The sequence below is a fragment of the Salvia splendens genome, chromosome 21 (genome assembly GCF_004379255.2).
Source record: "Salvia splendens isolate huo1 chromosome 21, SspV2, whole genome shotgun sequence".
Classification (NCBI taxonomy): Eukaryota; Viridiplantae; Streptophyta; class Magnoliopsida; order Lamiales; family Lamiaceae; genus Salvia; species Salvia splendens.
The window spans coordinates 27,330,782-27,382,204 of record NC_056052.1 but is presented as its reverse complement, the minus strand read 5'-3'; the positions used below and the strand labels follow the sequence as shown (position 1 = coordinate 27,382,204).

The following is a 51,423-nucleotide window of genomic DNA, read 5'->3' as shown; positions in this document are numbered from 1 at the left end:
GCTTCTTTTCAGCAAACACACCTTTCCTTCATTTCCTGGTTGGACAAAACCAGGAGGCTGCTCCATGTAAATTTTCTCTTCGAGCTCTCCATGAAGAAAGGCTGTTTTGACATCGAGTTGCTGCAATTCCCAATTTCTCTGAGCAACAATGGCAAGTAGAATCCTGATGGAGCTATGCTTTACCACAGGGGAGAATATTTCATTATAATCTACTCCCTCCTTTTGTGTAAAGCCTTTGGCCACCAACCTGGCTTTAAATCTGATTTGATTGTTGTTGAAGGCCTCAATTTTCTTCTTAAAAATCCATTTACAACCAACTGTTTTCTGATCAGTTGGCCTCAACACCAAAATCCATGTGTGATTTTTGTACAAGCTATCAATCTCCTCCTGCATGGCTAATAGCCACTGATCCTTCTCCGGACTCCTTATTGCTTCCTTGTAATTTGAAGGCTCATGATAGTCCATCTCCTCAGCTATGGCCAGTGCATAGTGCATCATATCAAAATCCTGAAATCTGGAAGGGAGCTTGATCCTTCTTCTGGTTCTGTCTCTTGCAACCAGTCTCTGTGGAGTCTTGATGTTACTTTCATGTTCAGAGGATCCACCAACACTGGTTTCTTGTGAATTTCTCACAGTATCTGGTGGACTTCTTACAGCATCAGATGAGGATTCCCTCTGACCCTCCACCTCAAACTCAACAGTCTGAACTTGCTTCATGAAGAAAGGCATTTCAGATTCCCCGAAAATAACATCCCTACTGATGACAACCTTCTTATTCCCTTCCTCACAGCACCATAATCTGTAACCTTTAACTCCAACCTGATAGCCTATCATCACACATCTGAGAGCCCTTGGTTCCAGCTTTCCTTGTTTGATGTGAGCATATGCTCTACACCCAAATGGTCTTAATTTTGAATAGTCTCCATAAGATCCATACCATCTACTATCCGGAGTCTGATTTTCAATGGCAGCAGAGGGGCATTTGTTGATTAAAACAACAGCTGTGGAGGCTGCTTCTGCCCAAAATGGTTTTGACATTCCAGATGCTATCAACATGCATCTTACCCTTTCAAGAATGGTTCTATTTATTCTCTCGGCGACCCCATTTTGTTGTGGGTTGTGAGGCACCGTTCTATGCCTTTTAATTCCTTTTCTCTTGCAAAACTCATCAAACTCATGGGACAAAAATTCCAGCCCATTGTCAGTTCTTAGGCATCTCAAAGGCTTCCCCTTTTTCTAGCTCAACTGCAGTACACCACTCCTGAAATTTCTTGAAGGTCTCTGACTTTTCTTTCATGATCATTATCCAAACCTTTCTTGAAAAATCATCAACAAATGATAAGAAATACCTGCCTCCTCCAATGCTATTTACTGGTGCAGGGCCCCATATGTCACTGTGAACATATTGGAGAGGTTGTGTTGAGTTATGTTTGCCCACTCCATATGGCAGCTTCTTGTTTTTGCCAAGAATGCATTCTTCACAAGATCCAATGGCTCTTTGTATCTCTGAATCAGCCATCTGAATAATGCCTTGCTTTACCAGCTGCATCAGCCCAGTGTCCCCCACATGGCCCAGCCTAGCATGCCAATTGATGGTCTTTTGTGTGTTGTTAGCTGTTCCAGCAACTGCCTCAGCTTTCAGATAATAGAGCACATTGTTTCTGACAGCCTTCATGACCATTTGGCCATCCTTTTTGACAAGCATCTCTCCACCAAAGAGAGTCAATTCGTAGCCATTCTTCTCAAGAAGACCCAAGGATATAAGATTCCTTTTAATGGATGGGATGTATCTCACATCAGTGAGAGTTCTGAAAATTCCATTGTCCATCCTCAAACATATGCTCCCAACACCCCTTACATCACACACATGGTCATCTCCCAGCAACACCGAGCCTTCAGATTCCTTTAAATCTTGGAACCAGTCGAGATTGGAGGACATATGGAAACTGCAGCCTGAGTCCATGATCCATAGCCTTGATAATGGGCTATCCTCCACCACATTGAGAGCTCTTGCCTCTTCAATTTCCTCAGTGATAGCTGCTGTACCATCTCCTTTGTGATTTTCAGATTGCTTTTTCTTCCAAGCAAAACAATTTTGCTTGATGTGTCCTGGTTTCTTACACCAGAAGCAGCTTCTAGATTCCTTTTGATCTCCTTCCTTAGATGATCTTGGCTTCCACTTGTCAGATGGGGGTTTCTTGAATTTGAATTGTTTCTTTGAAGTTGCCTTCACATTGAGGCTTTCAGCAGCTTGATCGATTGGCTTGCTGACACATTTCTGCATTGCCTTCAGCTTTAATGCAGAAAATACCTCCTCCAAAGTCACTTTCGAATCCCTTCCAAGAAGTATTGAGTCTTTGAATTGCTCAAAACTCTGAGGCAGAGCATTCAATAACATCAAAGCTTTATCCTCATCTTTCATGGGATCATCCACACCCTCAAGATCATCTATATACTTTCGAAAATCTTCCAGCTGATCCGCCAGATTCTTGGAGTCAGAAAATCTAAAGTTGAACAATCTTTGCTTGAGATGCAACCTATTTGAGATTGACTTCTCCATATATATTTTCTCCAATTTCTCCCACACTCCCGCGGCATCATCCTCTTTCTGAACCTCCCTCAAGACTCTATCGCTGAGGCACAAGACAATCGAGCTATACGCCTTGTATTCCAGTTCTTGACATTTCGCCGCATCCATCCCTTGAATCTCTTTCTTGTCCGTCTTGGATTTCACATAATCCCAGACGCCTTGCTGCATCAGAACAGCTCTCATCTTCAATCTCCACAGGCCGAAATCATTTTCGCCGGTGAATTTCTCAACGTCGAACTTTGCGGTAGACATTGTTGAATTCGTCGTCCTTCTTCGATTCCCACAGACGGCGCCAATTTGTAATGCTATCAGATACGCGACTCAATCTTGTTATCACAACGAGATCGATTCCGGAACGAGAAGAACGAATACTTGATATGAAAATGAATAAGCAAAAAACAATTCTTGGAGAGTCAATTGAAATCTTGTGTTTTATTTGTGTGGAAGATTACAAAACTCTTGGATGAAAAATTCTCTTTTCTTTTTCCACAGCTCGGCTCTATTTAACTAGTTCAACCTAACGGCTTTCATTTAAAGCTAACTAACTAGTCGCATCCGACGACGTGCATCAGTTAATAACAACTGTCAACTCCGAACTCGTTTAAGTTCGGCCAACACCGAACACCAACACCGAGCACTGAGCACCGAGCTCAACACCGAACATTGAGCTCGGTTAATCCCTGAGCACGACTACAAACTCGACCAATCACCGAGCATGATTGCAGTTCGTCAGATCACCGAACAGCATATCGGTCCCTAATCGCCGAACAGTATATTGGTAACCGAACTGAACTGATTGTGCAGTTTTGCCCCAATCCTCATAACAAATAGATAAATTTATTATCCCTTTTCAAATGTCGAAATGAGTCGTTTTACTAATCAAAGCTTATAATTCTTATAATTTGTTCGAGAAAAAGTCTATCCAATCATGTTAATGCCAAATCCGTAACGCAGATGTATATATAATATATTGTACTATTTCATAACTACATATTCATATTTTGTAATACTATTGATTAATTAAAGGCTATATTAAATATTTATAGCTACACCAGAAATAGTATTTCAAATAGTAGTATTAAATAAATGTCACGTACCACCACCACGAGTTTATTTATTGTGTGGGTATCCAAATTGGAGGGAGAAAAAAGGGAAAGAATGTGAAGATGGAATATATATCCTTTTAATTTATTATATAAAAAAATTATACTAGTACAAAGTTTATAAAAAGTGAGCAAGAGAGCTTAGAGTCCCACATTAAATAACAAGCAACAATATAACAAACATTACAACATGAGTAATCGGATCGGAAGAAGAGCAGCAACTTCAAAGCAGCAAGACGGCTAAAAGTCGAGAAAATAACATCGATAGAAAGAGCGTGTTGATGAATTAGCCTCCGGTCCAACTTCTAATAGCACTCAAATCTTTTATCATCCTTCTTGTAAGCATATGAAATGAAAAAGAAAGAAAGAAAGAAAGAAAGAAAGAAAGAAAGAAAGAAAGAAAGAAAAGGAGGTGTGAAAAGAAAGTGAAAATGTGGGCAAGGAATGAACCCTGGCCAACCAGCCAAAGAGCATGGGGTGGCTTAAGGTGCCCCCAAACCCTAATCTCATTCATGTCTTGATACGCCAAAGACACTCTGACCCACTCCCATCTGCTCACTACCACCTAATTAACTACATATTCTCTCTCTCTTTTTCACACACACACACACTCTCTTTATATCTATATCTATATGAATTTATAAACCTTTTTCCTACATCTAATTTCACATCAAGTATTAAGCATCATCTCAAGTAATTGGAGTATGTTACATCTCAATCCATAATGTGTGTGATCAACTATTGTTCAAAAAAGATTCGTAAAGATATGCACCCATTAATAATTAAATACACACGCATATATATATGATGGACAATTTTTCAAATAATTTAATACAAATGGAGTCTCGAGTGAAAAAAATGAATCAAAAAAGGTAAAATATAGTAGAGTATATAATTAAGATGAATGCACCATACATGGAGTGTACCCCTTTAGTGAGATACTCATACAAGCCTTATTATAGGCAATGCATTGTATCGATTTTGTTGTAGTTAATATTTTCACACCAATAAAAAGGTAGACAAATACTTGGATAAATCAGATCGTACTAACGCTCTCCATTCCATTTTATTAATTAAGATTAATATTTACTAGTAAATAATAAATTTATTAATTAATAATTAAAGAGTGGCTCTCACTGTGCGTTCGTGCGACAGGACACCATCTAAAAGAACTATTACTCCTACAAAGAAGATAACTAAGGAATATGTGACAAAAAAACACAGCATGCTCAATTGGCCCACTTTTCTTATCCTATGCGTGGATCTGAAAATTCGTTCCCAACTCCTATGTCCGAATAATGTTACACTGACCGACAATATACGTGTGACATATAACATATAATTTTCAATTTTTATACTATATTCTTAATTTTTTTAAATTATACTAGTAAGAGCTAAAATAAAAAAAAAATAGTGACCTGCAAAATACTTAAATTATGAAATCGGAGGTATTTAATTTGTTATAAAAGTGGGAAGTCCCCGACAATTTGGAGCGGACCTCCCCTGTGATGAGTCACTCCATTTTGTGTCTATATCTATACCACATGTGGGTTTCTCAACTCATATAATGCTACCTCCACTTGTTTAATTATTTCTCACTACTTTTTTCTTGCATTGCATTATGGATTTTATTTTATATCATATGGAGTACTAGTATATTTTTAGGCAGAAAAATCATGAAATTTAATTAAAATTTTGTCAGTTAAATTAGTTGGTTTGTAGTAGTAATGGTTACACAATGAAAACTTTTGGTAAAATTATAACAGTCATAAATCGTACGTGGACGTGATCACCGATTAGTTGAACGATGCCATGTATTTGTTAGAAATTTGTGTCGTTTAGTTTAAAACATCCACAATATATTATTAATATTATAATTGTGAATAAATCCAAACTTCATTGATTTATCAAATTACGGGACAAATCAAATTTTACCAAATTTCATGTTTTTTTATAATTTACCCATTTAAAAAATATTATTATAGCATTGTTTGTTAGTAATATAACATTGTACTTTATGATTTGTAAAAGAAATTAAGCACTATTCTCATTGTTTCCACATCAAGTAACACAATCATTTAGAATAAATGATGTTAATTAGATAAAGCAGTGTAATTATATACATTTTTCAATTTTCATTCTCATTTAAATTCTCTTGTTATATATATGTGTGTTATTTATATTAATGCTCAATCTATGGGGCCTCTCAAGTATACATTAATACATAGTACATATGTGTATATCATATTTAAAGATGGTTGTTGATATGCGTTAATCATGTTAAATGATTTGAAATATAAGTAGCGGCATTTTCCTAAAATATAGTGAGGACTAGACATTTTTCTTTCCATATTCATGATAGACTCATTTTATTTCATTTTCTGATTTAATGGAGATTCAAATTCGTTAAATTTGATTACATTTCCTTCCTCTAATAATGTCCATTCATTTTTTTTAAATCTTACATCTTTATTTTAATTTAAAATCTTGTGTTCTAAATAAATTTTTTACTAGAATTGACTATACCCAATTATGACATATAATCATATTTGGCATTTAATTATAATTCTATTATTCTATGCATGATTATTAGACCGGATTGATAATTTTATAACTACGATGTAGGAGTACAATGTTTCTTATTACAAAAAAAACATAGTTAAGCAGATTTAACTATTGTTCAAGATGCTAAAAGTAGAAGTAGATATGCATAGAAAGCCAAACACAAATTTATTCAAATATTTAGCCGACGACGTAATTAAGTTGTCAAATTAAATCTTAATTAATTTAATTAGTCAAAAAGAAATATAACATAAGTCGTACTTGACCTTTAACAGGATCAGATCAACAGCAAATCTAGCTAGCTACAACCTCATCGAAATATTATTGCAGAATTTTTATTCTATTAGAAAATAGTGATCTCTTAAACTTATCCCACTTGTCTTAACTAAACTTAATTACAAATTTAGGTCTATAATCTTTGCAGTTTATGTGTTACTAGTGTTGGATGGTAGTGCATGTGTGAAACCACCACCTTTTTCCTCTTTCAACAGATATAAATTTATAAAATATTTGTATAAGAAATAATTAACTACGTCTTAATTATTAATTTGTACTCAGGTGATTCCAAACAGTTTGTGTAATGCATACCTGTGCATCAGAAATTGCCTGCCATAAAACTGTTTAACTGTAGTCAATTCCAGCCAACTTTATTTGTCAGCAGCTGTCTGCTTGAAATATTAATCAAGATTTGGGTGTTTAACTGTTAAATAATAAGTTAATTGTAATTACAGAATGTAATATCCATCAGCTTGTACGTATTATTTATAAAAGATTTATAATATCCACATATGATTTATTATAAAATACCCTAAAAGTTGAAAAATAAAAAAAAGATTAACGAATTAAAGAATGCATATAGAGAGGAGTACTCACTCAAGCCGTTCCGAGGAAGATAACCCATTCATGGAGTTAAGTTGAAATAGATGAATTTCTATTTTTTAGTATTGAGTCATCTTGAATAAGATAAATTAAAAAAGAAAATGAATCATTTTCGGTGAAATGAGAGATGAATGGAGTATCTTTTATTAGGAAACGGACAAGCTAACTTGATGGCTGCAGTACGAGATAGTAATTAACTATGATTAATTAATTAAGTTTTGTTGGCTCTGAATACTACACAATAATTAATAAATAATAAATTTCACGTTCCCTCTTAATTTGGTTTTATGTTAATTCACCAATTTTCTCAACATGCTTATGTTTCATATTCTCCCAAAACACTACACAAAATCGTACGTCAAAAAAGATTCCGTAACGATGAAATATAAAAATAGGTTTCGAATACATATGTGATCATAATTAATAAATGGCGAAAGAAGTGTGTAATCATATTGCGAACATTAGTGGCAAGAAAAATAGATTTCTTCTTAAAAAACTCGGACGTACTATTCTTTAAAACTCGCGAGAAATATCGTATATTCGTTTATTAAACAATTATATTTAAAATTTAATTCGTTCTGGGGTTCGGCTCAGCGTTGCGCGCTCTGGGGACGCGTCCCGTTGCAGGAGCTCGGGCAGGACCCGAACCCCATTTTTTAAAATTAAAAATCGATTTTATTTTTAGTTTTTTAACTAACATAATTGTTCAATGTTTTTAATTTTAAAATAGTGTGAAGTTGTGAATAGGGTCGTGGATGAGAGAAAAAGGGAGAGAGAAGATAGAAGTTAAGACATACTATAAGTTAAGGAAACGAATAAGGTTGATGAGAAAAGGCTGTTGCAACTGATGAAGTTGAACTGGAATAACAGTAACAGCACAAAAATGTACAGCTAAATAGGCAGTGCATGTTTATAAAGTACAGTAATAAAGAAAACGGTACATTTTGCTTATGTCCCCATCCTTTTTCCTGCCAAAATTAGAATATACAAATATTCCCACCACCTTTAATTATTTACTTAATTACTGCTTAATCACGTTTGGTCTCTGTGTAAAGAGCCCACTAATTAATTAAATTAAAAACCCTAGTGATAAACAGCTTGTGAAAGTAATTCTCCTTCCAAGTTGTATTAAATTAGTGTAGTGGGGGCATCATATCAAAGAACATAATCTGCCTAGATTTAGAGGACTACCAACTCAATGTTTCCAAATTTGTTAGGGCATCAACAATTCAGCTGAAAACATGTCTGCGTGACACTCGCGCTTACACAAAGGTCGCAGTGATGCAAAAGTGCCACAAGAATGGCCCAACCGATAAAGAAAGCATACAAACCTAATTTCGTGAATTTGAAATATATTACTCCTAGTAGTCATCAAGACTTATTTGTAAAACAACTAAAGCCACTATTTATAAGTGGTCTAAAACCCTATGAGCTTAAAAGAAAACAAAACGAAATACTAACAAGATTAAATTATAAAGAGCCCAAAAAAACTACTGGATACAATGACACAATTGACGTTTTTGGCGTCTACTAATGAACTTGCATCGCGCACCAATCGGCCAATCATGTGGCGCGTGAGGTGCACTCGCACATCGTTTGTTCCTTCTTTTTGTTGATTATTATTATTATTTTAACAATCGAATTGGATGAAGCTATGATTATATTATTAGAGTATAAAAGAAAAAAGGCACCATCAATTCCTCTACATTAGGAAAAATACATACACTCCATCACCATGAATCCATGATTTCAAGTTGGTGATGATGAATGGAATATATACACCACTAGGAATATTGAGTGATGGGGACTGACATGATAATGATAAGAAAGAATGAAAACTAGAGGAAAACAATATCACTTTTGATGTGGATTTGTGGTCTCCTTCTTGACCCATGATTTGGAGTTTGTGTTAGAGGCATGTCCACATCTAATCTTTTGCTTTTTCAAGTGATGTAATCAAATTGGGGAGATTTGGTGTTTGTTGATTTAGCTTGTTCATACCACACTTGCTTTATACAGTGCCCATGGCCCCTCCTTAATAATCTTCTACTTCAAATTCAATATTATTTAATTTCAAAGCAACCATTTACACAAAATGTTAATTATTCTAGATAAAGGATTAATTGGACACGTCTATTCATATATGTTCGTATCAACTAGATACAACTTCTGATCACTATGTATTAAATGATAGTATATGGGACCATTGTTTGCCCTCAATGAGTTTTCATCATATTTGGCATTATATGATGATTATATTTATGTTAGGTTTGATGTCCTAAAATGATTGAAGTTTTTTAAAATTATTTATGAAGTAGTACCCTAAATCATGTCTCACCTATTTTTTTTATGCAAGAAACATAGTTGCTAAAGCGATGAAATGATAAGCGCAAAAAGCGGACATTTTTGCTCTTTTATTTTACTCTCTTTTACATTATCCTCTCTTCATCTTTTTCCTTTTCTACTCTATTCTTCATTCACTTAACCCATATTTAACACAATTTCTGAAATCCGTACCAAAAGAAACACCTTTACTACGCGGAAGGTGTATAAATGAATTATTACTACTAGAAATAAAATATGCGCAAGGATTATATAAATGGACTAGTCTTTTCAAATCTGGCTTTTCCATAGCATATTAGACTTAACGTCGAATCTTGTTTACAAAACAATAGTAGTACTTAATTAAATCACCAACTAAAATTTGCTTAAATAATTATGATAAAGGTTGTGATTAGAGGGGAGCCCTAATAAGATAGGCCCATATTTTATATAGATTTATGGAGTGTATTAATGATAACGATATTAGCAGAGACCATAGTCAGAAATGTGGGCCAACATGGCATGTGCGATGTTGGTTTACTTTGTAATAATATTTGTACCTAACACAAGTCATAAATCCACTTGACATAAAAGTGCTACACGGAATAAACCTAAGCAATTTTGGGAAATTTCGCGACTCCTGTCAAGAATGTAGAAATTGCATTTGTATAAAAAGTATTTATTGGAATGCAATAATCACAAAAAGAATTTTGAAAGGGGATTAATGATTAGGTACAATTAGTAGTAACATAGATGTAAGTTTAGCCCGAACGCACTGACGGGCTTAAATATCCCACTGAATTTAGAGGGTTAATGTTGGAATATCTCTAGTTAAATACTCCCCCCGTCCCGGACTACTCGAATGTTTCCTTTTCGGCACGGAGATTAAGGAATGAGTGATAGATAAAGTCAAATATTATGGCTGTAGGTGATAATTTTTACTAAAAATGGAAAGAGTGCAAATAACTTGGGACGCCCAGAAAGAAAATAAGTGCAAGTAGTCCGGGACGGAGGGAGTATATCTTGCATTCAATTAATTCAACATTCCAACTCTTCAAGACCAAAGAAAATCAGTCCATTAATAAAAATCAAGCCCTGGGCCTGGCCCAATTCTTGAAATGAATTACGAAGACCAAGCTTTAAAGCCTATTACAAATTTAAATTCCTTCAAGCCCAACTCATTTTCCCTTCCCTGCCTATCTTTCGTTTCTCCGAATCTCTCGAAACTTTCCGAATTTGGATTCTATGAGATTTTAGAAAATAACAATAGACAATATATAGTTGAGTAGTATATAAAACCTATACATTCTCTCTTGTAAAATTGATCAAAACCTTTCTAATAAAATTCATTTTTTGTATTTAGAGACGCGATTTTCATACCGAAAATGAAATGATTCTTCTGAGCTGAACGAAATGAAATTTCGCCACTAGCTAAATTAAGCTCTATTCATTTATTGTATGAGGACATGCATGTTGTATATGGTTATATTTCAAACAAAAAGTTATCCGATAATAGATGATATTTATGAGAGGCCCCCCAAATGTGTGTATTTTCTTTCCATATTATGACAGTTATTTTTGGGGTTTAATAAAGACAGAGACCTCTAACCAACCTCAAAATTGCAAACAAACTTTGTAGTTTGTCTTTGTTGATTGTTCGATATTCATCGCTTTCAAATATTATATTGCTTTCGCGTTTCCGTAATTGCTGGCACCAGCAACACACGTTTAAGAAAGTAAGAGAACATAATTCTAAATCCATTTATAAGTAAGATCTTGCTTACTTCTAAGACCTCCAATACGATCTCTTCATCATTGAACACACATTTTATGAGCCTCACCTATCCACGTTAGCAGCACGAGCTCATAACACTTGGCTGGTATGCCTAGCTGAAGTTGTTCAGTCTACTTGTAGTAGTATAATTTTTATGATTGAGAATAAAATGCTCAAAGCCAAGATGGAGTGGCAAGCAAGAAAGTTCAAAAAAAAAGAAGAAGCCAAAATCGACAACAATCGACAAGCGAGTAAGCAACGCACAGGGACCGCAACAAAGCCAACTCAACAACAAAACCAACGAGTAAGACACAAAATCTAGAAAATAAAGACAATTAGCAAAAAAACCAAACACCCATGGAGATTTGGCTAGAGATTATTAGATAATTGGCTAGGTGGGAATGAGAAGTTTGAACACCATCTTTTCACCCAATACCCATATAAAAGTCTTCTCCTTTTCAGTTTCCAATTCGGGTGAAACTCTTGAAATATTATCTTGCTACGGATGTCCCAATAGACCAAAGAATAATGTAAAACATAAAGATCCCAAATTTTTTTATCAAGCTTTTAAAAAGGGATTCCAAGCCAACTTAGAAAGCAAACCAATGGATCTTTGGAAAGACAGAAGAAGATAGTACTATTATACTTGTAGCATAATATCATATCATCTATTTTGTATGATGTAATAATCTTGCACGCGTGTAAAAGAAAGTGTAGTATTTTGAAAAGACATTACAAAATCTAAAGACACAAAACTCACAACTAAATTATTAAAACTAAAGATAAAAGATTACTACTATTATGAGTAAAAACGATTGAAACGGCACCGTTATGAAATGTTCAAAAGAAGTAGAGGTTGATCACATAACATAGCCTCACAAAACAAAAAAGTTGTATGCATTCAGCTTATAAAAACCACCCTCTTCTCCTTCATATTCCACCGTCGTCTCCCCCCTTCTTTAAGCTCATTGACTCAATTAATAAAATATTTCATAGCCAACATTTAAAGGCCTAGAATGTTTATATTTATTTTGGTAATGTAAATGAAACATAAATAGCTAATTATAATTTATAATCAATATATAGTCCTTTCAAAATATAGTTACATAAATAATTAAAAATTATGATTCATACTAAGATTTTGGTAAAGTCAATGAGTTTATTTGACGGCCAACCGTTAAAATTCCTAATCACAGTTTGTTATTACGTTCATGGTATCACTACCATATATGTTTAAAAATGCAAAATTGTATCATCGCACTTACCAAATTTAATGTGATTAATTTGAACTGACGCCAACGACCTAGCTATTTTAAATATAATATACAAGGTCGTCTATAAGAACTTCATAGACTAGGTTCTTTATGTAACTTATAGATTCAGATTATTCAATATTTTTTTCTGAAAATATCTTCTCTATATATAGTAAATAAACAATGGCATAGTTAATTTTATCTTCATCGCATACAAATTTAAGGTATGATAGTCTACTAGAGTGCATCTACTACTGAGATTCGGAGATTTGGAGGGAGTACTAAATATGATAGTTTAGTCTATTAATAAATTAAGGATTAATTATTATTTTTGGGTCTAGTTGTAGAAATAATTTGATAAAAATTGTTTAATTTTTTGTTATGAGTTGCAAATACCTATATTTTTGATGAACATTTTGGTGCGGAAGGCCCCAATCGCCATTGACATTCTGATTCGTTTTGTAACTTACTCGACAAAATATTTTCCATCTAAATAAAAACAGCTTCATAATTTAGCGCCCGAAAATATATTACACATATTTATTACTCATAACAATTTAAAGAGTCATTTTATGATAAATGATTGACAGTGTTGCTGCTAATAACTCTCAAACCAACCATACACATTCATTAAATTAAATGAAGTCCAAATGTAAACGAAATGACACGATAGATGAAGAACGATATCATGGGACAAAACTATGCTACAACATGTGAATTTCTTAATTTTGGAAAAGAAATAATATTTTTATGGAAATGAGAAAAGATGCTGGTCCCATTAAAATGAGATGTAGGGAAAAAAATAAAAAGAAGAAAAGATTGGTGGAGGGCTTTAATAGGTTGGTTTGCAATTAGAATTAATTGGAAAATATGGACCACCTCATCTCTTCACCTCCACAGAGATTAATCTAGGGAACATTTTCCACAACACATAATTGGTAATATCTAATTCCCATAAATCCTCTCTCACTCTCTCAAGAATTTCATTGTTGTATTGAGTTCAGACCAGCCCCTGAAAAAGCCTGCGCTCAAGCTCCAGTTATGACAGCCTTCATTTTGAAAGAGAGAATCTAATATTTGTTCTCTTCTAAGTTCTAACCTTAAGATTTTCACAAAAATCTTTCATGTCTCATTAGCACGCAAGAAACACATCATGTGATGGTGGATTTGTACTAGGTGAAGGACCATGTTGTATTGGGATTAGTATGAGTAGTGCTATTTGGAAGTAATGATAAGGCCATGATTATTGGCTAATTGGGTATTAATTAGAGGATTAAAGAATTGTGGTTCAAATCAATATTGTAATTGGTGGGATTGTGAAATAATTGAGGGGGCCATGGGGTGGGATATCTAGGAAACCTATTTTGTATGCATGTGGTGTAGTTATATATGTAACACTTTGCATTGACCCAATTCTTCTTTTATAGAGGTGGAAATGATCAAATAATGAATGTGGGTTGCAGGTCATGATCAAAAGCCTATTTGGTGAATTTTTTTTTGTATATATCTCGAGATAAATAGAGAAAGAGAACACATTATCTTCCTTACTAGGCTTGGTTTCATAAGTTGCAGTTTATCAATTATTAGAACAATTTTAAGAAAAAAATACAAGTAAAAGAATCCCTATTTGTTCTCTCTCTCTCTCTCCCTCTCCCACCAAATATCTATCCCTCCTTTCCTTTTTACACCATCCCCAACCTACATAACCCTAGTAATTCTCTCTCTCTCTCTCTCTCTCAAGAAAGTGATACACCAAATAAGCAATAAAGATTGAAACTTTTGAGGTTAGAGGGTCACGCACACGCAGAAAGGGGTTTGGTTGATTAAATAGTTGACACACCTTCCCTTTGATTTGTTTGTTTATTGATGGTAATTCATCTTTCCTTGATTCAGTTTTTCAGTCCAAGAATCATGATGATCCAAAAAGAAAAAAGATAGAGAAACACACACACACACACAGTTGGATGGCTGGCACAAGTGGTGAGGAGAAGTTGTTCTCCTCCGCCGCAAACCACCAAAACATCCTAGTGTTGGAGGATATGTACAGCCTGGCCGGCCTCTCAAATGAAACCATGATGATATCGCCGGACGATCCATGCGTTTTCTCATGTGAAGGAAACGAGAGGCCCAGCCAAGGCTTCTCTCTCTCCCTCAGCTCCTCCAACCCTTCCAGCATCGGCCTGCAGGCGTTTGAGCTCAGATTCGGGCCGTCGAGCTCCAGATCGGTCAATTTTGAGCAGCCATACTCACATCCTCTCAACAACTCCAAGTATCTAAGCCCCGCGCAAGAGCTTCTCTCTGAATTCTGCAATCTCGAAATCAATCAACACCAGATGAAGCCGCCGAAGAGCGACGATGAAAAGAAGTCGGCGCCGACGCCCTCCTTCTCCCTCGACCTCCTCGAGTTGCACACAAGGAAAACCAAACTCCTCCAAATGTTGGACGAGGTAACTAATTACTAATTTCATTTTTTTCATTTACATAGTAAAAATTTAAATATATGGTGCAGGTGGACAGAAGGTACAAACACTACTGCGATAAGATGAAGTGCGTGACGTCGTCGTTCGAGGCGGCAGCGGGGGGTGGAGCGGCCGCGCCATACTCGACTCTGGCGTCGAAAGCGATGTCGCGGCATTTCAGAAGCCTGAGAGATGAGATCGTGAAGGAGATAAAGGCGACGAAGAAAGGCATGGGGGAGAAGGAGGGGGTGAAGGGGGAGACTCCGCGGCTTCGGTTGCTGGATCAGATGCTGAGGCAGCAGAAGGCTCTGCAGCAGATGAGCATGATCGAGAACCATCCCTGGCGGCCCCAGCGCGGCCTCCCCGAGAGATCCGTCTCCGTCCTCCGAGCCTGGCTCTTTGAACACTTCCTCCACCCGTACGTATTTTTTAACTATTTGTTTTTTCCTTTGATTTTTATGTTGTTTGTTTGTAATTAACCTCTGTGTAGGTATCCTACTGATGTGGATAAACACATTCTAGCCCGCCAAACGGGCCTCTCCAGAAGCCAGGCAAGTCCCTTTCAACCTCCCTATTCCTATTTCTATTTAATTTATACAATCAAGGTGGTGTGATATCTATACATATGAGTATTAATTAATTCATTAATTAGAGATTACCAATATTTTGTCATTTTCGTAGGTTTCTAATTGGTTCATCAATGCTAGAGTGAGGCTATGGAAACCCATGGTGGAGGAAATGTACTTGGAAGAACTCAAAGAGAAAGACGGCGGCAGTCGGACTCCGGATCAGAAGCCGAGCCACGATCAGCTCATGCGGATGGATTCCGAGTGTCTCTCTTCTATCATCAACAACAACAACGACGATAAAGAAAAGAGCAAACTCCAAAATCATTTCGGTGCGATGGAGCTCAATTTCTCGTCGTACTCAGGCGGTGGCGGTGGTGACGGTGTTTCGCTTACGCTAGGGCTGCAGCAGCGTGGCGGAGTCGGTCTGGCGTTTTACCCTAGGGATCAAATGGAGGAGTGCCAAACGACGCCGTTTTCGCTGTTGGATGGTGAGAATCAGAGCTTCCAGTACCGGAATTTGATGGGAGCGCAGGCGCAGATGCTTCATGATTTAGCTGGTTGAAAAATTGCGGAAATGGATTGTCGGTGGATGGAGGGGAGGTTTTTTGAAGGCTGATGGTGATGGAGAAACTTATGTACATGTGGTATACTACATAAAAAAATACTGGGATAGGAAAGATTTATATGCAATTTGGTGTTAGGTATACAATTCGGATATTTCCTTTTACATATATGTATAGCTAGTGTGATTTGCACTTCTTCTCTTCCCCAACTGCAGCAATTTTTACTTTCCATCAAACCTAATTTTGTCTCATAATGAAATGGTTTATTTAAATGATTTATTATTATGATTTTAATTTTCTTATCATTCTGTTCAAATGTATGCGTAGTGAGTGCTTGCAATCATACTATTTACATAGGCCAATGACATATAGATGGGACCGGGGGTCACTTGGCCCGTAAGAACCTAAAAACCCCATTAAATTCAACTATTGAGTAGTCGCCGGTCCTAAATTGTGGAAGCTTCTCCTCAATCATTCTGAGTTAGGGTTTGCTTTCGTTCTTTATGTGTTAGTATATTATTTCATACTTTGTTGAAGTGTGCATGTACTGAGTGCATCTTGCAATCATATATTACTACTATTTACAAGGATTAATAGGCTAATGACGCATCTAAGTGGGGTCGGCCAACAAAACACAAGCCCACGAGGATCTCAAAACTCCATTAACTTTTGCTTTTGTGTTCACTTCCGTTCTTTGTCTGTCATCCATTGCCAGTGACGGTTGTCGCACCATCTTTACATTCCAAAGACCACCTTATTCACTGTGTCAGAGTAGTGAGCAAGCTCAATTCGCTCTATCAATCTTGTTTCATGTTGATGATGTTCGCAAAGCTCTTTAATAAGTGCATTGCTTCACAAGGTTCATTCTTATCCAAATTCATATGTATAAAAGTGTGCACAATGAAGAAATATCATGTCAATATGGAAAAGCTATAACAAGTCTGGTAGAATTTTGTCACTCAAAACAATAGAAGCATTAAAACCCCATCAAAACATTAAATTTAAACATTCTATTTCACTCAAAACACATCGATAGGAGAAGCTAACTGACAACTGCTTGTGTGGCTATGAGATTAATCAAGGTCCAATTTTGTTGGGGCACATAAAGATATTTCTTGTTTTATGCTACAAAGACTTAGACATATATACATAAGTCACCAAACGAAGTCTGTTAGAGCTTCAACTCAAGATTAAGACTTCCCATCAATATATCATCATCACTATCGTATTTCATGCTTTGTGGTCCTTTGCATATTAAAAGATGACAATTTTTCATTGGTCATGAAAATAATTTGGGTTGCCCTTTTGATAATCAACGAAAGTGCTCCCTATTGCTACCACTTTTTCCAAGCCAAAGTACCTCCTCCATAATCTATTTTTCTCCAAAGTTATTACACCATATGTGTATAAGGAGGTTGGGATAAAATATAAAAATAGTCAATTCTGTCCTATCATTTTAGCCATGAGACATGATAGAAAGGTAAATATATATTCGTTAAAACACTAAAACGATTTGACAAAATTGAATGTATACCCTCCTTTTAACTTAATTTCAACTTAAAAATATTACTCCTATTTTACAATATTCACATGCTTTTCATATGGTTTTCACTTCACGTTACCATCAACATATGATAATACTAATTGGTAAACTAAATATGAGAGTATGAAAAATCATTCTACTATGATAATACTATAAACTTTAATCACGTGCAAGATTTATACTACTTAACTAGCTATTACAAAATGACATAAATCAAAGAAAGGGAGGCGGTAAATGATACGAGCATATCTTCGGAAATATCCCCGATATCTTATTAATTATTTAGTATTGAATTATCATATATTTTCCATAGTTTATTAATTTAGCATATCTTTTGCTTAGGATATTATTATATTTGATTTACTAGATTTTGATAGGATATTATTGTATGTTCCTTTATCTTTTATTGTTCTTTATCTTTCTTGCAAGTTTTCTTATCAAACAACCCTAGAACGATAATTGGCTGCTCGACGGGGATTTCCTCGCGAACGAACCAATATCTTCCTCGCGATCTCTCGCAGTTATCCCTCGATACGAGTCTCCTCGTATCAGTAAAGCTCAATGTTTATAATTAGATGAGACGAGCATTAATTAGTTGTATTATATTGTTGAGTCACTGCCCCACCCATAATAAATAAATAATGGTAGTATTAATTATAGAGATAATCATGACCTTAATAATAAGTAAAAAAAATTCAACCAAAGCATTAAAATTTGAAATTAAAAGAAAACAAAATAAATGAAAAAGATATGTGAAGCGGGACAAAAAATGGAATCTCGTCATGAATAACATCTCTATTAGTACAAAATAACGCAATATGATAGTATTAGTTCATGACTCCATTATTTACATGAAAATCCCCTTTCCAACATTTTTTTATCATTCATTTACTATGTTGTATGGCAATTTGGACACTGACAAACATTTGTCCCAATTCTAGTTCTACACCCCAGCATAGGCCATATACACACATCTATTTGTTTACAATCATTTAGTATGGGAAAAAAAACTTACAGTTGAAATTAAAAAATTAGTACTAATAGAGTTTTATTATGGGCCGGGTAATGCCCACTTGAAACCCACTCACACCCACTTGCCTTGGACCAATCTTCCCCACTTCATTAATTTAGTCAAAATTATGGGCCACCACTCTAGCTAACTAAGTCAAATATTTAGAAAATATGAGGAAATATTATTATTATATTCCTAAAAATTTAAATTTTTAATAATTTTAGTCAATGGGGTTTATATAAATCACCGATACTTTAAATCCACATAATTTTACTTTTCTTTGATTGATGTAATGTAAGTAGGAGATTTTCCTATGCATGAAGTCCAAGAAAATTTCCATTCTTTTTTGGAGAATGAGAATGAAAATGAAGTAGAGTGATTTGGGCCAAATCCCAACAGATATATCTAAAATCCGGCCCGTAAAATAATATCAGACGCATTCTCTCTCTTCTCCCCTTTCTCTCTGTTGTCGATATCCGTTTCAGTTTCAGAGGTAACATAATTGCTAATTACGATAGTTTTTAATTAGGGTTTATTCAAGTTCTTAAGTTAATGGCATATTCTGTGTTTAGGGATCGGCATAATGCCAACTCAGACCCACGAATTCTAGATTTTGATGTCTGACTTTTGATTGTGGATTAGTTAACCTTGTGATCGCTGCACTTTCTATGCATTGTGGAAATTGAAGAGTTTTGGTTGTATCAGAATGGATTTTGTATCGAAATACCAGGTACCCTCAATTTAATTATTTTTTGCTAAAATTTACTGTTTTCAGCTCTGCTGCTGGGTAAAAATGGAAATTTTAATATGGTGTCATTGATTTGGGAGATTTGCAGCTATCAATTGCCACTTATGTTTGTCTACATATACTTGGTCGTGAGCTAACATGCAAACTATTCAAATGGTTTGTATGCAGGGCGTTGTTGGCCGTGTTTTCGGAAATGAAAATTTGGGCTCTAGTGAAGATAGGTAATTGATCAAGTTCAGTTGAAGTTTACAATTGTATTAATGCACCTCAATGAGCAAATTGGCGATGCTTGACTGTATTTGTATATGAACAATGGTCGATGTAGGAGAATGAGCATGTTGACTAAATTTAAATTTGAATGCACATCTTTTTGGAGCTTGTACTGCATCGACATAGAAGTGAGAGTCTGTTTTACTAAATTTAAACCAGAATGCAGTTCCTATTCTTGGTGCTTGTCGTACTGAACAATCATTGATATTTGGAGGCTTGCATGCATATGATGGAGCTTCATATCCCTCTTTTTTTTGTTGGAGTGATATTCAACCCAATTGATTTTACTGTTTAAAGTTTTAGCAAAAATTGTATGTGTATATTAGGAAATCAGAAAGTGGTCTGTTACTGGAGCCTTGTTATTTGTTATCAGTTGCACATGAATAGATACCTGGCTGCATGAAAAATGTATTTAGTTATCTCATTTGTTGAATTAACTTTTTCTGTTGCTCAGTGAAATATCTCAACTGAAGTTAAAAGAACATTGCATGTGTTCTACCTGATTAATCCTCTATATACCTATTTGATCTTTTCATATTGACTATTATTAATAACTATATCTATACTAGTAAAAACGGAGAGTTTTAGGACTATTTACAAAAATGTCATTTTGGAGGGAAACATGGCTATTGGTCAAATGACAAGGCAATAATTGTTGGACATCACCATTATCCAATAGGAAGATATCGAGAAGTTGGCTTCTCAATGAAGTTTTAAACCTCTATGGTCTAATTTATTCATATATTTAATGTGGGCTTGTTTAATTGTTTATTTCTTGCTATTGATAATAAAAATAATATTTCTTAAAAAATAAATAAAATTATATGATATATTAAAAGATTAATATTGCGATGAAATTTATTAATTTTGAAAATTTTTTATGTCTGTTCTTAAATTGATGTGTATCAGTTATGTTGAGCTCTTGCTGGATCGCATTAGCAATGGTGTCCTGGCTGACGACAAGAGGAATGCGCTGGCTGAGCTTCAGGCTGTTGTAGCTGAAAGTAATGATGCACAGTTAGCCTTTGGAGCAATGGGTCGGTTTTCTTCGTAATGAAATTGCTGCTGATTCTACTTTATGTCATTCATGAAATATGATTTCATATCTTCCATCTGCTGAATTGTTTTACAGGGTTTCCCATACTATTGAATGTCTTAAAGGAGGAGCGTGAAGATGTAGAAATGGTTTGAGGCCTTCACTGTCTTATAGTTAGAAAACTCTTTTTCATATATTTGCTTGTTCATTTGGAAGATGATGTCATTTTAGTTGCTTCTAGTTAGTAGCTTGTATCTGAGAACGTCCCTTCTCAGTTATCCCCAATGAACTTTTGTTTGTACGATGAAAATTTTCTATGAAGGTTCGTGGAGCGCTGGAAACTCTTGTGAGTGCCTTAAGTCCAATTGAATTTGGAAAAAAGTCAAAGAATGGGGTTCAACCAGCTCTAATGAACAGTGATTTGCTTCAAGAGAAGTGGAAAATATTTCACTTCTTTTGAGCTTGCTGGTACGAACTTTGCATTAATTGTCTTCAAATTCCTTGAGTTTGCCTATATGATTTGCTAATTAGTGCCTTTGCAGTCTGAGGAGGATTTCTACATTCGGTATTATACATTGCAGTTGTTGACAGCATTTCTCACAAATTCTCCAAATCGGTTTGACTAATATCATTTTCGTCTAATACTGTACATACATCCTTCTTAACAAAAACCAAGTACATATGTTTTTTATCTCCTTACAGGCTCCAAGAATCTATTCTAACAATTCCGCGTGGTATAACAAGGGTCATGGATATGCTCATGGATCGTGAGGTATCTTACTGATACTTAATGGGGTTCGATTTGTTCCCCTCTTTCCTACTGCTGTAAACCAATATTTGCACATATGTTTCCCTTTTCATTTTTCTTTTTCCTCGTTTCTAATTCTTTTTTTTTGTTTATTATTTGGTTTAGGTCATAAGAAATGAGGCATTATTACTTCTCACATACTTGACTCGGGAAGCTGAGGTGATTGTTCCCTCCAAAAGCCATTGTTAAATGCAAATCTCTTGTGTTGTATTACCTTCTTCTCATGGTTTATCATGTTCATTATCATTCAGGAAATCCAGAAAATCGTGGTCTTTGAAGGTGCTTTGGAGAAGATCTTTGGCATTATAAAAGAGGAAGGGGGCTCTGAAGGTGGTGTTATTGTACAGGTGTTTAAATTCCTAGTGTGCAATTTTATAACAATTTTCTCGTGGTTTGTTTAAATAATTTTAACACTGTATTCTTCTTGATTGATTGTTGACAATATTAGCCATCCATGTTTACTACAAAACGTACTGAATATAACCCATCTATTTTTATCTTGGTTTTGAAAAATTGAACTAATTTTTGTGCTTAGAAAAATTGACCAATGGGTTCCCCTGTGCCTACCAACAATGATTGGGCATGATAATCATGCATTCTTTCTTCTTGTGAACTAAACCTGTATCCAACTTATTAACCTTTTGCCTGTTCCTGTTAACCACAATTCAAGCAGATGATATTTTCGTCTTCTTAAATCTGATCTATTTATCTGTTTCCAACGTCTTTGTTAATTTTCCTGCATTTCGGTACTTTTGAGTTTCTTTAAATGTATGCTTTTAATTGTCATTACAAACATTATATCCTGTAGAGAGTGTTTTCTGGTCGGCTGTGCAATCAGTTTTCTAATAGTATCGTTAATCTTTCTTCTCCTTGGTGCTGTAAATAGGAACTTTTGAACAATCTTCTTCGATTTAATTCTTCAAATCAGGTTTCTACGCTCTTTTCTTTTTTCTTTTTTCTTTCTCATAATTTTGATAATTCACAATATGTTGTGGATGCTCTGAACTTCTTATAAGGTGATTGGTAAGTGGTGTAGGTATTGCTTAGGGAGACACTGGGCTTTGATCCTCTTATGTCGATTCTGCAGCTCAGAGGAAGCACCTACAAATTCACCCAGCAGAAGGTTGAACTGTATTTTTGTTTTTCTCTTAATGCAATCTTAAGTCTGTTAAATTAGAGTTTGTTTCCATGCATTGAGTGCTAACTTTTTCCCTGTGTTAATGAACTGATTGCCAGTAGACTATAAATCTACTCAGCGACACAGTCAATTTGCTTCTGCATGGTGGTCAACAGACTGATCCAGGAAAAGACTCCAATAGTTTGGCAAATAAAACAGTTTTGGATCAGGTTCGTTTTTAGCTCTTAAACTTCTCTCAGCTGTAAACTAATACTCCCTCCGTCCTAAAAGAATATGCACTTTGGGTTCAGCACTTTGGGTTTGGCACGAGTTTTAATGCAAAGTTGGTAAAGTATGAGAGAGGTAGAGAGAAAAGAGTTTCCAAAATTAGAAAGTGCATATTCTTGTGGGACGGACTAAAAATGAAAGAGTGCATATTCTTGTGGGACGGAGGGAGTAATTGTGATCTTGGTGTATTCCTTAAAAGAATTTTGGTGTCAGTACTCAGTAGAGGATAATATAACATTTCTATTGTTCTTCTCGTCATTGCAGAAAAATGTGCTGAACCATCTATTAATGCTGGGAGTTGAGAGCCAATGGGCTCCTGTTGCTGTCCGTTGTATGGTGAGAGAGCTATTCCGATCTTGTTCTTTTTGTTTAATCTCTATATTGTTATTCACTCTAATAATTATTCACCACTGTGGAGATTAATTGTACCTTTTTTTAGCTAAGAGACTTATCTTCCATTTGAGGATCACAAAATATATTTGTAATATGATTGAGCATTGATCTTATGCAAGCACTTCACTTCTAAGGCATTCAAAGGTAGTAAGTTATTACATCCAAATCGGTAATTTGAGCAAGACTACTCTAGGCCAATTTGTAAGATATTACTGTACCAAGAAATAACTCAAACAAGCAGTTTTTGTTCTCTCTGCTATTCTTTTTCCTTAATGAGCTAAGTTCAAGAAAGCTCATTATTTGAAGCTGATGTGTTTTCTCCGTATTCTCATACTGTATTAGAGATTGTATTATTTCTGGTCTATAAGTTCATGTAATTCTATCTGGTCAAGGAAGGAAGCTTTATGGAGTTTTCCAAGGTTCACCTTTTATTCTCAAATTAACAGGTACTTCAGTGTATTGGTGATCTGGTTGTCAATCATCCTCAGAACCGTGACGCTCTTGCAAATAAAGCACTTGGGGAGGAGCCTCATGTTGAGCCAGCTTTAAATTCTCTCCTTAGAGTTATTTTGCAAACTTCTAGCTCACAAGAGTTCATTGCGGCAGACTATGTTTTTAAGAGCTTTTGCGAGGTTCGTGAATTATTCTGATATTGGAGGAAACATCTCTGATTATGATCAAATAGGAAAAATGTATGCTCTACTGTTTATGAGCCTATTTGTTTTTATGCTTTTTCTGTTTTTGGCACTGAACTGTGATTCCCTATTTATTCTCTTGAGGTTCTATATTGTATCAGAAAAATCCCGATGGTCAAACTATGTTGGCTTCGACTTTGATTCCTCAACCACTCTCAATGATAAATGCAGAATTCGAGGAAGATGTAAACATGTCATTTGGAAGGTAATATATATCTTTTCAGTCTTTTTGGGAGTCCCCCCTTCAAAACATTGATTAATTGTTCTGAAAGTTCTTTTTTCTTGTAGTATGCTACTGCATAGGCTGATACTGAGTGAAAGTGATGGTGATCTTGAGGTATGTTGTGCATTTCATATGATATTCGACATGTCCAAAATCCAAATGAGCTGTTTCTAGTTCCTTTCTGGTAGAGAATGTATGATCTTTCATCTGATGTTTCATCTTCGTTAAAGAGGGAAGTATACGAATGACGAGAGGATATAGCATATTGTAAATTTTCTGTGTCCAGGTTATTTGTTGTTTTCACTTTGCGAATTTTACTGTTCTCATATTAGCTTATTTGACAAATTTGTTCAAGACGTTCCTCCTTTCTTGTGCCGGGAGTAAGTTATTTTTTCTCTTTATTTTGTGTAGACTTGCTGCAGAGCTGCTGGTGTCCTATCTCATATTCTGAAGGATAACATTCAGTGCATGGAGAGGGTAAACATTTTTTTTCTTCTTATTATTCATATTCTTGCAACTACTTTTCCAACATCGGCGGAGTTATCTTCAAATCTGAAGATTCTCTTTTAGTGTTGCATTTCTTATGGAGTTAAAACTCAAAGTCGCCCACGTACCTCTTCTCATAATATGATGTAAAAGCTGCTGCAGGTTCTTAAAATTGAACTTGAAGCGCCTACACTGACGTTGGGAGGTCCAGAGCCTTTACTGTACCGTATGATTAAGTACCTGGCACTTGCTTCTTCTATTAGTAAAGATGGAAAAGGCATCCTAACAGAGACTACGTATCTTCAGCCAATTATTTTAAAGCTACTACTTCTTTGGCTCTTCGAATGTCCAAGTGCTGTACAGTCCTTCCTTGAAGCACGCCCTCACTTCACATACTTGCTAGAGTTGATTTCTAGTGAAACTGTGACTGTATGTGTAAAGGGATTGTCTGCTGTACTCTTAGGAGTGTGCATAGTCTGTAATAAAACTGCTGACGGCGGACAGGATGCTTTTAGTATCATTGATGCTATTAGCCAAAAAGTTGGGCTTACCTCTTACCTTCTTAGGTTTGATGAAATGCAGAAGAGCCCACTTTTTACTTCTGAAAAGCCTGCTCTTTCCCATAAACCATTGACTCGGTCTATTAGTGCTAGCATGTCTTACATTGAAGAGGTCTATGACGATGAAAATGCTGATCAGAGGAATGAGGATCATCCGATCCTTCAGATGGTGATTGATCCTCAGTTTGTTGACTTTCTGAAGGGGTTAGAGGTGAAAATTAGAGAACAAATTGTAGAAATTTATAGTCGTCTGAAGAGCCAGGTAGCGGTGGTCCCGTCTTACCTAGAACAGCAGAGTGGAGAAATAGACAAGGAGTATATCTAAGGACTGAGAGACTTTGTGGAGAAGCAATGCCGTGAGATACAGGTACTTCACTTATAGCTTATCTGTATATATTGAAGAACAATGGTGCCACTCCCAGTCTTTAATGTCTAGTGTTGGCTCTTTGTTCATTTGAAAGGACCTTTTGAGTCGGAATGCTACTCTTGCTGAGGACCTCTCAAAGACTGGTGGGAGTGGTTCATCATCCCAGCTCGAACATATGATTAACAGTGGATCAGACAGAATCTTGGTTGAGACTCTCCGTAGGGATGTTCACGACGAGACTTGTCAACGGTTGGAAGCCCTCAAAGCAGAAAAGGCGAGAATTGAAGCCGAGTCTTCAGAGCACCAACACTCAGCATCTAAACTTGAATCTGATCTAAAGAGCTTGTCCGATGCATACAATAGGCATTGAACAGGCCAATTTTCAGCTAGAACGTGAAATAAAAGCATTAAAGAGTGGTGGGGCTGTAGCTGCTCCTGACATTGAGGAAATAAAGGCAGAAGCAAGGGAAGTAGCTCAAAGGGAGGGTGAGAACGAGCTGCTCGTGTGTCTTGGGCAAGAGCAGAGCAAGGTGGAGAAGCTCAGTGCAAAGCTAGCAGAGCTGGGAGAGGATGTTGATAGTTTGCTCGATGGTATCGGAGACGATGTGGGAATGCAGGGAAAAGAAGATGATGATGAACAAGAGTGAGGTGTCGATTTCTACATCTTTTTGGATTTTTACCAGTTGTCATGCTTGCACATTGCGTAGTAATTAAATGTACATTAATATTGTTGTCATATTTATCTCCATAAAATTCAATTTGTTTTCATTATGTTCGACTTTCAATATGTTTATAGTTTTGTTTCTGCCATCCATTTTTTCACTTCACTAACTTCTCCTTCCTCACAAAAGCCCACTCTTTCGAGCTCAACAGTTTCTTCTCGGAGCAACTTTGCCTAGGCTAGTCATTTCTTACACCCGAGTTCCGGTTGAGGAACATGGTGTCGTGTGTACCAGGTTACTGTTTGGTTCATGCTCAGATCTATTCCAGCACTTTTGAGAGCAACAACAACAATCCACTACCAACTTTCCCAAATAAGCAAAACACTTGCCATATTCTAGAATATGTATGTAGTTCAACTAAAGAGTGGGTTAGGGAAGAAAGTAAAGCTCGTGTGTGAAAGAACACCGATTTTTTTATTTACAACACCTAAACATAAATTCCATCTATAATATTTAGATGTGAGCATATATCATTAAGAACTATTTAACCAACTAAACTATATAGTGATAAATTGAGTCATGATGTTGGGTTCAATAATTATAATAATATTTATAAATTTATGGAGTAGAAGAATTAAATATTCGAACCCCACCTAAGAAACTGTAGCCCGTGAATGGACCAAGACGATTAGTGGAGGGAATTTGGTGAGAGGGAATATAGTCACGGGAAATAACATGTCAAGTGACACTTTTTTTTCCTTAGAATTTAATTCTATAAAGTATTTGGCCTCTTGTATTTACTTGTTTAAAAACTTATTTTACCAAATACTAATATAAATTTTCAAATACCTTATAAAATATAGTATTAAGAAGATTATAAACTGAACCACACACTTTATTTGTATGTGGATACTACTTATTTAACTTAAGCGTGAAAGAATGGTTTGAAAAGTACTACTAGTATATGTTTCCACTACATGCTAAGAGATGAGGATGCGTGTTTTCGTGAATGAATCGAGGAAGATTTTTATTTTGCGTAGCATTTTTAATAAACATAAATCATTTTTCAAGTTTTGCAATTGGCTGTCGACCATATTTATTCTTAAAATAGTTACATTGCAGATGCATTTAAAAATGTATTGCTCCTTAATATACAAACTTTAAAGCATTGATACTAGTGGTCACCTTTTCTTCCCTAATATTATTTTATTCAAAAGTGATTTGGTATTATTACATAGTTAATTAGAAAATATTGTTCTTTGTTCTGTTAAGAAAATGTCAAATTCGAATTAATCACCAAAGTGAATGGACTATGACCTGGATCTGTATATATACTCCTAGGAAATGTATTTTAAACGTAAAAGTGCATTTCCATTTATTTTTGTATAATGAAAAACTTAAGATATTATGATTTATTTTTCGAAATGTATTTTACAAAGAAGTTAATACTCATATAGTAAAAAATAGAATATAATATATGCAATAATATTATGGAAAAAGGAAACAAGAGACATATACTAAAAGATCCGATCGACAAGTTGGAATCCCTCTTTTTAAGTGGTTGAATTTAATGTGACATTACTAGTGTTGTCTGCAAACTTGCAAAAACTAACAAAAGAACCCAAAATCCCCCCCCCCCCCCCCCCCCACCCAGTCCCTTCGGGGACATTCGATAAAATTTGAACGATACAGAGAAGATTAGCATGGCCCCTGCGCAAGGATGACACGCATAAATCGAGAAATGGTCCAAAATTCCTCCAAAAAAAATAAACACTGGAAATTTAAAATTGGCACCAATTTTGGGTAGTGGAGATTTATGAGGCCATTACTTGGAGCCATCATTCATCAACCACTTAGTAAAACTGTCTATTTGTAAAATTGCATATTTTTACCTTTTTTGTGATCATATTTTTATTAGATATGTTGACCAAATAAGAGGTTTAAATGTGGAAAATAAAGTGGGGTTGTGGAACATTGAGTTTAACAAGTCCACAAGTATTGGCAATCGAATTGAATGAATTTATTGTCACGTTTCGTATTACAATACGCCTCAATTTCATGCCAGATTCTGTACATGTTTGAAGTAATGTAAACCAAATAGTTAGGTAAAATGATATTCATGCTTCTTCATTCTATAATTTACAAAAATGAAAAATGGATTTTTTCACATGCAAGTTTGTCGATTTTAGGCAATGCTTTTATAACTGAACTAAACCAACTTTTTGTTTACAGGCATAAATTCACACTTGGTTTGGACTAAAAACAGTTATACAAATGAGGAAATAATTAGAGTGTTTTTTCTCTAAAATGTGAATTGAATATTGAATTTGAGTAAAAGCTTATATGAATAGTCAAATTAGAGGAATGATGTAAAGACAAATCTTGTAACTACATACAAAATGAGTAACAAGTAAAAGTAATTAATCAAAATTAGTTTTGTTTCCATTCTACTCATATTTATTTACAGCAAGAACATCAAATTCCCCTCTCTCTCTCTCTCTAGCTAAAATAAATACAGTATATGGTCTCTCTCAATTCTCAAGCACATCCACACCCACACCCAAACACACAAAAGATGCACAGAATAGTCACAAATTTGCAGGTAAACCAACTCTCTTACTCCTTCACAATAACCTCAACATTTCTTTTCAAATACTACTACATTTCTTTGCAGGTCATTCACGTCATATTGGTTCTTGCTGCCACGTTTCCGCTGAGATCAACCGCCGGGCGGTTACACAGTCATGATAACTTCCGGTACTGCGCCATAAGCTGCCGCGCTAACGCCGCGTCCCTGACGGATTTCGGAGGAGTCGGAGATGGAACGACGTCGAATACGAAAGCTTTTCAGGCAGCCATCTCCCATCTGGGGCAGTACGCGGAATATGGCGGATCCATGCTGTTTGTTCCGCCGGGGAAGTGGCTCACCGGAAGCTTCAACCTCACCAGCCATTTCACTCTCTTCCTGCACAAAGATGCTGTTCTTCTCGCTTCTCAGGAAGAGAGTGAATGGGCTGTGATAGAGCCACTGCCATCCTACGGCCGAGGGCGAGACACCGAGGGTGGAAGGTACATCAGTCTAATCTTCGGCACAAACCTTACCGATGTTATTATAACAGGTGATCACAAATTCATACTAATACGGTTAACTTAAGGCCGTGTTTGGTAGGGTAGATAATAAGATTCAATGTTTTTTTTATCAGGGGATAACGGCACAATTGATGGTCAAGGGGAGTCATGGTGGAACAAATTTCACAAGGGAGAACTACAATACACTAGGCCTTACCTCATCGAGATCATGTATTCCGAGAATGTTCAGATATCCAACTTGACTCTCCTTAACTCGCCTTCCTGGAACGTCCATCCTATCTACAGCAGGTTGAGGTTCACTTCTTGTCTGTCTGTGTTGTTTTCCATCAGATTCTGTGCTGATTTTTTTTTGTATATATATATTCAGCAATGTGATAGTGCAAGGCCTAACAATTCTGGCACCTGTAAAATCTCCAAACACAGATGGTATCAATCCAGGTATGTAACAGAAACAAACATTGCATATGCATCAAGTAGAGCGCAGAGTACTAATTTGGTTTTGGGCTAATGAACAAACCAACAGATTCTTGCACCAACACTCGGATTGAGGACTGCTACATCGTGTCCGGGGACGACTGCATTGCGGTGAAGAGTGGCTGGGACCAGTACGGGATCGCGTTTGGGATGCCAACCAAGCAGCTGGTGATCAGAAGGCTCACTTGCATATCCCCAGACAGCGCTGTGATCGCGTTGGGGAGTGAGATGTCGGGAGGGATTGAGGACGTGAGAGCGGAGGACATCCTCGCCATCAATTCAGAGTCGGGCGTTAGGATCAAGACAGCTGTCGGGAGAGGCGGGTATGTCAAGGATATATACGTGAGAGGGATGACGATGAAAACCATGAAGTGGGCGTTCTGGATGACGGGAAACTACGGTTCTCACCCAGACAACAACTACGACCCCAACGCGTTTCCTTCGATCCAGAACATCAACTACCGCGACATGGTGGCTGAGAATGTGACCATGGCAGCTAGGCTGGAGGGAATCGCGGGTGATCCTTTCACCGGGATCTGCATATCCAATGTGACAATCGAGATGGCTAAGAAGGCGAAGAAGGTCATCTGGAACTGCACCGATGTTGAAGGGGTGTCGAGTAGTGTAGTTCCAAAGCCCTGTGATAAGCTGATGAACCAGGAATCGGGTTGCGATTTTCCCAAAGTGCCTTTACCTATAGATAATGTGGAAATACAGAGCTGTTATTACAGAAGGAAGTTTCCATTAGGTGATCATGTTCTCAAACATTTGTAATTTGAATACCCCACTAATTGCTGCTTTGTGAAGATCAGCATACCTGGATATCTACCGCATGTAGCGGCTGGTCTTGATCTTATCAGATTATATATATAAAGATCTGCAGTAATGACCTTGTTTAGTTCCAAAGCCTTTCAGTTGACAACAAATTTCAGCAAATATGCAGAGAGAGAGAGAGAATGCTTCCTTTGCCTTCCAACTTGAAAAATTCAGTTACATTGGTAGTATATAAATACAAGAGTCATCAGAATTACAATACTCGTATTTTTAGTAATACAATACATGTCTGGAGGCATAACTTACACAAGTAACCATGGAGAAGCAGAACAATTTGCCTCCACAGTCAAAATCTAGAGAGTAGAAAGCTAGTCGAAAGACGAAAGCCAGTACACCTTTTATACATACAACGCATAATTATCATAATACATAGAAACTACGCAATGTGTAAAAAGCACACAACTAACTGACTGGATCTGGATTAAAAACGAGTGATTCCCTCCAAATTAGATCCTTGACATTTTCTTCTGTTAATGATGGCTGCTCGAAATCAAAACTGAAAGGTTTGGAGCTAATTGGTTCGTCATTTATATCGTGAAGAGTGGATAGATACGGATGACAGATAGCATCATCAACTGTGTACCAGAATTTTGATGTCAGCAGATGAAAAACAAATAATTTGGACACTAAACTGGAAATGAAGGCTGTCTTTTACCAGTTATACGTTGGTCTGGATCAAAAACAAGCATCTTTGCTAGCAAATCCAGAGCCAGTGGTGACATACTTGGAAATCTTGCAGCAAAATTTTGTTTTGGGTACTGGGGCAGCTGTTTAACATATCTCCGTGCATTATCACTTCGTAGAAATTTTAGGCTTGCTTCATCGGGTGTGCCTAATAGCTTCAAAGCAAACGAGAAAAGACATGTTCGAAAATTAGAAGGTTATACCAAGGAATAAGGCTGCACTTCCCACAATCCACATCCCCATCTCCTTCATTTTCACCTTAAACTCAGGGAAAAAAAATTGCTAGCAAACATATTCAAACACATAGCTTTCACTTGGTAGTATTTTTTAATATTCAAATACGTATTTTTCCTAAGAAACTTGAAGCTACTAAGAAATTCATATTAAATGATTCAATATGAATATGAACGTTCTAAGTTTCCCTTTCCAATGTTGTTATAGATATTTGAAATTTCAAAATCGATTGTTACTATGATGCATAGTGAATCAGTGCAAGAAAGAAATTGTTTTTCCTCAAAACACATATCGCCAATTTAAAGTACCTCAGTAATGAGCCTCAGCTGATGAACATAGTCTTTTCCAGGGAATAGCGGTTCTCGTGTCATTATTTCAGCAAGAATGCAACCAACAGACCATACATCAATTGCAGCAGTGTAGTCTGAGCAATTAAGGAGCAACTCAGGTGCTCGATACCAACGAGTGACAACATATTCAGTCATAAAATCTGTTTCAGATGTCGTTCTTGCCAACCCAAAATCTCCTATTTTAAGGTCACAGTTTGCATTCAGAAATAAGTTGCTAGGCTTAAGGTCACGATGCAAGACATGTGCTGAGTGAATGTATCTCAATCCTCTTAATAGTTGATATAGAAAGTACTGCAAATATAAACACAAACTATTAGCAAAACAAATTTCACAACAATCATATTGGGCAAAATTGGAACTTTACAGGAGCAATCTTAGAGAAATCAAATTTCCTTTCTCGGGTTAGCAATTCCGGAAAATTTATTATAAAAACTGAAAGATTTTATTCAACTGAATTACTTAGCATGTTAAACAGCTCAAGATTATATTCACTCATACTGTGTTCTCAGTATGCTGCATATAGTTAAATCTTTGCGAACCGAAGAGTTTCATTTCAATGTTGATACTCATAAAGCAAATAAATTCTAAATTTCTCCTCTTTTCATCGTCTAAAACTGAAATATCGATCTGAGTCCCTCTGTTTGACATGAACACACATATCTATTACTCTACTAGAGAAACCAAAAAATCAATTAACTCAGTTTTCAAATCAACCATAGAGAAGCAATCATCTTTAAAAAAATCTCCTTTTTTCATCCTCTAAAACGAAAATATCAAGCTAACTCCCTACATTTGACACGTGAGAAACCAAGCTCAAATAAGTCAGTTTTAAATCTACCATAGAAAAGCAAGCAGACCTGACAGTGATCATCTGTTAACGCTTGATCTGACCGGATTATCTGATGCAAGTCTGTATCCATCAGTTCATAAACAATGTACACATCATTAAAAGCCTCCCTCCTTGGTGGCCTTATAATATCCTTGATAGCAATAAGCTGAATTCAATACACCGACAAAAACGAAAATTAAAAAATCAGGAAAAATCCACAAAATCAATAAATAAGTGTACATTATTATGATCTCACGTTTTCGTGATCCAAATGGCGCAAGAGCTTAATCTCCCTCAAAGACCTCTTGGCATCAATTCTGTTATCAAATGCGTTCCCAATTTTCTTAATTGCAACCTCCTCTTTAGTCTCCTTATTCACAGTCGAACTACATCAATGATCAATCCAGAAAAAAAAAGATCAATCGACGACTTTTATCCTCTCTCTAAAACCTAATCCACATGACTTCTCTCCTACAACGAACAATCAAGCTAACAAAAATGCTTAAATCTCTAAAATAACTATGAATTCATGCCAATACCAACTCATTAACACATCGAATTGACATTTTCACTAACCAGACGAGGCCGTAAGCGCCGCGGCCGAGAGGGCGAAGCGGAGGGATGTATTTACTGGACACCTCAAACAGGTTGCCGTAGAGATTGTAGCGCACGTACCTCCCGCAGTGCGTGAGCACTCCGGTGATATCAGGCTTGCTTTCTGGAGCCATGAAGAGGATGGAAGAAATTAGTGGAGAGTTTGAAGGGGATGGAGGCTGCGTGGTTGAGTAATGGAGATGAGAGTGCTTCAGATTTACTGCGTTTGAGTTTGAGTTTGAGTTCCACGAAGATGGAATGCAGTTTGAAATGTGAACATTTAATAAGGATTAATTTAAAATAGGTTAATAAATAACTCAATCCGTATTTAGTCTTTTTTTAGAATAATTCTCATTGCACTGCCAAATTTGCTATATTGTTTTTAGAAAATGTAGGATGTTATACTCTCTAATTATTCATTTGTTATTAGGGTTAAAATCACAGCCTTAAAATTAAAATTGATTGTTTGTTCTTCCACTGATTTGGAACCTGTAAACTTTTACTAAAATTAATTATTTGTGATATAACAATTCCCAGATTAGGTCACATTTAATGGATATTGTCCCACATGTCCCTATCATACTTTTAATTAATGTAGTGATCATGAGTTGATTTTAGTCTCATACAAAAATGTCTTTTTAGTCTTTCTAATAAAAAGATAAAATAGTCATAGTTCTTTTTATTAGTCAGCCAATAGATTTTGTCCAAAATAATCTTAGTTAAAAGATTTGCATGATTATTTCTTGCAATTGTTAACCTAGAAATTTTATAGTACTCCTACTATGTAACACTACTAAATTACTTTTGGGCCTTGGATCTTATTAAACCCAATGGGCCAGATCCAACTATTGTCCAGAGGAACTACAGATGCCCAAATGAAGGAATTATATTTTTATTACTGTATAATTTAATGCAGTCCATAAGTTTCCTTTTCCTAAGGATGCTTTATACCCTCATGCATTACACGTTTAATTATATATGAACTTGATAGGAATAATGATCCTAACGAGAACTGAGAGCACACATTTGCAGCAAAAATAATGAAACAAAAGTAACCGAGAGCTTAAGATTAGAAAAAGATTTTTATATCTTTAATTCTCAATGACTCGATCTATGGGGATTCTCTAGTATTTATAGAGAACCCAAAAGACTTGACTCAATTGTAAGAGAAAAAGGAATCACAAACTAAGGAAATAATTAATCAAAAATAAGGAAATAAATAAAAAAGAAATCAAAATAAGTTTATCTCTAATGGCTGACGAAATCTCGATATTTGGCGGGCCGAGAAGCGGTCCTCTTCCACTGGCAGATCCAGCTTATAACAAGGGGGTACAACTGTACCCTAAATAATTGCATACATAATGTTATGTTTAGATTCATGTTTCAATATGCATTAGTGGCGCAGTGGTTGGAGGGGTATTTTACCTACATGGAAGAGACCCGAGTTTGACTTCCCTTGAACTCAATTTTCTTTTCATTTGTATTTTGTTTTGTAGTTTTATAATTTTGTTCCCTGTTTTGTATACTTTTTAACTTATATTTATATTTTGTAGATTAAGTTATATGATTTTGTTTTCTGTTTTGTATACTTATTTTACTTAGATTCTATATTTTGTAGATTATCATTTTGTTCTCTAGATTGTCACTTATATTTAAAGATTTTAGTAAGTTTTTTTATGTTCTCTCCTTTTAGTACTATTTTGTGGTAGTTTATATATACTATAATTTAACTTATTTTATTTTATTTTATATTTTAATGTATTATTTTTCTTATGTTGTATGTTTATTTATCAAAAAATTCGTACCTCCAATTTAAAAGGTCTGGATTTGCCACTGTCCTCTTCGATCGATCCTTCTTTGTCCCTCTATTCTTGGCCCGACCTCTCACTCTTGGCTCCTTCTTCTCTTCCATCTCTGACATGTCTAGTTGCATGGGTTCATGCAGCTCTTCATCGTTGAACGGAGCATTATTAGCAAGGGTTGTATCAGAACTTCTGCAAAGCAAAATTAAGTGGCCAATCGTTTTTTTAAACACAGGAGAAGTAAGGTATATATCATACATGCATGCTACCTTCTCTACACTTCAGTATCTCCTAAATAAACTAATAGTTATTGCAAACCATCAAGAAAGGTATAAGCAAAATTACCTCCATCTATACAATAGTCATATTTTTTTTATAATGGAGTGTTTTTTTTTATTGATAAGTTTTCTCTCAAGTAATGTGGGGTTGATTCTCTAATAAAAATTCTAAAATCGTTTGTTTCCCCATCTCTTTCGTACTCTATCAATTTTGTAGTATTAAAAAGTCGTATTTGGCAAAAGAAGAAAGCTGTATCGAAAATAGCTTGCTTGATTGGTTCACCTTAATCAAAATTAACGTGTACTGCATATCTACATAAACCCCAGATTAATGTAATGAATCCTTAATTGAAACTGTAACAACGACATTCAAACACAATATATGTACTTTGTAGCAGCAATGGAGAATCTAGAAATATGTGTGGGGGGCTGCGTGAAAACAAATGGCAGGGGTGCCTGCTGCATACAAAAAATATACTCGCTGATCAAAGATGACTCAAACGAGATGAAGGAGATGGAAGAGGCGAAGTTCGCGGAGACTCCGCTTCACAAAGCGGCGGCGGCGTTGGAAATTCTGAACCTGATGTCGTCCATGGGCAGGAAGCTGGACAGACCTGGCCATAGAGAGGGGTCATCGCGACACGGCAAGATTGATGGCGAGATTCGACAAGATGTTGGTGCGGGTGAAGGGCAAGGGTGGGATGACTCCTCTGTTGCAGTGCGCCAGGCAATGAGGACCCGGACCTTGCGCGGCTGTTGATTATGTGCCCGGAGTCGGTCACCGACGTCAATAACTTAAACCAGACTGTGGTTCACGTAGCGCTGGTGAATCGGGGGGTGCAAAACTGTTAGCATGCTGGTGGACTGGCTGAGGAGGAGGAATCAGATCACCGCGGTTCTGTCCGTCAAGGATCTCAACGGCAACACGGCCCTGCATGCTGCAGCTCAATTTGGATGTCCAGGGGTGAGTATTAATTGCATTTAATCCTTAATAGTCTTTTTTGTTTCATTTATTGTTATTTTTAGTATGTATATAAAACATGCATAATTGCGGAAAAAATAGTGAAACTTGTGAAATTAAACAGACTGAATTCCGACAAGAAGACTGCTCTAGACCTTGCCAAAATGTTCCATCAAACTGCAGTGGAAAAAATCTTAGAAGACAAAGGGGCCAAGGAAAGCATGGACATTAACATACCTCTAACAACAACCGACTACGTCCTCACTGAATCAACCTTGCATGAAAAAATATCCCGAGACTACTACTACCTCACGGCGCAGCTCATCCTCGAGATGCGCAACACCATCTTGGTAGTGGCCACACTCATCGTGGCCGCCACCTACCAGGGGGTGCTCCAGCCCCCTGGCGGAGTCTATCCCTCTCCCGACCCAGAAACCCTAGTGAGCCGCCTCCACCCTAGTATGGGGCGGAGACTGCTGCAGTTAGGAGATGACACGTAGAAGAAACACGTTCGTGATGGAGAAGGCAAAATACAGGCACTTCATGCCGTCCAACACGTTCGCGTTCTTGCTGTCGGTGGTGATAGTGATATTCGTGGTCCCAGGTAATCCAGTGTTCTTGATCCTCCACGTCTGCTTGGTGTTCATGTGCATTATTACACGGGCATCTCCAACATGATCTATTACATGTCGCTCTACGCCATTGTCGGGGCTTATGTCGTGAAGCTCCTGTATTATCCGGTGAAAGCGCTCCTTGTCGATGAGGATTGGTGGCTGCGGGGACTCAGTGTCAAATTTGCCAATCGTTTTAGCGGATCCCAAGGGAAATTCTCCGATGCTGTTATGAAGATGAAGAAGCAGCACACTGTGCTACGTCTTAATTGAAGGACAGATTTTCATTATTTTTTAATTTTTTTTCTTTTGTTTTGCGTTTATAGATGGATGTTAAGTGTGTGGATTGCCGAAATAAGATGTGTGATAATGTGTTCAGATATGCTGGTTTGGTTGATCAGATTCAGTACATTAGGATTTTTTTTATCACTAAAAACAACTTACCGAGTATATTTTAGGGAAACAAAAATTGAGACGCAATTATCATCGTTTGTTTTTTTAGGACGCTTCTATTTATGTCTCCTAATTTTAGTTGAGACACTAACGATAATGACACTTTATGAAGCGCTGGTGGTATAATTATAAATACAAATTAGCATTCTTAATAGAATTTAAAAAGTATCGGCGATTTTTTTTATTGTAGTGTATACTCCATATATAGTCGTACTATACTACTCCATATAATAGAGTTTAAATACTACTCCTTGTGGTAATAAGCTAGTTCTTAATATTTTAATTTTAAAAAATATTAAATTAATTTTTGATAGTCATGGATATTAAGAATTACAAACATTAGGAGACTAATGGTAGCTAAAAATAAATAAAATGTTTAGTTGAATCAGTGCAAACATGAAGAATATTTTCATCTTTTCTCTTTAGTATGGCATTAAAAATTAAAGATTTTGTATACAAAATTAACAAATAAAAAATATTTAATTGTAAAAAAGTTCAAAAATTATTTGCATCAATTTTTTGGGACGGATAAAAATGGCAACAAGAAAATATTTTTTGGGATGAAGCTAGGGATATGTTTTAGTAACTAATTACTTCTGATCCGTGGATCTAACTAAAATTAATGGGCCAGATCCAAGAATTGAACAGTACAAACATATGAGGTGAAACTCATCAAAACAATTCCTTAAAAACCAAAAAGGAAAGGAGAAACAACAATATTCGGAACTCACTACTTTTTGTAACAGTCTCACAGATAGATCATGAATTAGTAGTATTAAATTATTTGAAGTGTGTGAGTATATACCCTCACGTATCAAGAATTATTAGGAGTACTATTTAATCTTTAATTATTTTCTAAATAAACTAGGGTCTTGCAAGAATCTTATTTTTCAAGATTTCATTTACGATTTATAAAAGTAGTCATTACTCCGTACTTGATAGTTTATTGGAACTTCGTTAGCTTTTTTTAATTGAGCAGTTATACTTATCCAAATGAAGAATTCGAACATCATAATTTTATGATATAGAGTACATTATAAAGTTTCCTTACCATTCCCATGCATTACACGTTTGGATATAAAGCTGATTCGATAATCTGCAAAGCAAAAGTAAGTAACTAATCTCTTTTTATTACACACAAGAAGTAAAGAATATCATAAACACTCCTTCCCTTATTATCATGTCCCAAATTAAGTGACACATTTTTTCATCATTACTAAATTCACTCTTATTCTCTATCCAACTTTACATTCTCATCGTTACTAAATTAGTACTACTATTATCTTTCATACTCCATTTTATTACCTTTCCATTTAACTTAAAAAGATCACTTCCTAAATTCTTGTGGCAAATATTGTTAAAAAGAATCAGTTAAGCGGGGACCAGTAAAAAAGTTGCAAATAATAATGAGAAGAAAGGTATTGTGTACTCAACAATAAAGATGGAATCAAAGTTTCCTTTAATTGGGAAGTTTGCTTGAAGAGTTTACTACTCCTACATATGAGATATGTATATAAAGTCTGGATTAGTGTAATAAATTGAAACACTCTATACTTTGTAGCAGTGATGGCAGGACAAAATTTATTTGAAAAAATAACAATATGTGGGGAGAGATGCTCAAAAACAGAGAATGGGGATCCCTGCTGCATAGCAAAAATATACCATCTGTTGGAAGTTCACGCAAAAGAGGTGAAGGAGATGGAAGAGGGCAATTTCGCGGAAACTCCGCTCCACAAAGCGGCCGCAGCGGGGAACACGGAGGTGGCGTTGGAGATCCTGAGCCTGATGCCCTCCCTGGGCGGGAAGCTGAATAGCGGAGGCTGGAGCCCCCTCCACCTGGCCATTAAGGGGGCTCACCGCAACACGGCGATGTTGATGGCGAGGTTCGACAAGATGCTGGTGCGGGTGAAGGGCAAGAAGGGGATGACACCGCTGATGCTGTGTGCAGCCAGATCTGGCAAGGAGGAGGAGGAGGAGGAGCATGGGAAGCACAATGAGGAGAGGAGGCTTCTTGCGCAGCTGCTGCTGGCGTGCCCGGAGTCGGTGAGCGACAGGAATAACAAGAACCAGACCGTGGTTCACGTGGCGCTGGAGAACAGGGGGTGCAAGACGGTGTGCATGCTGGTGGATTGGCTCAAGAGGAGGAATCAGATCACTTCGGTTTTGTCGGTCAAGGATATCGACGGCAACACGGCTCTTCATGCTGCGGCTCTCTATGGATGTCAAGGGGTGAGTCACTCACTCAACTTTTTTTTTTATTCCATTTTCGATTTTCATAGATTGTTTTGAATCAGAATATTGTCTTCATGTATGCCTCTATAATGAAATGTTATTTTGTGGATAATTTATGGTTTTCCTTGTAGGGGGCGAAAAAATTAGCGGGACTGGTCAAAGTAAACAGACTGAATTCCGAAGGCAACACTGCTCTAGACCTTGCCAAAAACCAAGATATTATATACAACTTAGAACGTAAAGGAGCCAAGCGCGGCAGAGATATCTACAGACATACAAAAGCCGATTACGTGCTCGACAAAGCAACCTTCCCCGAAGCCATCTCCCGTGCCTACTACTACCTAACAGTGCAACTCACCCTCGAGATGCGCAACACCATCTTGGTAGTGGCCACGCTCATCGTGGCCGCCACCTACCAGGGGGTGTTCAGCCCCCCTGGCGGCCTCTATCCCGCCCCCGACCCACAAATCCCCAACAAAACCCAAGTCAGCAGCCATCTCCCCTTTATGGGGCGGAGGCTGCTGGTGACCCCCGAGGACAAACACTTGGCCGGTCAGATGGTGATGGAGAAGGCAAAATACCGGTACTTCATGCCGTCCAACACGTTCGCGTTTGCGCTGTCAATCGTGATAGTGATATTTGTCGTCCCAGGCACGCCGGTGTTCTTGATCCTCCACATCTGCTTGGTCTTCATGTCCATGAGCTATCTTCTTGCTCTCGACGCTATATCTTATTACACGGGCATCTCCAACATGATCTTTTACATGTCCGTCTACGCCATTGGCGGAGCCTTTATTGTGAAGCTCTTGTATTATCCTGTCAAAGCGCTCCTCGTCGACGAGGATTGGTGGCTGCGGGGAATCAGCGTCAAATTTGACAACTTTATAGGAACCAAGGGGAATTTCTACACCATTAGCCTGAAAATGAAGAAGCAGCACATGCTTCTACGTCTTAACTGAAGGACGGATTTTCGTTGCTTTCTTGTGTGTCTGAGAAGAAGTTGCTTTCATACAAGCCAGGGTTCGAATTTATTGTAGATTGAGACCATAACTATTGCATGTTAAGGTCATGTAATAACTTGCGTCTTTTTTGTGTGTGTTGTTTTTGTTTTTGTTTGAGAGTGATGGAAGTGGTGTGGGTTGAAGAAATAAGATGTGTGATAATGTAACTAATGATTTGGATGATTAAATAAAAATCTTGTTATTGGATCTAGCCTAGAATGACGACGATATGCAAGTGATAAGTTGGAATGTTGGATGTTCATCATTGATTAGCTTTTTATCTTGAGCAGTTAGCCAAATGAAGTAATTCAAACAGCTGAAAAAAGGAATCATAAATTAGCCGCCCCTCATTCATTGCTCATTCATTACAGTGGAATTCCTAGAACATATTTAATAGTGTAGAGTTCCTAGTTGTGGTGTAGTTCCAATACTCATTTATTGGTGTACTCAAAGAGACTCAAATCTCCCTATAAATACTAGGGAGATGAGCATTTCATATACACAAGAAATATAAACTTTTTTCTCTCTACTCTCTACATAAACTATGTCTTACCAATTCTGCTATACCTTTCTCTATTACCATCTTTAAGATGATATCAGAGCAGAAAATCAACAAAAAACCTCAAATGGAGGTCAACCAAATACATACTCTCGAGCTATTGATCGAGACAATCTCAAATCTAATTGATTTGTACAAAACCAACACAAATCAAAACCAAAAATGCTACCAGCCGAAGAACCTCGGTGTGGAGTCCAATCCTACTGCAGCATCAGCCACGAGCCCTTGCCTTCCTAAGAAATCCCCATATCTCAATCAAATCCCTTCTCCTATCGGCGAATCTGCCACCGCTCCGAAGAAGACCAGCGACGATTACGAATCTGCCACCGACTCCAGCGGCGAATCTGCCACCGAGTCAGCCACACATAGCCATAATCGAAGTGTAGAAAGTCATGGACTTTTGGCCGCTGCACAACCTATATTCGTCGCTTCCCGTGGCCCAACCGTCGACGGATGGAACACGATTGCTAAAGCACCGGAGATTGTTGAAATCATGGAATTCGCGGTGTCGGAAAGCAACCAACAGATACATGCATGTTCAGCGTCGCCGACGGAGGATGAAGGAGCATCGGCAGCGGAGGTTGTGTGGTTGGGAAGGAGGAAGAAGCGGAGGAGGCGCTAGGCCAACGCACCGACGGACAGCGCCTATCCATCGGATATCTTCGAAAAGAGCATCGACGGCGGCGGCGGCTTTGCGATGGGAAATGGGGAAGAAGTGTAGGAAATTGCAAAGGGGGAGACGACTGAGGATATTTGGCCGAAAATGGGGTTTTCTAAAATAAACCACACCATTTTGCAAATAAACCCACAAAGTTTGGATAAATCTCAAAATGAACCCCACCACAAAAATTCCTCCCAAATTTCCCCCCAGTCAATTCTGATATTACCAAACCCACCTCTGTTGACTGAAATATTACACAAAAACCCCCTTTTGTCCGAATTTCTGAAAATACACCCCGAACTTTCGACAAAAATGAAAATACACCCCGACATTTTGAATTTCAGCCTTTCATTACTTGTAAAAACACATTCCAAACTTTAGCGTACTCATCTTCCTCAAACATAGGACCTAAAGACTACCATTGGCCTTTTGACTGTGGGGCAACCGATACCATGTCCTTTGATGCATCGGACTTCCTCGATATTTCCCAATCCACAAATTTTTTTGTCCAAACAGCTAGTGGGGAGTTAGAACAAGTAGTGGGGGCGGGAACTGTCACTATCTCACCAACCCTTCACCTCTCGAACTTTCTTTATGTTCATTCATTGTCCCACAAACTTTTATCTGCTAGTCATGTAACAAGAGATCTCAACTGCAAATTGCTAATGCAGCCTCATTTTTGTATGTTACAGGATATCAAGACGGGGACGATAGTTGGGCGTGACACTGAGCGACATGGATTGTACTATGTGGATGAGATAGCCCAACAGAGTACTGCAATGCTAACCCACGGACTAACTGACAGACAGATTTGGCTCTTGCATCGCCGGTTAGGGCACCCATCCATAAGTTATCATCGCCTACTCTTTTCTAAGTTAGTTTCTTCTACGCATGTTTTGAATTGTGAAACGTGTGTTTTAGCAAAAAGTCACAGACATTCCTTCAAATTAAACAACACTAGAGAAAAATCACCTTTTGCTTTGGTTCACTCTGATGTGTGGGGCCCTGCTCCGGTTACTGGAGGACAAGGTTTTCGATATTTTTTGTTGTTTATTGATGATTTTTCGCGTATGACTTGGATTTATTTTTTGAAAACAAAATCAGAAGTTTTCGAGAAATTTACTGAGTTCTATCATCTTGTCCAAACCCAATATAACTCTAGAATTCAAATCCTTAGATCTGATAATGGGAGGGAATACGTGAACTCTAAGATGACATCTTTCTTCACTGAAAATGGCCTTGTCCACCAAACTTCATGTGCCTATACACCAGAACAAAATGGGGTAGCCGAGCAGAAAAATTGATATATCTTAGAAATCATCTGTGCCCTCCTCATTGAATCAAACATCCCAAAATCCTTCTGGCCAGAAGCCATCGCAACTTCCGTCTATCTCTTAAATCGTCTTCCCACAGGGATCCTTAACTTCAAAACTCCTCTAGAGGTCTTCTCTTCCCAAAACTCGGTACCATCGTCCCTCCATCTCGACCCCCAAAATTTTTGGTTGTACCGTGTTTGTCCATATCCCCAAACATGACTGTGACAAATTCTCACCTTGTGCAGTCAAATGTATCTTCTTGGGTTATGTAAAAAATCAAAATGGTTACCGATGTTATGACCCTTCGACAGATCGTATGTACACAACTATGAACTGCGACTTTGTTGAAAGTGAATATTTCTATAGCCAATCTAGCGGTCAGGGAGAGAGAAAGTTAGAAAACTTGAGTAGTGACGCACTAAATTGGCTACCTCTTTGGGGAGAAACCATTCAGGGGAGGGAGAGAACAACCAAACAAATAAGTCAGACCAAAATCCTATCACAAAAGTTGGTCCAACGGAGGAAGTTAGCAGTACCATCGGGCAGTCAAATCCCCAAGAACATATATGACCAATCTTTGATTCCTGAGGTAAACACTTCTGATCCCTATATTGGTACCCTACCTGAAACCACTAACAGTGACAGGGAAAACATAAGTGATACAAATGAGCCACTGATGGAACAAGAGACAGGGCACGGCAGATTGCCCTAAAGAAGTACAAGGGGCATTCCTCCTCGGAGATATTTGCCAGACTGGAAAGAGCAGAAATCTAGATACAGTATTGCCAATCTCACCCAGGGACACCTTACCGAAATGGCTAGGGCATTCGAAGCTGCACTTTATGAAGAAGAAGAGATTCCGGAGTCCTTCGAAGAGGCAATGAAACACACGCACTGGAGGGAAGCCATGAAGAAGGAAATTGATGCGTTGATAAAAAATGAAACGTGGGAAAAGTGTATTCTACCTCCGGGAAAGAAACCAGTAGGATGTCGGTGGATCTTCACCATAAAAGGCGTGCAGATGGTTCAATCGAGAGATACAATGCAAGATTGGTTTCTAAGGGATATACTCAAGTGTATGGAGTAGACTACGAAGAAACTTTTTCCCCTGTGGCCAAACTAAATACAGTAAAAGCACTTCTATCTGTAGCTGCATGTAAGGAATGACCATTATACCAGTTTGATGTTACAAATGCCTTTCTTCATGAAGAACTTGAGAAAGACAAAAAAGTATACATGGAGGTCCCCCCAGGTTTTTGTGAATAATTTGGAAAAGGACAGGTGTGCAGACTGAGAAAGACTCTTTTTGGGTTAAAGCAATCCCCAGAGTGTGGTTTGGAAGATTTTGCCAGGCAATGTTCAAACATGGCTTCAAACAGAGCCATTCAGATCACACACTATTCCTAAAGAAGAGGAACGGCAAAATGACATGTCTAATAATCTATGTTGACGACATGATCATAACAGGAGATGATGACGAAGAGATCCAAAATCTAAAGGAGAATCTTTTCAAGGAGTTTGAAATGAAGGACTTGGGAGCTTTAAAGTACTTCCTAGGAATTGAAGTGTTGAGATCCAAGCACAGAATATTCCTAAGGCAGAAGAAGTATGTTCTTGACATGTTAGCAGAAACGGGCCTACTGGACTGCAAGCCTGCTGAAACGCCAATGGTACCCAACCATGGATTGAAGATTGTGGATGGAGCTAAGCCTACAGATCGTGAAAGATATCAACGGTTAGTAGGTAAACTTAACTATCTTTCTCATACTATGCCCGACATCACATATGCAGTTGGAATTGTCAGTCAATTCATGCATCAGCCTCAGGAAGATCATATGGATGCTGTCATGAGAATTGTGAGATACTTAAAGGGAACAGCCAGCCATGGGGTATTCTTAGAAAATAAGAAAGATTTGGAGATTGATGGATACACTGATGTTGATTGGGCAAGCAATCCGGTGGATAGAAAATCTACCGGAGGATATTTTACCTTTGTTGGGGGCAACCTTGTCACTTGGAGAAGCAAGAAGCAAAAAGTTGTAGCTCTATCAAGTGCTGAAGCCGAATTTCGAGGAATCAGAAGTGGCCTGATGGAGATACTTTGGCTTAGAAGATTGTTAACAGAAATTGGCTTTCCACCCACTCGGAAGAGTCAGCTTTTCTGTGACAATAAAGCTGCAATTACCATTTCAGAAAATCTCGTACAGCATGACAGGACCAAACATGTTGAGGTCGATCGTCACTTTATCAAAGAGAAACTTGAAAGCGGCATCATCGAATTTCCATTCGTCCGATCTGAGGAACAACTTGCAGACATACTAACCAAGGCATAGAGTCCTAAAGTCTTCAAAGAATTTCTGGGCAAGTTGAGTATCGGAGATACCGTTGCTCAACTTGATGGGGAGTGTTGGAAAAAGGAATCATAAATTAGCCGCCCCTCATTCATTACAGTGGAGTTCCTAGAACATATTTAATAGTGTAGAGTTCCTAGTTGCGGTGTAGTTCCAATACTCATTTATTGGTGTACTCAAAGAGACTCAAATCTCCCTATAAATACTAGGGAGATGAGCATTTCATATACACAAGAAATATAAACTTTTTTCTCTCTACTCTCTACATAAACTATGTCTTACCTATCCTGCTATATCTCTCTCGATTACCATCTTTAAGACAAACATTATCTTAAATTTAATATACGTATATAGTTTCCTTACCTTTTATAGATACTTTGTACCACATGCATTACACGTTTGGATATATGTATATATACTACATTTAGTCTGATTTATACATTTCTGTAAAGCAAAAGTCTTAAAGGGTATTTTATTTAACACTGAAGAAAGGTATTGAATAAATTACAAATTAAAGTATATACAAACGTGAAGAAAGGTATAAAGCGTAGTTTATCTCACCCAATTGGGAAACAGAATGCCTTGCTTCATTAGTTTCCCATATATAATCACAATTCACGTGTACTACATATCTATATAAACCCTAGATTATTGTAATAAAATACAACATCCTTAAAAGTGTAACACTGTATACTTTGTAGCAGCAATGGAGGATTTTTCGAGCATTAAAATATGTGAGGGGATCTGCAAAAGAACAAATAGTGGGGATGGATGCTGCATAGCAAAAATATACTCATTTTTAAAAGATCACGCAAAAGAGCTCAAGGATATGGAAGAGGCGAAGTTCGCGGAGACTCCGCTCCACAAAGCAGCTGCAGCCGGCAACACGGCGGTGGCGTTGGAGCTCCTGAGCCTGATGCCGTCACTAGGAAGGAAGCTGGATTGGGGGGGCTCGAGCCCCCTCCACCTGGCCATAGAAGGGGCCCACCGGGATACGGCGAGATTCATGGCTGCATTCGACAGGATGTTGGTGCGAGTGAAGGGCAAGAACGGGATGACTCCGCTGCTGCTGTGCGCGGCCAGAGCCGGCAACCATGATGAAGAAGAGAGGAGGCTTCTCGCGCGGCTGCTCATCGTGTGCCCGGAGTCTGTCCACGACGTGAACAACTTGAAGCAGACCGTGGTTCACGTAGCGCTGGTTAATCAGGGGTGCAAGACCGTGTGCATGCTCGTGGATTGGCTGAGGAGGAGGAATCGGATCTCGTCGGTCCTGTCTGTCAAGGATCTCAACGGCAACACACCCCTTCATGCCGCGGCTCAATTTGGATGTCTAGGGGTCAGTCATAGTTAATTTAATAATGAAGGCGTGAGTGGAATAAATTAGTAGAGTAAAAGTGAAGTAAGACATGGGTATTTGATTTGATAATTGATATTATATGAATGATGGGTGTGGTGTTTAATTTGTTGTAGGGGGCAGAAAAAATAGTGAAATTGGTGAAATTGAACAGACTGAATTCAGAGAGGATGAGCGCTCTAGACCTTGCCATAAAATACAATCAAAGTGAAGTGATGAGACTCTTAGTAGAAAAAGGCGGCAAGAGAAAAAATGAGATTCGCGACGATACAACAACAACCGATTACGTCCTCACCGACTCAACCCTCTCCGAAGCCTTCTCCCGAGCCTTCTACTTCCTAACCAAAGAGCTCACCCTTGAACTGCGCAACACCATCTTGGTGGTCGCCACGCTCATTGTATCCGCCACCTACCAAGCGGTGCTCCAGCCTCCAGGAGGACTCTATCCCCCCGACGACACACAAACCACCCGCCCCACTATGGGACTGGGACGGAGGCTGCTTTTAACGGGGGACGACATGTGGAAAAACTTGGCCGGGCAGATGGTGATGGAGAAGGAGAAGTACCGGTACTTCATGCCGTGCAACACATTCTCGTTCGCCCTCTCGGTCGTGATAATGATATTCGTGGTCCCGGGCTCGCCAGTGTTCTTGATCCTCCACCTCTGCCTGGTGTTCATGTGCATCAGCTATCTTCTGGCTCTTGACGCCATATCTCATTACACGGTCATCTCCGACATGATTTACGCCATGTCCCTCTATGCTATTGTGGGGGCGTATATTGTGAAACTCTTGTATTATCCGGTGAAAGCGCTCCTCATCGACGAGGACTGGTGGCTGCAGGGACTCAGTGTCAAAGTTTCCAACTGTTCTAGCGTAGTTAAATGGTTTCACACCAATACTGCTATGAGGATGAAGAAGCAGCACACGGTGCTACTTCTTAATTAGTGATTCTACTTATTACTAAATAAATGTAAACAAAAGGGCATCAATTGTATACTCCATTTAACAACAATTTTGTTTCTCCTTTACATTATTCACCAAAACAAACATTCGCCGAATTAATACTATATATGAAACTCAAATCCTCTCCCGAAATCATAAATATCACAACCACACACATACACATAACATAGGTTAATTAATTAATTAATTATAACAATAATCTTCAGTAGTTACGTAGTAATTAATTAATTAATTATTCACACAAGTCAAAGAAATGATGGAAAAGAAGCCAGCAATGTAGATGATTCTTCCTCCCCACCAATATTCCCTTGTGCTTGGTCCCATAAAAAGTAACCAGAAAATGAATTCTGTGCTTCAATCCATTCATTCATCTCATTTCTCTGTTGCAAACACTCAGCCTCTGAGATTGCACTATTCTGCACATCCATAGGCAGCATAAGATTCTCTAGATTCTCCATTATTGGTGTGAATTGGACCATTTCTTGTTTGTCATGATGGTGCCATGTTTCTTGGTTCAGTAATGCATTTTCATGGAGAATGTGATCTATTCTGGTATTGCTAGTGAGGCCAAGGGCTTCTGCGCTCGTGGTGGGTCCGATGTCGAACATGAAGGTTGTGGTTTTGAGAGGGAGTAATGTGTCCTGAGGAGGCGACTTGGTGGATAGATTTAGGTAGGGGAAGTGGATTTGAGGAGAGGTGAAGCGAGAATCTTGATTAGGGTTTGTTTTGGTGTTGTTTGATGATGACTTTCTTATCTTCTTCTTGATCCACGAATTCCAGTAGTTTTTTATCTCGTTATCAGTTCTTCCCGGTAAATGGCTCGCTATGTGTGCCCATCTGGCAATAGTAGATCATGTAAAAGATCAATGATCGGAATTAAGTTTTAGTACAAAATTGATAAAAAAAAACTTAATTAAACAAGCAAAGTTGTCGCTTTACTATAAAATTTGCTAGAATAAAGGAAAAGGTTTGAGAGGGATGGAACGTGGGATTTCTTCGTTGAGAAGTGACTTAAAAAACAAGTGCTAGAATAATTCATACTTGACTACTGTATGCTTGTTTTTTACTATAAAAATATTCTATAATTAGACAAAATTTGTGACATTACCATCTTAACGACTTCCAAACTGCCAAGTGAAAGCTACGTATTTGAATATGAAAAAAGTACTATACACACACATGCAAAAATACACACATTACTCTAAAGTCTAAACTACTTATGGCTAAAACACACTCAAGAATTTAATATCTACATATACACACATTATGCATATAATCAAGAATTGAAATTATAATGATCAACAATAATATACACACATTATGCATATAATCAAGAATTGAAATTATAATGATAAAAAATCATCAAAAATATAGTAGTGCCACACAATCAACGATAATTCTACTTAATTTTTGTCGGTAAATTTTTGTGTACAGTGTTAGGTTTTATTACCTGTTTCCTACTGCCCCATGAAGATTGATGATCATCTTCTCCTCTTCCGGTGTGAACCTCCCCCTTCGAATATCCGGCCTCAGATAATTTATCCATCTCAGACGACAGCTCTTGCCGCATCTTTGAAGCCCTACCACAAAAAAAATAATCAACATTACAAGTACTAAATACTAATAATAGACACAATTAATGATTGTGAAAAAAACCTGCTTTCTGAGGCACTTCGCTCCAACAGCCATAGCCATGAGTGGTGATGTACTGGACGAGCTTCTCGTCTTCCTCGGGCGACCACAGCCCCCGCTTGACCTTCTGCTGGTTGCAGCAAGAATGGTGTCCCATGATCACTAATTTTATTAATTTTTAGGTTAAATTAAGGAGAAAGTTGGGAGCGATTCTGCTTTAATTTATTTTGAGAGAGAAAAGAATTGGACCCATGAAACAGGACTAATATTTGTGCTTTCCATCTAACACTAAAATGACATTTTATCAAACTCAATATAGTTCTACGAAAACACTGTCTACGTACACATGTAAGTATTATGTACAGTAACAAACTTTTATTTTCATCATATATATATATATAGTCTCTTCCGCCGATGTTTGCGTACGTACGAATCGCCACTTTCCGACGTGCAAATCAAGTCATGTACTAATAACCAACTTAAGCATTAAAGAATCACAATTTGTTAGTATTTTTTTTATTATGGGGAAAGAATGCCGACAATTTCAAGTGTGCTAGACTGCAAAGTGGTACCAATAACTATTTTAAAATGCACATTTTTACTATTTTCGTATCGTTATTAGGGTCTATAAGGTCCAATGTCCGCCCATGCTACAATTGTTTCAAGCTGTGGGGATACCGAAAAATGCCTAACCGGTTTGGGTCTACCAACGTCAAAATCCTAGTTCTGTCACAATTTTGTATTCATAATATATCTTTGGCATTTTTCGGGAAATGTCCTGAATAAATGGGACACACGAATCAAACTTTTTTTCAAAATTGAAGACTTTTTAAGAAAAAACTCAGGGTAAGGGGTAAGGTGAAATTAGGCAAAAAGAAAATTAAACTTTGGTAGAAGTAATTAAAAGCTAGGTATGCATTGTCCCACATGCACTCCATTCTTAAGTCAACTATGAAATGATGGAAAATACTAAATTTGAAGTTATTGTATGAGAACCTTGTATATAATGCTAAGGCGAAAACTGATTCACCGCTCAGATTTTTCAATTATCTCTTCTAATATTTTCTTGGCTATGTATGTGTGTTACATATGCATATAGGTCTATATATGTATTATGGATTCATTCCATGTGTAATACATATATCAATCAATTGTACATATTTTGAGAATACGGTTATAAATAGAGGATACATTTTGAGCAATAAAATAATGTAAGTGTTGATAGAGAAAATGGGGAAAGAAGCAATGATAATGATTAGAGAGGGATTTCAACTGATGCAAATCTTCCACCATACAGATTTGAAAAATAAGTGAATTTTGCTTGGATGGATGAGAAGCTGGATTTGGAAGTAAAATGCAAATCATTCTAAAAAGGACAGATTTAGGGGTGGGAATGATATAAAACATAGAAATGATTAATCTTAGCTTTAAGGGGGAGCAATAGAGTAGCCTATCATGGCCTACACCTTAGGGAGAGATTAAGAAGGTAATTAGTGAGATTGTGAGAAATGACATGTGAAATAACCTCCTAAGCATGGTTGGTTGAGTTAGGAGTAATTCATAGATAACAATAACATATCCACCTTAATCAATTAAGCTCTTTAATAAGGTTAATTATGCTTAATTTCTGTGTGTTTAACACTAACTATTTGTATTGGCGAATTGCAGCTAGTGATGGCCCATTAAATGGGCCCTACTATCCATCATTAGTAGCTTAATTATACCTTTCTCGTAATCACATCCACCTTGCTCATTTGAATCATTTTCGAGCTTTTTTCTTTTCTTATTCAATTGAAGTTGAAGCTTAATTATACCTTTCTCGTAATAACAAAATCAATCCACATCCCTATGTCAGAAGCGGAAGTTAGGATATCAC

At 37.3% G+C, this 51,423-nt stretch overlaps 7 protein-coding genes, 1 non-coding gene and 1 pseudogene across 10 annotated transcripts; 7 read left to right on the top strand and 2 right to left on the bottom strand.

The window, feature by feature from the left end:
- The first annotated feature begins 13,988 nt into the window (after positions 1–13,988).
- LOC121785508 (homeobox protein BEL1 homolog) lies at positions 13,989–16,376 on the top strand. Of its 3 annotated transcripts, none has more exons than XM_042183962.1 (5): positions 13,989–14,296; positions 14,377–14,930; positions 14,993–15,360; positions 15,433–15,493; positions 15,624–16,376. In XM_042183962.1, exons 2-5 carry the CDS (start codon positions 14,448–14,450, stop codon positions 16,071–16,073), a joined length of 1,362 nt encoding a protein of 453 aa, XP_042039896.1. In that variant the 5' UTR covers positions 13,989–14,296; positions 14,377–14,447; the 3' UTR covers positions 16,074–16,376. The 3 variants fall into 3 exon arrangements, with proteins under 3 accessions (XP_042039896.1, XP_042039895.1, XP_042039893.1); XM_042183961.1 differs by having other exon boundaries at positions 13,990–14,267; XM_042183959.1 differs by having other exon boundaries at positions 13,990–14,930.
- Positions 16,377–18,931: 2,555 nt separating this feature from the next.
- Positions 18,932–26,391, top strand: LOC121784570 (annotated as a pseudogene).
- A 1,544-nt stretch (positions 26,392–27,935) lies between these two features.
- Positions 27,936–28,038, top strand: LOC121785614. The gene has a single exon (XR_006046999.1). It is a non-coding gene; the product is annotated as a U6 spliceosomal RNA (small nuclear RNA).
- A 689-nt stretch (positions 28,039–28,727) lies between these two features.
- On the top strand, positions 28,728–30,744 carry LOC121784786 (probable polygalacturonase). The gene is made up of 5 exons (XM_042183021.1): positions 28,728–28,884; positions 28,957–29,401; positions 29,486–29,660; positions 29,740–29,810; positions 29,896–30,744. The coding sequence occupies exons 1-5, from the start codon at positions 28,804–28,806 to the stop codon at positions 30,618–30,620; spliced, it is 1,497 nt and encodes a 498-aa protein (XP_042038955.1). The 5' UTR covers positions 28,728–28,803; the 3' UTR covers positions 30,621–30,744.
- Positions 30,745–30,823: 79 nt separating this feature from the next.
- On the bottom strand, positions 30,824–33,637 carry LOC121784787 (mitogen-activated protein kinase homolog MMK2-like). The gene is made up of 6 exons (XM_042183022.1): positions 33,354–33,637; positions 33,034–33,163; positions 32,806–32,943; positions 31,907–32,239; positions 31,336–31,519; positions 30,824–31,255 (listed from the first exon to the last, which is right to left on the bottom strand). The coding sequence occupies exons 1-6, from the start codon at positions 33,503–33,505 to the stop codon at positions 31,083–31,085; spliced, it is 1,110 nt and encodes a 369-aa protein (XP_042038956.1). The 5' UTR covers positions 33,506–33,637; the 3' UTR covers positions 30,824–31,082.
- Positions 33,638–36,304: 2,667 nt separating this feature from the next.
- On the top strand, positions 36,305–37,296 carry LOC121784472. Its single transcript, XM_042182604.1, has 3 exons — positions 36,305–36,415; positions 36,478–36,908; positions 37,026–37,296. The coding sequence occupies exons 1-3, from the start codon at positions 36,305–36,307 to the stop codon at positions 37,294–37,296; spliced, it is 813 nt and encodes a 270-aa protein (XP_042038538.1).
- Positions 37,297–39,032: 1,736 nt separating this feature from the next.
- On the top strand, positions 39,033–40,920 carry LOC121783321 (ankyrin repeat-containing protein BDA1-like). The gene is made up of 2 exons (XM_042181357.1): positions 39,033–39,705; positions 39,840–40,920. Exons 1-2 carry the CDS (start codon positions 39,043–39,045, stop codon positions 40,665–40,667), a joined length of 1,491 nt encoding a protein of 496 aa, XP_042037291.1. The 5' UTR covers positions 39,033–39,042; the 3' UTR covers positions 40,668–40,920.
- A 5,356-nt stretch (positions 40,921–46,276) lies between these two features.
- LOC121783322 (ankyrin repeat-containing protein BDA1-like) lies at positions 46,277–47,964 on the top strand. Its single transcript, XM_042181358.1, has 2 exons — positions 46,277–46,932; positions 47,067–47,964. The coding sequence occupies exons 1-2, from the start codon at positions 46,303–46,305 to the stop codon at positions 47,895–47,897; spliced, it is 1,461 nt and encodes a 486-aa protein (XP_042037292.1). The 5' UTR covers positions 46,277–46,302; the 3' UTR covers positions 47,898–47,964.
- LOC121783323 (transcription repressor MYB6-like) lies at positions 47,924–49,787 on the bottom strand. The gene is made up of 3 exons (XM_042181359.1): positions 49,572–49,787; positions 49,366–49,495; positions 47,924–48,752 (listed from the first exon to the last, which is right to left on the bottom strand). Exons 1-3 carry the CDS (start codon positions 49,702–49,704, stop codon positions 48,161–48,163), a joined length of 855 nt encoding a protein of 284 aa, XP_042037293.1. The 5' UTR covers positions 49,705–49,787; the 3' UTR covers positions 47,924–48,160.
- Positions 49,788–51,423: the final 1,636 nt, after the last annotated feature.

What these genes read in the sequence shown, in the direction of transcription:
- LOC121785508 (XM_042183962.1), top strand. Translation starts at nt 14,448, where the DNA reads ATGGCTGGCACAAGTGGTGAGGAGAAGTTGTTCTCCTCCGCCGCAAAC. An exon ending in TCCTCCAAATGTTGGACGAG is followed by an intron (nt 14,931 to 14,992) that starts GTAACTAATTAC and finishes TATATGGTGCAG; the next exon opens with GTGGACAGAAGGTACAAACA. An exon ending in TTTGAACACTTCCTCCACCC is followed by an intron (nt 15,361 to 15,432) that starts GTACGTATTTTT and finishes ACCTCTGTGTAG; the next exon opens with GTATCCTACTGATGTGGATA.
- LOC121784786 (XM_042183021.1), top strand. Translation starts at nt 28,804, where the DNA reads ATGGTCTCTCTCAATTCTCAAGCACATCCACACCCACACCCAAACACA. An exon ending in GAATAGTCACAAATTTGCAG is followed by an intron (nt 28,885 to 28,956) that starts GTAAACCAACTC and finishes ATTTCTTTGCAG; the next exon opens with GTCATTCACGTCATATTGGT. An exon ending in TACCGATGTTATTATAACAG is followed by an intron (nt 29,402 to 29,485) that starts GTGATCACAAAT and finishes TTTTTTTATCAG; the next exon opens with GGGATAACGGCACAATTGAT.
- LOC121784787 (XM_042183022.1), bottom strand. Translation starts at nt 33,505, where the DNA reads ATGGCTCCAGAAAGCAAGCCTGATATCACCGGAGTGCTCACGCACTGC. An exon ending in TAACAGATGATCACTGTCAG is followed by an intron (nt 32,240 to 32,805) that starts GTCTGCTTGCTT and finishes TTATATTTGCAG; the next exon opens with TACTTTCTATATCAACTATT. An exon ending in TCCAGACCAACGTATAACTG is followed by an intron (nt 31,256 to 31,335) that starts GTAAAAGACAGC and finishes TCTGGTACACAG; the next exon opens with TTGATGATGCTATCTGTCAT.
- LOC121784472 (XM_042182604.1), top strand. Translation starts at nt 36,305, where the DNA reads ATGCTGGTGGACTGGCTGAGGAGGAGGAATCAGATCACCGCGGTTCTG. An exon ending in CTCAATTTGGATGTCCAGGG is followed by an intron (nt 36,416 to 36,477) that starts GTGAGTATTAAT and finishes TGTTATTTTTAG; the next exon opens with TATGTATATAAAACATGCAT. An exon ending in CTGCAGTTAGGAGATGACAC is followed by an intron (nt 36,909 to 37,025) that starts GTAGAAGAAACA and finishes CAGGTAATCCAG; the next exon opens with TGTTCTTGATCCTCCACGTC.
- LOC121783321 (XM_042181357.1), top strand. Translation starts at nt 39,043, where the DNA reads ATGGCAGGACAAAATTTATTTGAAAAAATAACAATATGTGGGGAGAGA. An exon ending in CTCTCTATGGATGTCAAGGG is followed by an intron (nt 39,706 to 39,839) that starts GTGAGTCACTCA and finishes TTTTCCTTGTAG; the next exon opens with GGGGCGAAAAAATTAGCGGG.
- LOC121783322 (XM_042181358.1), top strand. Translation starts at nt 46,303, where the DNA reads ATGGAGGATTTTTCGAGCATTAAAATATGTGAGGGGATCTGCAAAAGA. An exon ending in CTCAATTTGGATGTCTAGGG is followed by an intron (nt 46,933 to 47,066) that starts GTCAGTCATAGT and finishes AATTTGTTGTAG; the next exon opens with GGGGCAGAAAAAATAGTGAA.
- LOC121783323 (XM_042181359.1), bottom strand. Translation starts at nt 49,704, where the DNA reads ATGGGACACCATTCTTGCTGCAACCAGCAGAAGGTCAAGCGGGGGCTG. An exon ending in CGAAGTGCCTCAGAAAGCAG is followed by an intron (nt 49,496 to 49,571) that starts GTTTTTTTCACA and finishes TTTTTGTGGTAG; the next exon opens with GGCTTCAAAGATGCGGCAAG. An exon ending in CATGGGGCAGTAGGAAACAG is followed by an intron (nt 48,753 to 49,365) that starts GTAATAAAACCT and finishes TACTATTGCCAG; the next exon opens with ATGGGCACACATAGCGAGCC.